Genomic DNA, 72,089 nt, shown 5'->3' with positions numbered 1-72,089 from the left:
TGTTATTTTCTTTTTATGCTTATTTCTTTTTTTTTTCTAATGGCAGGACCTTATAAGCAAAACACTCGTCAACGCTAAATTGATTTCCAAGACATTCGTTTGGATTTCAAAGCTTAGCATCGGACATTCGGGGTTGGAGTGACAGCCACCCCTGATGGAGTTTTTCTATCATATTTCTTTTCTGCACTTTATGTTTTGCTTTTATGGATTTTATGAATTAAATACATGTATAAGTGTGGGGAGGAGATAATAGAAAAGAATGGCTTTTGATTCTTGCCATTAATTTCTTATGTTTTTGTTTTAATTTTAGGATTTCGTTTTTTATGTTTTTGGTTTGCTTTTTATTTTTCTAGGAATAAAAAGAATCCTAGGCAGTTGAATTTGATACATTTAGCTATCCCAATAATACAGTTGACAATGCGCTTAAAAATTTGCACATTCCAAATGAAATTGATGCATGCGAAAATTTTTGAACAACGTTTGAGTCTCCAAAGAGTATTATTTGCCTAAAATTGACATGGAACGGAACGTTAGTTGAGGCTAGGATTGATAAAAATAACCCTTAAATTGTGAGCTAGAGCCATAAAGATCATATTTTTAGACTCATATTTAGGAACAATTGATCTCTTAGGTGTGGGATTACATTTATTGTCTTTGTGCTCATAGGAATTGCATCCAATACTGGTTGAATTTTGTGTTTTTATTAAACTTGAAGTGATTAGGCAACCTTGGTATAGCCCTTTGTGAATTTAGCCAAAATCCCTTAACAAATCCACTAGATAAGCCCCTTGAGCCTATATTTACCCATTTCTTTGATCAACCCTGTTACAAATCTTAGCATTCTTAAATACCATTTCTCACCAAGTTAATTGACTCAATTTAGTTTTGATAAATCCTTAGACACACCTATCCTTCAAATTCCCGCTAACAATCATTTAAAGGTTGTAATTTTAATAGAAGAAGCAACCTTTAGCCATTTGATTTTCACTCTTTTTCCTCTCTATTAAAAAAAATTTGGTTAACAACCAAGAAAAAAAAACAATAAAATAGAGGAAAAGATAAAAGACGTGTTTATATTTTTAGGTGCTTCCCGAATACAACCTTGAGCTTCAACCTTCTTATACATAGCGGATTACGTGTCCCTTTTGGATTCTTACTTGCTTGAGGACAAGCAAGATTTAAGTGTGGGGAGGTGGTTGATAGCTCCCTAATGCGAAAAATGTGTCCTTTTTGCAAAAATATTAACTATTCGAGTCATTTAACTTTTTACCTATAAATTCCCTTTTTTCCTACCCTAACCTTTAGCCCACGTTACAACCCTTAAAGACCTATGATTTTGTTTAATTTTAATGCATTAATTTTGACTGGATGGATGATGCAATCCCAACGTGACCACTTTGTACAATTAAATGTAGAGAGCTTACAAATAAAAAAATTTTACCAAACACTTGAGCGTTACAGTGACCACTTGTGAGCTATCAATTTTAGTTCTCTTCTTTCGTTTTCATGAAGTGTTGAGTGATAAAATCAATTAATCAGTTTTGGAGACTCGTCTGAGTTTCATTATGTTTTTAATTGCAAAATGAGTAGTCTGAACTGTTGTGAATAATAAAGTGTAGTAGATTCTTGTTTTTGTAAGGGAGATATTTGTTACTTTTTCTCTACTTTGGATTCTGTCTTGCTTGAGGACAAGCAAGATTCAAATGTGGGGAGGTTCAAAAACTTGATGCTCGTAAAATATATAGCATATAATAGGACAAGTGTATCCTATCGCAACAAGTAATATTGTGCTAAGCACGAGATCGAACCACAAAGACTATTTGTTATAACTAGCAAATCTGTCTAGAATGATCTAATTGTTTAAAGGGTTGGATAAATGTTTGGGTTTTTGATAATTAACTAACTAATTGAAATCAATAAAAATAACAAAATAAAGTGAACAATTGACATGGTAGAGTGTGAATTAATGGAAGGTACAATCTAGGATGAGGAATCCTTTGATTAAATCCTATGTATGATTTTAGGGGGTTCGGGTTTATATTTTTGGTATCTATTTGACAGTAATCACCCTAACAAGAAATATGAACATGATCAAGATCCATATAACCTATTTACATGCATTTGGTTAATAGCTTGGTTAAGCAATATAACCTAGGTCATGCAAAGCATTAGGTTCTATGGTGATTAAGACTAAAGCCGTAGCCCATGCACGAAGTCGTACTCCTAGTGTCCTAGCAAGGTCAATTCATACAAATTCAGACTAGATAATCTCCTGTCGGTCTCATATCTATCTATAATCATATCTCATATCAGTCTCAAGACATTAAGCATGCATAAATCAATCAATCAATAGCAATCATATAAACCCTGGATCCCTAATCATACATAATCATACAATCAATCTCATCCACATCCCAGATTGGATGGGGATCAGTTCATAGACAAACCAATCATAGAGAAAGGACAATAGGAACAATGGAAAAAGAGCTTCAATAGATTATAAAAGTAAAAGATAAAAGGGTAAGAGAGAAGAAATCTAGAACCTGTTTGTCTGATTCAATTACACAATAGAAGATCTAGCGCTTCTCCCATCAATTGTTCTTGAAAGAAATAAATACTGAAAATAAACCTAATCTAGAAAGCAAAGAAATAAAAAGCTAAAATTCTACATTACGACGGCTCCATATTGAATCTGTCCCCGAAGAACTAAGAGTATCTCCCTATTTATAGAGATAGGGCGAAACCCTAGTGTCTCCCCGGGGGTACAATGGATATTTCATATATTAAAAAGAGGCTTCCGGGGCTTAATTTCGAGATTCCAGCAAGGGAAATGCGTTTTTGCGTCTTTTCCCGCCTCGTCTCGCCGAGACAGGTAGTGTCTCGTCGAGACGAGGACCTGTCTCGTCGAGACACTTATATGTCTCGTTGAGACAGGCCTTGTCTCATCGAGACAAGTGCCAAAATGGGGGAGAACTCTGGTTTTTATCCGTTTTGGTCGATGGGCTTCCGAAATATGCTCTAATGGTCCCTGGCGAGTCTCAAAAGTGCTCCGACGGTCCCTAATAGTCCGGAATTGCTCCAAAAGGCTTGGGTCTGGTTCGGAAATGCTCAAATAGTCCTGAAAATCCCTGAAAATATCAAAAATGCCATAAATAATGGAAAATGCTGAATTTAACTAAAAACTATCAAATTAATACATAAACTTAACTAAAAGCAAATTAAAATAATCTAAATTAATCCTAAAAACACTATATAAATGGGAGCTATCACTCGACAGTTCTAAGAATACCAAAAGACGCACTTATAACCATCCATGAATAGGAATAAATACAATTAAATGGCAATTAATAGTCATTAAGGAGGATAAAGACTTGACTGTTTGAATACCTTAACTCTGAGGTTTTCAAGGATAAATGCTGAGATTAATAGAGAATTGATAGCAATTAAAGATAAGCAATGACGTGACGCTTCACCTGCTTCCCCATTAATATTGAAGGTTACAGAAACCTATGTAAATACCACATCTTTCTAGGATCAAACGTACACATTATTCTAACCCTACTTTGTGATTACCGATTATTCTCTTAAGAATATTACTGACTTTGGCATCGGTGTGTCCCTGGCCGATCCCAACGGCACCTCACAGGGAAGTGCTCTGATCAAGGATTTTTTTTTTCACAAGTTATCAATACTGTTTAGTCTTCCCATTTTGAAAAACACATTATAAGGTCCATATCTTTTGCCAATATTAATTTTTTGATCATTTTGTCTATATTTTTTTAGACTTTTAACCGAATATATTTTAGCTTTTAGTACAACCATAGTACAATACAAAATGATCATACTACTCTGTTATGTTATGTCTGTCTTTTTATGCTAAATATAATGGTTAAATTTTTTTTAAAAGGACCAAATGGATATTTTTCAAAATAAAGGGACTAAACAATGTGTTAGGTAAAAAAATAAGGGATTAATAAATTATTTACCCAATATTCTTTTCAAACATGACAACATAATCATAATTCCATATCCAATCATTCCTCATTCTTTACAATATCCATTAAGCAAGACATAAGCAATATTATGAACTAGAAAAGCCAAAATTAACATTTTTACAAGTTCATATGGTTTTCCCAATCCAAATAAAAATACAGAAACACATTTTGAACAAGACATTGGTATTATTTTCTAATCACATATTGCTTCATCAAGATAATTCTTTAATGAACTTAATTACAACCAAATGCCCCTTCCTTATCCATCAATTACCACTAGACTTGTTCATGGGCCGGGCTTGGACCGGGCCCAACAAGCTTTTATAAAAAAAATGTTCAATCTAAGTTTAGTTTAGCCCGTTGTTAATTTAAGCAAGCTCCGATTAAAAAATCAAATTTCAAGTCCAGTCCATATAAACCCACCTATGGCCCTGTTTGGCAAAGAGCGTGCGGTTTTGACCAACTTTAGCGGTTTGACCACTGAAACCGCTGATTGGAGTGTTTGGTGGAGAGAGGTTTGGGATGAAAACGCTAATTTAGAAAAAAGCTCATTTTAGGAGCTTTTTCAATTAGCGTTTTGCAATATTAAAATTAATGGACTTCTTTAACCCTAATAGATAGACTCCTCCTCCAATATTAAAAAAAAGAAATGCCCTTATTCGTTTTTTTACACAAACCGCTATTATCAATCAGCTAATTTTTACCAAACAGGTCTACATAAACAGCTAGTCAAATCAGCTAATGTAATCAGCTAACAAGCTAACAGCTAATTTCCAAACAGGGCATATATTATATATATATATATATATATATATATATATATATATATATATATATATATATATATATGTGTGTGTTTTTTTTTTAATTTTGAATAAATATAATTTATTAATTTATTAATTTATTAATTAATATTAATAAACGGGTCAGGCTGGACCGGACTATGCTATTTTAGTAAATCTCAAGCCCGTTCAAAAAATAAACGGACTTTAACAGACTTATACCGGACTGGATCTAAAGATAAATTTTTATGTTCAAGCTCAATCTATGAAACACGGGCCCAGCGGATACCTAGGCCCATGAACAATACCTAAATTCTAATGAGTGTACATAACCACAACCGATAATCGATAAAACCCTTAAAACGATAGGTTGGTGCCTCCTCTCCATGGGCGGGTCAAGATCAATATAAAATGATGCTTTTAAGAAATCAATAGATTTAGCTAGTGCAGAAGGATTGGTTCGAGATAGTAATGGTAATTAGTGTGTTGGTTTCTCGATGAACTTAGATAGTTTTGTTACTTCATTAGATACCGAATTGATTGACATTTTAAGAGGTCTCAAACTAGTTTGGAAATTAGGATTCAAAAACATTATCTTGGAAAGTAACTGTAAAGTCGCTGTTGATTTCCTAGCATTAATGGTGAAACTAATAGTCAATTGGTATAAAATATCAAACAACTGTTGTAAAGAAAATGAAATGTGACAAAAAGGGAATCAACCAGTTGACTCATTAGCAAATCTCGTAATTCAATTATCAACATGTTATTATGAATTTGTACATCAAAATGTTTTCAAGCATATCACTAAGGATTATAACGGTATTAAATATTATCGACTATGTGAATTTAGCATTACTCGTCAACAATAATATGTAGTTTAGGTTTTTCTGTATTCTTTAAAAATAAAAATTAGGGCCAGGGTAACAATACTTGAACATATTTTGTAAATAGTTGCTCACTCCATCATCATCATCCACAATCTAGAATTGATTAAGAAAATGCATTGTTATCAAAATCTAATAATATCATACAACATATATTAAAACCCAATAAATAAATAAATGACATATTTGAGAATAAATCTAAATATTTCTTTAATAAAATTTAGGTTCATCTTGCATAGTAAATTTAATTTTGAGATTTGTGTTTTATCAATATATAAAATGTAATTTAAAAAAATAAAGTTCTTAGTTGCCATCAGAACTTAACAGTGCAATCGTAAATACTTTGCTTTGTAAAAAAACATACCTTATACTTCTATTTGTAAACTTTTAAACTATATACTTCTATTTATAAATATAGTAACCACGAGCATTTTTTTATATATATAGTTTACCCTAAAATTTATTAAACCAGATTGTATACACCAAGAGAAAAAAAATAAAAAAAAAATATATTTCACTATTAAAACATAAAGTAAAAAAGAATTTTAGTATTTTAAATTTTATTCAAACATACAAAATACAAAGTTAATGGAAGAAAAAGGATTATACAATTATTTCTAAAAACATAGAGATTGACTAATGTATTAGATAAACATACAGAAATGTTATAATTGTGTATTATATATATCAAGGTTGTAAAAAATGCTAGTGCTAGTCGGACGGACGGACAGAAACCTCGAGGATTAATCGAAGATTAATCCGACTTGTATTTATATATTTTTTATTTATAAATCAATAAAATTGTTGTATAAATTCAATTAAAATATGTATTATAATATCTAAAAACACATATATTTGTAACATATATCTTTAAAATATGTAAATATCAACATTTCAACTAATAATTAGGGATGGCAACAAGGTAAGGTACCCGCAGGTAGTGTCAATCTCAATCTTAAACACTTACATGTTTATTTTTTTCATTACCCATATCCGTCTCATTACCCTAACTGGTATATTTTATGAATCTCATTCTCATCCCATTTATATTGCGGATATTCGGTATGCTCACCTGTTAAAAATAAGATAAAATAAAAAATATTATAAATTTAACAAAGAATGAATTTAATAAACCATCAATAAATAATTCAGATTCAAACGTAACAAATATTCTAAATTCTAAATCACTCCAATTATCAAGAAATTAAAATACACAGAAAAAATAAATAGACAAATATATGGCGGGTACTGGATAACGGGTACCCTACGGGGGATTCTCATATCCGTCTCATACCCTTTTATACAGGGTAGGGGTAGTCCCAATAGGATCAGATAGTGTTGAGTATCCATGGGTACGATACCCGTTGTCATCCCTATAAATAATATAATTCACCAAAAGTTATTAAACAAGTTCTTAAAATCTTAAACCATATCATGAGAACAAGTAGAAACGCAATTAAATCAAAGTATTTGAAAATAATAAAAACAATTCATGAAGAACTATGCGACAATGTTCAAAAGTGAATTATAATAAAGCAAAAAAAAAAAAAACTAAAAAACGCTTTTTTCATCATTGCTTAGACGACGTCCAATCAGTCTAGATGGACCCTAATCAATTAAAAATCACCTAGGAACCAAAAACAAGCTAAAAAGAATTAATCGGAAAAAATCAAGGTGATTTCTCGATTTGGAGCGCCTAGACAATACAGACGGACTTGATTTTAAATAGTGATATATATCTACCACTTTTACCCATGTATTATTAAGGTTTTTTTTTTTTTTTTTGAAAGAATGTATTATTAAGGTTTATAGCACTATTTAGCCTCTGGTCTATTCAAAATTTTATCATTTACCTCTTAACCTATTATTTGGTCACATTTGGCCCATGATTTATCTCAATTTGTGAAATTTCACCCAATTTGTATTAAAACTTAACCAAATCGTTATCTTAATGATAAGTACCGATATTTTGACACTTGAACTTAATAGATTTTAGTTTAGAATTTGTTTTTCATTTTTGTTAATCTAATTAATTATTTCTACATAATGTGACAAAAAATACTTTAAAGAATACCACATATCAAGTTCAAGTGTCAAAATACTAAATTTCATCAATTGAAATAGGTCATGGGCCAAATGTAATCAAATAATAAATAAGGAACCAAATAATAAAATTTTGGATAGACCAGTAGACAAATAATACTTTAAGCCTATTTTTAAACACCAGCATTAATATTGTAAGTTTTGCAAGGATTTCGACAGCTTTTACCGTTTAAATTAATTTAATTGATCAAAATATCAGCAAATAGAAATACAATCGATAATGGAGAATAAGTTGTATGTTGTCCGTTTTCTTTGGGTGTTGTTAAACCCAACCCCATTTTCCCACCCCTAGCCCCGTGAAAGGACGAAATTACCCTTTCATAGGTTTTGGGGTGGAAAAATCTATTTTTTTCCTCTCTCGATGCAAGGGCGTAAGGATATCACGCCTCACCTCATGGTGGGGCGTGTGAAGATCACGCCTTCCCTTGTGGCCGGGCGTGATAGCCCTACGCCCACGTCCGACCAAACGGTAAGGCGTAGGGCTATCACGCCCGGCCACACGGGAAGACGTGATCTTCACACGCCCGTGTATCGAGAGAGCAAAAAGATAGCTTATGTATCCCGTATATAGGTCGTTAAACCCGTAAATAGTCCGTTAAATGTACTTAACAAAAAAAATTTAAAAAAATAAACATTAATAAACGTAATATATACAACAAAAAGTGTTCAAATGTATACAACAACAACAGAGCCTTAGTCCCGAAATGATTCGGGGTCGGCTAACATGAACCATCATATAAAAACCGTGAAATCAAGTCGTGTCAGCGACACAAATTCGCTCCCTCCACTTCGTCCTATCCACTACCATATTTTCCTCAATTCCTAGTAAACTCATATCACTCTCGATCACCCTCCTCCAAGTTTGCTTAGGTCTTCCCCTACCCCTCACCACTACATCCCTTTGCCACTCTTCGGTTCTCCTAACCGGCGCATCAAGCGCTCTACGTCTCACATGGCCAAACCACCTTAGTCGATTTTCTCTCATTTTATCCTCAATAGATGTGACTCCTACTTTTGTCCTAATTATTTCATTACGCACCCGATCCTTTCTCGTATGACCACACATCCATCTCAACATACGCATCTCCGCCACCGACATCTTATGGATGTGGCAGTGTTTCACTGCCCAAAACTCCGTACCATATAACAGTGCTGGTCTAATTGCCGTCCGGTAGAATTTTCCCTTCAATCTATTAGGCATGCCGGGGTCACAAAGGAAACCCGTAGCACTCTTCCACTTCGACCAACCAGCTTTAATCCTATGAGCAACATCTCCATCTACTTCTCCATCCGTTTGGATAATAGATCCTAAATACCGGAAGCAATCTGAGGCCTGAACAACTCTCCCATCTAGGGTGATTGTCACTGCCTCCCTACCCCTATGGCCGCTAAACTTACACTCCAAATATTCTGTCTTAGTTCGGCTCAACTTAAAGCCTCTAGATTCTAGAGTTTGTCTCCATAGTTCCAATTTCCTCTCCACTCCTTCTTTCCTCTCATCGACCAACACAATATCATCTGCAAACAACATACACCATGGTATACCATCTTGAAGTGAACTTGTTAGTTCATCCATAACGATGGCAAAAAGAAATGGGCTTAGTGCGGAACCTTGATGCACTCCAATTGTAATAGGAAACTCTTCAGTCTTCCCAACACTAGTACGTACACTCGTGCATACTCCCTCATACATGTCCTTTATGATGTCAATATATTTCCGCGAAATGCCTTTCCTTGTCAAGGCCCACCAAAGTACTTCCCTTGGTACCTTATCATATGCTTTCTCTAAATCAATGAAAACCATATGCAAGTCTTTCTTCTTATTTCGATAGTGCTCCATTAATTGTCTCATTAGATGGATGGCTTCCATAGTTGATCTTCCCGGAATAAAGCCAAACTGGTTTTCCGAGATCTTCACCGTCCTCCTTAGCCTTTGTTCGATCACTCGCTCCCAAAGTTTCATAGTGTGACTCATTAATTTGATTCCCCGGTAGTTGGCACAATCTTGGACATCGCCTTTGTTCTTATACAAAGGGATTAAGATACTTTTCCTCCATTCTGATGGCATCTTATTGTTCCTCCAAATTTTGTTGAAGAACGTCGTCAACCATTCGATTCCTCTTTCTCCCAAACATCTCCAAATCTCAATAGGGATGCCATCAGGTCCTACTACTTTCTTCGACTTCATCTTACTTAATGCCATTTTGACTTCACCCTTTTGAATTCTTCGCAGGCATTCATGATTTATCATATCGTGATGGATACTTATATCTCCAACATCTTGTTGGCGATCTCCATTAAATAAGTCATCAAAATAGGACCTCCACCGTTCCTTGATATCCTTATCTCCAACTAGGACTTTCTGGTCCACATCCTTCACACATTTAACTTTTCTGAGATCTCGCGTCTTCCTATCTCTCATCCGGGCAATTCTATATATGTCTCTTTCCCCTTCTTTCGTATCCAATCTTGTATACAGATCCCGATTCACCTTTGCTCTAGCATCTCGTATGACCTTTTTTACTTCCCTTTTAGCCTCTTTGTATTTTTCGTAGTTCTCGTCACTCCTACATTTCCCCAATATTTTATAGGATTCTCTCTTACTCTTTACTGTTTGTCGTACTTCTTCTGTCCACCAAGATGTGTCCTTACCCGGTGGCATGCTACCTTTAGATTCCCCTAGAACTTCCTTCGCTACTTCCCTTATACTATAAAAAAAATAATCTAGTTCGCCCGACGCCACGCATCCATAAACTCATCCATCTCCCTCTTAATGCGTGGAACATCCTCGTCAGATCGGTGGGTAGCCGCTGGTTGGGTGACACGCCACAACCAGCTAACCCACTGCAAAAAAAATCAATAAATAAATATTTAAAATTAAACACATATAAACCAATACAAAATAATAATATTAAAAAATAATAAACTTACAAATTCGCTGTTGGCGCGAGCATGCTGTACCGGTCTAGCCTGTGGTGCATGAAGGAGATGGGGATGCGAATACTGCATATACCAATTCATATAAGCAGGATCACAGGCAGTGGGATCGTATCCGACTGGTCGGCATCTCCTCCGATCAATGCCCCAAGCCGATGTAAATCTCCGCCAGGTGTCCTCAACTGTGACTAAGGAATGTGTGAGCTTGTACGATAACGACTTCCATTGTCGTACTGCTTTATCAGGTCTAATACGCTCAGCTGGGATAGGCTAAGTATATCCGACCTGTCGTAGCGCTCGGTCGGGCATATACGGCTCGACTATGTCTCTACACCGTATCCAATCGGCGTAGGACACCCGAAGCCGATCATCATCAGCGACAGGACCATAAGGCAACCACGTCACCTGGAAAAAAGTAATACTCAATAAAAAATAATATACTATAAATAATAATTAAATAAATTCTAGAATTTTATAAAATACCTCTGCCGCCGTCATACGATCCAGCTGCCCCCGAAAGGTATCTAGTCGGGCGGTCGTCTTGCCTGGGACCCCGACCTCCCATCTCAGTGCACGGGCATGGTCAGCTGGGATCAGGTGAGCTCCTCTATGCGGCCGGAAAACCGGAAAATACTCATATATCCATGCCTGCAGTAGGGTCAAACATCTGCATATACTGGAGCAATCTCCTCTGCTCGCTATCCCCAGCTGCCGGTACAACATGGCTAGTGTGGCAGACCCCCATGATAGTCCAGCTGCCCCGCTAACACCGCTGTAAACCTCATGAAGATGGGCCGGCCTAATCCTATCTCCACTCTTATCAACAAACAGAGTGGATCCAAGCATAAGCCACATCCACGCCGTGGCCCGAGTAGCGTCATCCCTACCCTCACCGAGTAGCCTCTGTACAGCCGCAACAAATACACCTCCACCTGACCATAAACGACTAGTCGGTAACAGAAGCTCAGCCTGACTCACCCCAAACATCATCATGCACATGGCATGAAGCGAGTCAACAGGGGGAGACTCGGACACCATCGGACCGTCGATCGGGATTCGAAGAATGTGCCACACATCATGCAGCTGGATAGTCATCTCACCGAACGGCATGTGGAATGAGTTCGTATCGGGCTACCACCGCTCCACGAACACAGTCAATAGCGGAGTGTCGAGGTTCCTGAACATGGCACGTGGAAGGTGGGACAAACCAGTTCTCTCGATCATCTCCCTCAGCTGTAAAATGACACATAAAATTATAAAATTACAGAATGTTTTGTATGTTTATAGTTAAAAATACGAATTACAATAAATGTTGACACACTATATTATTCTTACCTCGGGTGACGCACCTAAAAACCACTGACACAAATCTTGGCATGCTGATGATCTGTTGTAGCATGTCAGAAACGACCGAATCTCTCCTCCCAACATCCGTGAGGCAACATGTCCTAGAAAGCTAGGAATCACGGAACCATCAACGGGACCACCAGCAACCGGTCCAGTAACTACCCAGCTCTCGTCCTCACTACCTTTGGAACGTTTGCTTGTCCCTGATAATTATAAAATTATACAAAATTATACTAGATTATACTAAAAAATACTAAATTATACTAAAAAATACTAAATTATACTAAATTATACTCAATTATACTAGATTATAATAAAAAATACTAAATTATACTAAAAATACTAAATTATACTAAATTGTACTAAAAAATACTAAATTATACTAAATTATACTAAAAAATACCTGTACCCGCAAAACGACCTCCTACGCGCTGGGTCGGCTGTCTCCCCGGGGTCGGCTGCTCATCGCTCTCCTCAACCTCGCGATCATGTGCAACAGCGGACTGTCGCACTGCACGGGCTGCCACATCCAGGTAGTCCTGAAAAGAATCGCTATCGGGCTCTCTGTCATCAAAATCAGTCGCCCCTCTGAGCCATGAATATCGGCCTGATCCGCAATCGGCCCCCTCCTCACCTGCTCCGTCGCCGCCCCTCTCCGCCTACGACCAGAAATATCTATACCACGCAATCTCGTATGCCGTGGTGTATCATCCTCGTCGTCCATATCTAGACGACGAGCAGATGACGGGATGGATTTCCCACCCCTAGTAGGCCGCTCCGTCTACAAAAAAAAATTACACTAATTTAATAAAATTGTAAATAATGTAAATTTTACTAAATTTATAGAATTATGCTAAAATACTACTAAAGTAATAGAATTATAATATAGTTATTCTCAAATTATACTAAATTATACTAAAATTACAATAAATTACTAAAATGTTTACTATAATTATGCTAAAATTATACTAAAATTTTAAAAAATATTAATTTTTATTTAAAAAGGAGAGCATAAGGGAATCACGCCCTAACCGCAGTTCGGGCGTATACACATCACGCCCTATCAGTGGTTAGGGCGTATGAACATCACGCCCGATCTACGGTTAGGGCGTACCATTGATTCGAGCATGTGGCTATCACGCCCGAACCACTCGTCGGACGTGATACTCATACGCCCGAACCGCAGATCGGGCGTGATGTTCATACGCCCGACTGCGATTCCGGCCGAATTAAAAAACACCACAACAAATTCAAATACATGCATAAATCAATGAAATAAAGCGGTAAATTGTACCATTTAGCTTTCTCTTTACGGTTTCTATCACCATCCATGATTCGGCTCAATAATTTGTCCGGATTTGAGCAAAAATCGTTTCGGCTTCTTGAGAGGTTTTGGGTTTTTTGAAATTGAATGCAAAGGGTGTTTCGGTCTATTCACGGGGCTAGAAGTGTAAAAATAGGGCTGGGTTTAGTAACCCACTTTTCTTTCCTAGGTTGATTAGGAAATTAAAAGAGATATTATTTTCCTAGTGTAATATGAAAAGTATTACAACCTTATTGTTGGGCTTGGCCCAAATATAATTTGTGAAATAAAGCCCATCCATGTGTCTTCTTATGTTTTTGAGTATTTCAAGTGGAAAAACATCTCACATTGCTTTCAAAGCACTTAGTGGAGATGTTTATAAAGAAGGTCCTCACATGATTGGGGTGTGCCCCAAGGGGTACCCACTTTTGTGAAAGGGTGAGGACCTATCTTCATGGTTGACCACCACGCGCGCGCCGTCCGACCGAACCGGGTCGGGTTGGTGTGGTGTAAAAATGTATATTTTTTATTGAAAAAAATTAATAAAACTAAGTAAGTTAAACAGAAAGTGTATACAGAACGATTTTCGTACGGTGCAATACGAAAATCGTATTTAAGATGACTGTTTTATCCTGGAGGCGACCGGAGTTCATACTGTTTGCTAAATTCCGACAGTTCCGCGAACGTCTTAAAGAAAGCGACATTGTCCGCGATTCTGCCCATTTAATTTTGTTCGGTTTGTTCCTATTTTCTGAGTTGGAGCTACAACAATTAATACTCCCACAAAGCTCTCATAAATTAGTCTTTCGGTCTCTGTTACAACATTCAAAACTAGAGATGGATCTTTCTAAGGAAAAAGCAACAACGATGCTGATGCAATACGCAACGCCAAAGGATCCTATTCGTATCCGTCCCCGTCCCAATTCGTTTTATAGGCAAATATATCTCAATAGCTACATTTTTACTAAAGAAGAAGATACGAAGCGTTGGCTTTTCAACAAAACCAAGACTTGGTTTAATCGCATCAACTTCAAAACTTGTTGTCGTAAATTTGTGCTTTGCGGTGCTCACTCACACAATTAAATTTGTATTAATTTGGCTGTTTATTCTTAACTATGGATTAAAGATATGTTTAGAGTAGTTGAATTAATTAGTTACAAAATCAAGGGTTTTTTTTTGTATAGATTTTTTAGTTTTAGGGTAGTCAATTATATCAGTTTTAGCTGTTCAATCCTAATTTTTTTATTAAACCAGATCAACTTATTGCTATTATTATTTTACTTATGTAAGTCTCACTTATATGTAACGATTCTACATTTTTTTTAAGAAAAAATAAAATCAATTGGTTAAAAATGCAATGGTGTTTGATTTAAAAGGGTTATTTTTTTATATATAAAAATATCATATATCATTCCATTTAATTATAAAGTGTAAATACAGCATGATAATTAAGAGGAATAAAACATTCCACCAGGATACAACTAGTATAAGATCCACAAATGGATAAAAAAATAGATTACAAAGAGCAATAAAAATTATAAAAAGTACAAATACAACAAAAAAAAAATCGAAATCATATATTTCTCGTAAGTCAAATCCCATTGAAAAACAAATGTAATCCATTCTTCATCATTTGGACTCATCTGGACATTCGGATCTGAGCCATTTATTTATTTGTAACTACGCAGATCTATAGTTCAACAGACAAGATGAACATTTTCCGCTCTTGCTAAGACCAACTAGAAATAAAAGAAAGAAGTATAACTAATAGGTGTAAATCTAATGGAAAAAGAAGTTTAAGAAAGTATACAGATTTTAAACTAAAACATAAATAGGAGGAGGAAGAAATCATCCTCTTCGTAAACCTGATTAAAAAAGTAGAATGGAAAAAGTGACGGTGGCGACAATATCATGAAAACAAATAGAAACGCAATTAAATCAAAGTATTTGAAAATAATAAAAAAAAAATTATGAATAAATATGCGACAATATTAAAAGGTGAATTATAATAAAGCAAAAACAAAATTAGTACTTGTTGGCCCAAAATAAAATAAATTTTATTTTTATATATATAGAAAGCTTATGTTTAATTTTAGGGTATAGTTTCTATTTTTTTCTAGAAAAATAATAATGATGAATGGAAAATAAAATAAATATATAGGTAAACAAACCTCCCGCTCGGTGAGCTGGAAGCCAGCACGGCGAACGAGAGATCAGCCCTCGCCCGGAGAACGTTTCGGTCCATCCGACTTCTCCAAACTTACCCGAATACCACCACGAGCTAACCTACGAAGCCTAGTCCATCCCCACACAAGGTAGTGGGGTGATGTGGCATGTAAGTTGGTAGTGGTTGGTGGAAGTTAAGGAAGTTAGTGAGGTGGCAAGTTAGTGGGCAAAGTTAGAGAGAAAAATAAGGGTTAGTTGATAATTAATTACCAAAATGTCATTCCAAAAAACTATAAATAGACCCTCCCACACTCAACTCAAACACACTCATTCAATACACAAACCCCTTCTCAAAGCTTCAATGCTTAATTCCTAGTTTTTGTTCTTTGTTCTTCAAGTTCTTAGTTCTCATTTCCTTTTTCTAGCTCTTTTAGTGTGCTTTAGCTTTAATTCAAGCCTCTTTTGAAGTTTTTCAATTCAATTTAGCATTCCTAAGTCTTTAGTTTACTCAATTCCCTAGCTATAATTATTTTGCAAGTTAATTTTTCCAGATTCGCCCAATTATTCAAAGCCCGATTTCGTCTATTTAAATTCGTTTTTTGCCTTCGATCCCTTCAACAAAGTTGTTCCTAACGTCTTGAATTTCAATCTAGTATATTTATTTTCTCAATTCCGTGCTCAGAAACTATAGTTACAAGCCAATCTTTAGAGCCCAAATTCTTTTAGCTAGTTTGTTCCCAGAATTTTCCAGATTCGTCTAATTGTTTCAAAACTAAATTTCGTCCATTTAGAGTTCGTTTTAGCCTTCGATCCCTTATAGAAGTTTGCTCCTGACCTCCCAAAGTTAAATTTAGCCTATTTACTCGTCCAATTCCGTGTTCTTAAGCACTCAAACGAGTCCACCGAAGTCAAAGGTTAAATCTGCCTCATTTGCCTACTACACGCTTTGACATTGCCAAGATTGTGTACCATACGGGCCTGACCGACCGCAGTGCTCCGAGAACTTCAAGCCGATATCAAAGTTCAGCGTCTAATCGAGATAGCTATTGTGGCTCCGAGTTTGTCGTTGAATTTCAATTTTCTTTTAATTGCATTTCAATTCATTGTATTGATTTGTTTTTTCCAATTCAATTAATTGTCTATATGTTTAGTATAGAAATTTTTCAATTGTAATTCATTTCCAATTTCATGCTTTTTGAACATATGTATTCAAACCTTGATCAAATCAATAAAATACCAATTTTTTCACTAAATCTCATGTCAATTTTGTACTTTCAATTTCTTTATTTTACCGTCTTCAATTTACACGCTTAGCTTAAATAAAAATAATTAATCTAGCAAAGTTTTTATAACGGCGCTAGAGACACAAGAGTGACTTTCTCAATCCTTGCGTCCCTCGCCAATCATTTCGATTAGAAATCATGTTTTTGGCGCACAATTTCACAAACTTAACCGTCTTTCATAATTGAGAAATAATTTCTCTGACACGCCCGCACCCTAACCACACGTGACAAGGTTGAAATTAGCATATTTCGAAAATATCGCTAACAGTACTAAAAAACATTTTTTTCATCATCGCTTAGACAACGTCCAATCGGTCTAGACGGACCCTAATTGATTAAAAATCACCTAGGAACAAAAAACAAGCTAAGAATGGAAAAAAATCAAGGTGAATTCTTGATTTGGAGTGCCTAGACAATACAGACTGACTTGATTTTAAATAATGATATATATATCTACCACTTTTATCTATGTATTATTAAGGTTTATAGTACTATTTAGCTCTTGGTCTATTCAAAATTTTATCATTTGTTTCTTGATCTATTATTTGGTTACATTTGACCTCTGATCTATTCCAATTGATGAAATTTCACACAATTTGTATTAAAACTTAACCGAATCATTATCTTATTGATAAGTGACGATTTTTTACACTTGAACTTAATAGATTTTAGTTTAGGATTTGTTTTTTTTGTTTGTTTTTTTAATCTAATTAATTATTTATGCATAATGTGACAAAAAATACTTTAAAAAATACCACATGTTAAGTTCAAGTGTCAAAATATTAAATTTCATCAATTGGAATAAGTCATGGGCCAAATTTAATCAAATAATAAATGAGAGACCAACTAATAAAATTTTGGATAGATCAGGGAGACAAATATTACTTTAAGCCTATTTTTAAAAGGCCTAATACACAAATAACCCCTGAACTTGTGCAAATATTGCAACTGCCCCCTCCAACTTTCAATTGTAACAACTTACTTCTCAAACTTGTCTAATTGTAAAACATAACCCCTCAAACTTATTTAATTGTAAAACAAAACCCCAAATTGCTGACACAGACTGCAATTAAAGAAACATGTGAAATACAAAAGCTGCAAACGCTCGTGGAATGTGATAATCAGATCTTTAGATCCAAAAAAATCAATATTTAAGTAACCAAATCCTCAATTCTTTAACTTTTTCTTCTTTTTGTTATTGCTATTCGTTTTTTAGTGATTTTTTGATTCAAAGTTTTGGGATATTATGTGGGTGAAAATGTGTTTGTGTAGAGAAATAGCTTCATTGAAGATTTCATAGCGTGATACGAATTCGAGAAAATATTTTTACAGTTGCTTCAAGTACGGGGTAAAAAAAATCCCAATTTGGGGTTATGTTTTACAATTGGACAAGTTTGAGGGGTTATATTTTACAATTGGACAAGTTTAAAAGATAAATTGTTACAATTAAAAGTTGAGGGAGGCAGTTACAACATTTGGACAAGTTGAGGGGCTACATTTTTACTAAAGAAGAAGATAAGAAGCGTTCGCTTTTCAACAAAACCAAGATTTGGTTTAATCGCACTAACTTCAAAAATTGTTGTCGTAAATTTGTGATTTGTGGTGCTCACTCACGCAATTAAATTTGTATTAATTTGGTTGTTTATTGTTAACTATGGGTTAAAGATTTGTTTAGAGTAGTTGAATTAATTAGTTACAAAATCAAGGTTTTTTTAGTATAGATTTTTTAGTTTTAGGGTAGTCAATTATATCAGTTTTAGCTGTTCAATCCTAATTTTTTTATTAAACCAGATCAACTTATTGCTATTGTTATTTTACTTACGTAAAGTCTCACTTATATGTAACGATTCTACATTTATTTTAAGGAAAAATAAAATTAATTGGTTAAAAATAAAATGGTGTTTGAATTTAGAAGATATATATATATATATAGGTGAGATCCGGCGTGACAAGGGTTTAAGTTGTGACAATAAGTTTATTGTGTAACAAAACTACGTAGTTTTGATGATAATTAAAAAGTGCAAGATGGCAAATTGGTAAATAAAATGAAAGAGATGATAGAAAAAATTGTTTTTTTTTTTAAATACATTTTCCCAACTTTTCCAATCTTGTTTTTCAAAAAATTTTATACCGTTGGACTCGTCTTAATTAAACGGCCATTTTAAGATCCATGAAGCCCAAGTAAAAAAAATTCCGGTGAATGGAATCCGGGTGGTCGTTTTCCGGCGATAAAAAACGTACCCAGAAAATTCTCAAAAACTTTCAGAAAATGTAAAATATTATTTTAAGAAACTTTAATTCTTGGATTGAGACAGGATTTCTTACGATTTAGTCCCAATAAAACGTTTTCCTTAATTTTATCCATTTTACATGCTTCAACAATTTGTTGGGACTATACCGTAAGAAATCCCGCTTCGACTCAAGAATTAAAGTTTCTTAGAATAATGTTTTACATTTTCTAAAATTTTTTGAGAATTTTTTGGGCACTTTATTTCTCGCCAGAAAACGCCCACCCGGATTCCGTTCACCGTAATTTTTTTTACTTGAACTTCAGGGATCTTAAAATGACCGCCTAATTTAGACGAGTCTAATAGTATAAAATTTTTTGAAAACCAAAGTTAGAAATTTCGGAAAAATGTATTTTAAAGAAAAGAAATAAAACATTTTTCTGTTGGAACAATACAAGTATTATGTTGGAACAAATGGTACACTGATTTGGAACAAATGGTACACTGATTTGAAACTATGTAAGTAGGACAAAAAAGTGTCCAGAAAATTATCAAAAAATTCAAAAACATGTAAAACATCATTTTAAAAAATTTTAATTCTTGGCTCAAAGCGAAATTCCTTACAGTTTTGACCCAATAAATTGTTGAAGCATGTAAAATTGATAAAATTAAGGAACAAGTTTTATTGGGATTAAACCGTAAGAAATTCCGCTTCGACCCAATAATTAAAGTTTCTTAGAATAATGTTTTACATTTTGGAATTTTTTAAGAATTTTCTGGGCAATTTACATCTAAGATTTTTTTTACTTGAACTTTAAGAATCTTAAAATGACTGTCTAATTTAGATGAGTCTAATAGTATAAAAAATTTCGAAAAACGAGGTTAGAAATGTCAGAAAAATGTATTTTAAAGAAAAGAAATAAAACAATTTTCTGTTGGAACAATATAAGTATTATGTTGGAACAAATGGTACACTGATTTGGAACAACATAAGTATGACGAAAAATATGTCCAGGAAATTATCAAAAAATTCTAAAACATGTAAAATATTATTTTAAGAAACTTTAATTCTTGGCTTAAAGCGAGATTCCTTACATTTTTTATCCAAAAAATTGTTGAAGCGTGTAAAATGGATAAAATTAAGAATAATATTTTATTGGGACTAAACCGTAAAAAATTTTGCTTCGACCCAAGAATTAAAGTTTCTTAGAATAATGTTTTACATTTTATGGAATGTTTTTAGAATTTTCTGGACACTTTTTTTCTCGCCGGAAAACGCCCACCCGGATTCTGTTCACCGGAATTTTTTTTACTTGAGTTTCATGGATCTTAAAATGACCGTTTAATTAAGACGAGTCCAACGGTATAAAATTTTTTGAAAAACGAAGTTGGAAAAATGCATTTTAAAAAAAATAAAACAATTTTCTCTTTCCTTTTATTTACAAAATTGCCACCTCCTTTTGGTTAATTATAAAATTGGTTCTTGTCACGCAATAAAGTTTGTCACAACAAACTATACAAACAGAAATACACACATTGTGGCCAAGAAGCAGGAAACAAAGGCAATCACAATCTCATTAGCAAAGGAACAACAGAAAAACAGATGATGAGGAAGAACTTATGCTCATCAATTAAACAAAAATATGCTACTTATGCTCTTCGATTAATCCATCAGTATCTCTAAAAAAAATTAAATCTTGCCGGAGAGAAGTGCATCAACTGAAATTTCTTGCTCATGTCTCCTCTTTTGAATTTCCGCTCTTTGAATTGTGCTATCCATTATTAACTCTAGACTTTTTGTTTTGTTTTTTTCGAGTTTATTTGCCCTATCTATTTTCTTTGAGGAAATCGCCAGATTTCCTCAAAGAAAATTGATGTGGACTGTTAATCTTGCAGCACTAAGTTCATCTAAACATAAAAATGACAACAGAGATGACACTGAGGTAGGAATTAGAGATTTCATCGGGTTTGGATGGAGAAGAAAGAAACAATATCGAATTAGGTCTGAGGAAAGAAGGAAGATATCATTAAAGCTGAGAAATATTTACATGAAACTCAAGAATCGATTTTCAACTGTGAGCATATCGTCGAGCATAAAATGGGAAAGGTGAGAATTCAATCTAGTGGAAGAAATCTCAACGGTATCGGTTGAAAAGTTTGACACCCATAACGTTAATATCTGCTGTTTCTTTCACTTCCGTTAACTTGTGCCTAATTGGTGGTTTGGTAAAAGTTAGGGACTGATTTGATGATTTAAAGAGAATGAGGACCTAATTGATTTTAGATGTAAAGTTGGAGGGGATAAATGGGACTTATATATATATATATATATATATATATATAGGAGATGGCTCTTGTGAGAACCCTAGCCTTCTCCGTTACACTCCACACTCCTTACCATTGAGCCATTTACTTTTCTTGTATATTATGTTGTGCACTGCTTAATAAACCAATGCCCTTTTAGTTTTTATTATTTAATATTTGATGCATTCACTTATTAATATTGATTAAATATGTATAATAATAAATTATTAATAGAAAAAAAAGAAATTTGCATAATAATGAATTATTAATAGAAAAAAAATCCAAAAACATGCTTCAATTTCTTATTTATTTAATTCCTTTATATTTTTGTAATTTATGTTATATAAGAAAATATATTTTTTTAAACATACGTTAGAACATATATTTTAAACTTTCAAAACACGAACTATGAAGTTTAGAACGTACAACATATTTTTTAGAACATACGTTATGTTTTTTAGAACATGTGTTATGTTTTTTCGAACATGAGTTATAAATTATATTCTAGAACAAATGAAAAAACGATCCAGATATCTACTGATTTTTTAGAACATTATACTTAATTTTTACAACATAAACTATATATTTTTTAAAACATACGTTATAACATATATTTTAACTTTTAAAACACGAACTATGAAGTTAGAACGTACGACATGTTTTTTAGAACATACGTTATGTTTTTTAGAACACGTATTATGTTTTTTCGAACATGAGTTATAAATTATATTGTAGAACAAGTGAAAAAACGATCCAGATATCTACTGCTTTTTTTAGAAAATTATACTTAATTTTTGAAACACAAACTATAAATAGAACATATGTTATGTTTTTTAGAACATACGTTATGTTATTTAGAATGTGGGTTTTTTTTTTGACAAAAAAATGGCCCATATAATTACTATTTTTTTAAGTCATTATCTTAATTTTTAGAACACAAATTATAAAGTTTAGAATATATGTAACAATATTTAAAACATCGTCTTTAACAATTTAAAACATAAATTACAAAAATATAGATGAATTAAATAAATAAGAAATTAGAGCATGTTCTTGGTTTTTTTCTTTTAATAATTAATTATTATGCACATTTGTTTTTTTCTATTATTAATTATTATGCGAATTTAATCAATATTAATAAGTGCATGCATCAAATATTAAACAATAGAAGCTACAAGGGGATTGGTATATTCATTAACGCGCGGTAAAATACATAAGGAAAGCAAATGACTTAGTGGTAAGGAGTGTGGAGTGTAATGGAGGAGGCCTGGCTTCGATACTCCGAAGTAGCAGTTGCGTTTTTCATCTTTTTTGATTAAATTTTACACCCAAAACTACGTAGTTTTGGGTGGTTCTCACCTAAGGTGAGTTCTCACCTAGGGGAGGGTTCTCACTTGATCCCTCCCCTATATATATATATATATATATATAATGTCATATACCATTCTATTAAATTACAAAGTACAAATACATCATGATAATTAAGAGAAATATAACATTCCATCAGGTTACAGCCAGTACAAGATCCACAAAGGGATAAAAATATATTATAAAAATCATACAAGTTATAAATACAACAAAAATAGAAATGATATATTTCTCGTAAGTCGAAGCTCATTGAAAAACAGATGTAGTCCATTCTTCATCATTTAGACTCTTCTGGATATTCGGATTTGAGTGTGTTTGTTTCCATTTTTCGGAACTGCTTTTTTCTTTTAAATACTAAACAATAGATAAAAATTGTTTGGTAAAATTCTGAAACAACTGTTTTTTGCAGAAAAAATAACTAATATAACTACCTATTAGCAACAACAAACAGGTAACGGCAATAGCAAATAGCAAACATGACCAACTGAGATAAACGGGCCCTGAGTCATTTCTTTGTTTACAACCACGCAGATCCATAAATCAACGGACAAGATGAACATTTTCCGCTCTTGCTAAGACTGAAAAAAAGAATAAAATAAAGAAGTATAGCTAACAAGCGTAGATCTAACGGAAAAAGAAGTTCGAGAATGTATATAAACTTTAAACTAAAACATAAACGAGAGAAGAAAGAAGGAAGACAAGTTTCCTTCTTTATCCTCTAAGTAAATCTGATTAAAAAGGTAGAACGGAAAAGGTGACGGTTGATGCGCGTCGCTAGTAGGTGTGTAATGTGGTATTGGGTATAAATGGATATGTGTGTGCGCGCTTTTAAACTCCACTAGACGCTACTACGTAGGGGCAAGTGTACCCCGTCGTATCTAGTAATAATGCTTTAAGCCTATTTTTAAGGGTTTTGCTATTCACCGCTCCCAAATTACTTATCACCGTTTCCTCTTGGACATTTTTGCCCTTTTCATTTTTCCATTCAAAAACTTAATATCCTCTCTCCCGAGCCAAAAATTGGATTTATGAAAAATGGACCCGAGAACGTCGAGGAAATCGAATAACTACAGTTCCTATTTACACTAATTGAAATTCGTCTCCAAAAACTAACCGATTTAATCAATATATAAAAAAATAATTCATCAAAAATATACTAAACGAGTGATTCACACCATTCCGACTAGGTATACCTAGGCGGAAACGGGTGAGATGAAACTCGTGTTTTCGATTTAATTTTCAAATAAAAATACTTATCCGGGGAAGCATTAGTCTTTTTCCTTTACCATGTTTAAGTTCATGAATGTTGTTCGGGTTTTTGAATATCGAAGAAATTTGAGATAATTTCAGTTTTTGAGTTTAGAAAATGAAAAAAGAAAAAATGTCCAAAAAGAGGTGGTGATAAGTAATTTGAGAACGGTAAATAGCAATTAATATGATAAGTTTTGCAAGGATTTCGACAACTTTTACTCGTTTAAATTAATTTAATTGATAAAAAATGGAACAAATAGAAAAAGAATCCATAATGCAGTAGGATTTGTATGTTGTCCGTTTTCTTTCCTAGATTGATTAGGGAATTAAAAGAGGTATTATTTTCCTAGTGAAATATGAAAAGTATTACAACCTTATTAATACTCCCACAAAGCTCTCATTAATTATTTCGAAGTCTTTAAGCCTCTGTTACAACATTCAAACATAGGCGATCAAAACACTTTCCAAGATGGATCTTTCTAACGAAAAATCAACAACGATGCTGCTGATGCAATGCGCAATGCCAAAGGATCCTATTCATATCCATCCCCGTCCCAATTCGTTTTATAGGCAAATATATCTCAAGAGCTATAATTTTACCAGAGAAGAAGATAAAAAGCGTTCGCTTTTCAACAAAACTAAGACTTGGTTTAATTGCGTCAATTTCAAAACTTGTTGTCGTAAATTTGTGCTTTGTGGTGCTGACTCACACAATTAAATTTGTATTAATTTCGGATGTTTATTGTTAACTATGGGTTAAAGATATGTTTAGAGTAGTTGAATTAATTAGTTACAAAATCAAGGGGTTTTTTTAGTATAGATTTTTTAGTTTTAGGGTAGTCGATTATATCAGTTTTAGCTGTTCAATCCTAATTTTTTTTATTAAACCAGATCAACTTATTGCTATTATTATTATTTTACTTATGTAAGTCTCACTTATATGTAACGATTCTACATTTTTTTAAGAAAAAATAAAATTAATTGGTTAAAAATAAAAAGGTGTTTGGATTTGGAAGGCTAATTATATATATAAATATAAATCTCATATATCATTCCATTAAATTACAAAGTAAAAATAGATAATTTAGAGTCCATCAGGCTACACCCAATATAAGATCCACAAAGAGACAAAAATAGATTACAAAAAGCAATAAAAATCACAAAAAGGTACAAATACAACAAAAATAAAAATCATATACTTCTCCTAAGTCGAAGCTCATTGAAAAACAGATGTAGTCCACTATTCATCATTTAGACTTTTTTGGACATTCAGATTTAAGTGCCTGTTTGTTTTCATTTTTCGGAACTGTTTTTTTCCTTTCAATACTAAACAATAAATAAAAATTGTTTGATAAATTCTGAAACAACTGTTGTTGTTTTTTTTTTTTTTTTTTTTTTTTTTTTTTTTGCAGAAAAAACAACTAATATAACTATCTACAGCAAACAGGTAACGGTAACAGTAAACAAGACCAACTGAGTCATTTCTTTATTTGCAACCACGCAGATCTATAGATCAATGGACAAGATGACCATTGTCCGCTCTTGCTAAGATTGGAAAAAAAAAAGTATAGCTAACAAGTGTAGATCTAACGGAAAAGGAAGTTCGAGAAGGTATATAAACTTTAAACTAAAACATAAATGAGAAGAGGAAGAAGGAAGACAAGTTTCCTTCTTTATCCTCTAAGTAAATCTGATTAAAAAAAGGTAGAACGGAAAAAGTGACGGTGATGACAACGACAGCAGCGAAAAGCTTGAAAAAACGCAAAAGAGAAAAAGAAAATGTAGAGAGAAAATTTTGTAGAGTCGTTTATTAATTTAAAAACTAATTAAATAATATAAGCTTTGGTCTTTCTATTCATTTAAACTTTGGATAATCTCTTTAATTTGATGATTTTTTTAAATTCAATTCATTATACTACAACATCTGTAAGTCGTTGTTTTCTATCACTTGCTGATGATGCTGAGTCAATAAGTCAGCATTGTAAGTCGTTGTTGTTACAAGAATGATGCTGGGTAATCAAGTCAGCATGATTGTAAGCCAACTAGTCAGCATGAGTATTTCAGTAGGTCAGCATGGTACTGAGGTGATAATGCAGGTCAATATGGTCTTGCTGTGTTACCACTGGTCAGTAGGTCTTGCTGAGTTTGTACATTTTTTAGTAAGGATATTTTGGGTATTTTCACAACTTTGTAAAGGCTATAAAAGGTCTGGGTTGGGAAGTAGTTTCATAAGAGAATATTCTTAGACTAAGTCATAAGTGTACACTGTGATATACTGATTTGGGGATTGGGAAAACACGAGAGTTTCTTGAAAAGAAGAAACTGTTTCAATCTTGTTGTAATCTCCATTGATTAGTGAAGTTGCTGGATGTAGGCAGTTAAGCCGAACCAGGGTAAATTCTGTGTGTATTCTTTTGATTGTTGTTTCAAGATCCAATCTGTGATCTTTGTGTACTTTGTTTCTCTGTGTGGTTGATTGATCGTTCGAAGTGTAGTTCAACAATTGGTATCAGAGCTAATCAAGAACAGAGCAATGGGTTTTACAAAGATCGAGATCGAGCGTTTCAATGGTAAGGGAGATTTTGCTCTATGGAGACAGAGGATGAAGGCAATCTTGGTTCAAATGAAGGTTGCGAAGGCTCTGAAGGGCGAGAAGGAATTTTCGGCGACAATGACGAAGGAGGAGAAAGAAGATCTTCTTGAATTGGCTTACAGTACGATCGTCCTGTATCTTGGCGATAAGGTGCTAAGAGAAGTTTCGAAGGAAACCTCAGCTGTTGGGGTTTGGCTCAAGCTTGAACAGTTGTACATGACGAAGACACTCACCAATCGGGTTTATCTTAAGGGAAAGCTTTTTGGCTTCAAGATGAATGAGGACAAGCCAGTTGAAGACTATCTTGATGATTTCTCAAAGATCATAATTGACCTAGAGAACATAGAGGTAAAGATTGAAGAAGAAGATCAGGCCATAATGATCTTGAATTCTTTACCCCAGTCTTTCAGTCATTTTGTTGAAACCATGAAGTACGCTAGAGAAACACTAAGTCTGGAAGAAGTTCTGATGGCGCTAAAGTCAAAACAGATTGAGGCCAACACCAACACTGAAGCTGCAGAAGGATTGTTTGTTCATGGAAGGTCCGAGAAAAAGGACTCTCACAAGCCAAAGAACAAGAACGGGAGAAAGTCCAAAACTCCATCCTCAAGCAGTAAAGAAGGCAAGGTCTACAAGTGTTTTCACTGCCATAAGGAAGGACATTTCAGGAAAAACTTTCCTGAGAAGAAGAAGAGTCAAGGTCAGCCTAAAGATCAAGGCGAAGCCGCTGTGGTAGAAGAAGGTTATGAGAGCGCTGAGGTCCTTGCTGTCACTGATAAAGATCCAAACACTGACTGGATCTTGGACAGCGGATGTACGTTCCATATGACTCCCAACAGGACGTGGTTCGAAGACTTTCAAGAGGAAGGTGGGAGGGTTCTTCTAGGCAACAACAAGTTGTGCAAGGTACTGGGTCAAGGCTCCATTAGGCTGAAGATGTTCGATGGTCAAGAAAGGATTATGACCGGTGTGAGGTATGTGCCAGAACTGAAAAGAAATTTAATTTTTTTGGGTACGCTTGATAAACAAGGATACAATTATAGAGCCGAATGGGGTATCATAAGGATATCTAGAGGACCTTTAGTTGTTATGAAAGGTACCATGAGTAATGGCCTATACACACTCCTAGGTAGTACTGTGTTAGTCTCTACCGCAAATCTCACCGAGTCTAAAACTGATAGAACCAATCTTTGGCACCTTAGACTAGGTCACGTGAGTGAAGTTGGTTTACATGAACTTAGGAAGCAGGGTTGTTTTGGTAAAGATCACATAGGAAAGATAGATTTCTGTGAGAACTGTGTCTTAGGGAAGTCTAGTAAAGTCAAGTTTCCTAAGTCAGCAATACATAGAACCCAGGACATTCTTGAGTACATTCACTCTGACCTATGGGGGCCAACTAGAACTAAGTCTCATGGTGGGAGGACCTATTTTATGACCCTTATTGATGATTACTCTAGAAGAGTATGGGTTTATATTCTAGCTCATAAGAATGAGGCCTTGCAAACTTTCAAGGATTGGAAAGTGTTAGTGGAAAACCAAACAGGAAAGAAAATCAAAAGGTTGAGAACCGACAATGGTTTGGAGTTTCTTGACAAAGATTTCATCACTTTGTGCAAGAAGTCAGGTATAACTAAACATCATACCGTTCCTGGAACTCCACAGCAGAATGGCCTAGCAGAGAGGTATAATAGGACTATCCTAGAAAGAGTTAGGTGCATGTTAATTCAATCCAGTCTCCCTAAGTCTTTCTGGGCTGAAGCAGTGCAAACTGCGTGTTATCTAATCAATAGGTGCCCATCATCTGCTATAGGTTTTAAAACACCTATGCAAATGTGGTCTGATCACCCTGAGGATTATGAAAAACTTAGAGTGTTTGGTTGTTCAGCTTTTGCACACGTTAGACAGGGAAAATTAGAACCTCGGGCTCTAAGATGTGTTTTTATAGGCTACCCTATAGGAGTCAAGGGCTATAAGTTGTGGTGCCTAGAATCTGGTTATAAGAAATCCATAGTCAGCAGAAATGTTGTGTTCAATGAGATGGATTTTCCTTATCGGAAAAACCAGGAAAAAACTCAGTTAGAACCGAGTAGTCCTGAGTCCATTCAAAAACTTGAGAGTGTTAAGAATGAGGTGGAGCTTGAAGAAAATAGTGAAAACACCCGTAAAACCGAGCAAGAAGTCAGTGATGGTAATGATACTGAGTCCAGTCAAAGCTATAGACTTGTTAGAGACCGTGAAAGAAGAGTCCCTAGGGCCCCGGTTAGATATGGTTTTGAGGATCTTGTAGCTTATGCTTTTAGTGTTGCTAAGGAAGTACAAGAGTCTGAACCTGTAACCTATAGGGAAGATGTGAATTTGGTTGACAAGGAACAGTGGCTGAACGCTATGAAGGATGAGATAAAATCCCTTGATAAAAATGAAACTTGGATTCTGGTAGATAAACCTTTTGATAAGAAGTTGGTCGGTTCAAGGTGGGTGTTTAAAAGAAAGGAATGGATACCCGGTGTAGAGAAACCTAGGTTTAAAGCTAGGTTGGTGGCCAAAGGGTTTACTCAGCAGGAAGGTATAGACTTTAATGAAATCTATTCACCGGTTGTTAAACATAGGTCTATCAGGATTATTCTCTCTCTTGTAGCTCGTTTTGATCTAGAATTAGAACAATTAGATGTCAAAACAGCTTTTCTTCATGGAAACCTGGATGAGGTCATATATATGCAACAACCAGAGGGTTTTGAAATAGGAGATAAAGACCAGCGGGTATGTTTGCTTAAGAAGTCTCTATATGGTCTGAAACAGTCCCCTAGACAGTGGTACATGAAGTTCGATGAGTTTATGATAAGTCAGGACTTTCATAGGTCTAGTTATGACTTGTGTGTGTATAGTAGAGACCTTAGTGATGGCTCTAAGATTTATCTCTTGTTATATGTTGATGACATGCTTATAGCTTGTCAAAACAAAGCAGCCATAAATCAGTTAAAGGCACAACTAAACACACGGTTTGAGATGAAGGATCTCGGGTCAGCACGGAAAATTTTAGGGATGCAAATTTCTCGAGACAGAGGAAGAAAGAAGTTGTTCCTAAGTCAGTCAGGTTATCTAAGCAAGGTGTTAGAACGTTTTGGTATGACGAATTCAAAGGCCGTTCTCACTCCACTTGCAAGTCACTTCAAGCTGAGCAGTAAGCAAAGTCCTCAAACTGATGAGGAAAAGGAAGACATGGAGAGGGTGCCATATTCTAGTGTTGTAGGCTGTCTAATGTATGCGATGGTCTGTACACGTCCAGATTTGGCTCATGCTGTGAGTCTCATCAACAGGTTCATGGCAAATCCAGGAAGAGCTCATTGGTCAGCGGTGAAGTGGGTGCTGAGGTATGTCAAAGGCTCACTGAGTAAAGGTTTGAGCTATGGTGGAGCTGAAGTCCTAGTGGATGATGTAGCAGGTTTTGTTGATTCTGATTATGCTGGTAGCATTGACACCAGAAAATCCCAAACCGGGTACGTATTCACTGTGTTTGGAACTGCAATAAGTTGGAGGGCAAGTCTACAGTCAATTGTGACTCTGTCAACAACCGAGGCTGAGTTTATTGCTGTTACAGAGGCAGTAAAAGAAGCTATGTGGCTGAGAGGGGTCTTAACAGAACTTGGAGTGACACAGGTTGATGGTTTGAAGATTTACTGTGATAGCCAAGGGGCTATACATCTGTCAAAACATCAAGTGTTTCACGAGCAATCCAAACACATAGATGTGAGAATGCATTTCGTCAGGGATGTGATTAGCACTGGTACTGTTCAGGTGGTGAAAGTGGGAACTGAGGATAACCCAGCCGACATGATGACCAAATCTGTTTCAAGTAATAAATTTGAACATTGCTTGAAACTGGTAAGGATGGTCAGTGGTCCTTGAGTGTATTTTCTTCACTAGTTGATGGAGTGAATAGAAAGACAAGGTGGAGATTGTAAGTCGTTGTTTTCTATCACTTGCTGATGATGCTGAGTCAATAAGTCAGCATTGTAAGTCGTTGTTGTTACAAGAATGATGCTGGGTAATCAAGTCAGTATGATTGTAAGCCAACCAGTCAGCATGAGTATTTCAGTAGGTCAGCATGGTACTGAGGTGATAATGCAGGTCAACATGGTCTTGCTGTGTTACCACTGGTCAGTAGGTCTTGCTGAGTTTGTACATTTTTGAGTAAGGATATTTTGGGTATTTTCACAACTTTGTAAAGGCTATAAAAGGTCTGGGTTGGGAAGTAGTTTCATAAGAGAATATTCTTAGACTAAGTCATAAGTGTACACTGTGATATACTGATTTGGGGATTGGGAAAACACGAGAGTTTCTTGAAAAGAAGAAACTGTTTCAATCTTGTTGTAATCTCCATTGATTAGTGAAGTTGCTGGATGTAGGCAGTTAAGCCGAACCAGGGTAAATTCTGTGTGTATTCTTTTGATTGTTGTTTCAAGATCCAATCTGTGATCTTTGTGTACTTTGTTTCTCTGTGTGGTTGATTGATCGTTCGAAGTGTAGTTCAACAACATCCATTACATCTCATTGTTATATAATCATAACAGATCACATATTAGTTTATGTTATTTGTTGTTGATAGATAATAAATATTAGTTGATTTTTTTTTCTAAAAGCAACTGTCGAAATTTCACTAAACACTTTCTATTTTCCTTTTAATTTAAAAGCAAAAAATAGTTTCAAAAACTAGAATCAAATAGACACTGACACCTAGTAGTGTTCACATGGATCCTAATGACCACGGTGAATTTGGTCATTCACCGTTAGATGTAACGGTGAATGACCAAATTCACGTGGTCATCAGGGTCCATGTGAAAAATACTGTACTAACACCTAATGTTATTAATCAATATTAAGAACTAGAAAACTAAAAATAACATTTTTACAAAGTTCATATGTTTTTCCTCAAAATAAAATCACAAAAATATTGGATCATCCAAACAAAAACTTATCAACCCGATTAATTTCGGTTGATTAGTCGAACATGTTCGCTAGCTCGCTCATCCCGTAACTTTTTAACCACATTTTTCCATTGAGATAATTCTAAAATACATTTAATTACAATTTTACCCCTCAATCAAAGGCAAAGTGGGCACAAAATCAACCCATTCTCATTACATTTCCCACATCTACCCTTAACTCCATCAATCACAATCTTACAACTTCCTCCACAATCCAAACAAGGAACAAATCTAGCTCCACCACATCCTTCACACGCTTGCCTCCCTACCCCTTTCTCCACACGTGCCCAACTCAGTATCTTCCCGAGTCGACCCGACTCATCCAACTCACTCACTTCCTCCACTCCTCCAATGTACTTCCCCTTCACAAACAACCTCGGCAAACTCACTTCCTCCCCTAAAATCGTCCTCAACTCGTTCAAGAACTCAGCGTGTAACGACACATCCCTTTCATCAAACACAACTTGCTGCACTTCTAACGCCGTCCTCACACGGTTACAATCTTCATACGTGCGACGTACTCCACGCAACGACGTCGTATACACCACAACCGAGTCAGCTCCACCTGGTGGACACCTGTCCGGGTACTGACTCAGTGGGTCAATCTTCTTTTTTTCATAATACGCCAATTTCCCTTCCTTTTCCCTCTCAATTCTATCCCTCAATAGGAATATATTCTGTTTCACCGGTTTTATAACGTTGCCGGACTCATTCGCCGGAGAAAGCTCAACTAGCGGCGGTTCTGCGATTGTATTCAAAGACTGGGTCTTTTTCAGCAATTGGGGTTTTGGGGTTAGCTTTGCGTCGAGTTCTGCTAGGGTGTGAAACGACTGTGTTTTGATTGGCGGCCGTTTCTTTTCCGGCGCGGCTGAGACATCGGCGGCGGATTGAGGTGGTGGCGGTGGTGGTGTTTTGAGGTGTTCTAGGGCTTTGCTAACTTCATCCCAGGAATGAGGAGTATCAGATTCCAATTTGTTGAGCTTTTCGAGAAGTGGAGCAGGTAAATTGGGGGGTTTCTCTTGGTTTTCGTGACCGGAATTATCGCCGGAGAGCCATGGTTCTTGAATGGAATTGATGTCGAAGACGGCGAAGCTTGATGGCGGCGGACGGTAGTAATCTACGGTGGCGCTCTTTGAGTTAGTGCAACCCATTTTGAATTTTGGGGTGTTAAAAGTTGTGTGAGAATATTTAGGATTTATTGTATTTTATAATATATTTTTTAATGAAAATAATTAATTAAAGGAATTTTTGTTTATTTATTTATTATATGGTAGATAAGGAGATATGTTTGTCCACATTAGATAATGTTTTTTGTCTGATTAAATTAGAAATTAAATGTGGGAGTTTGAGTTTCAGCCTTAGAATTAGTATGTGGTGTGTGACAAGTCCAAGTAGTTTTAGTTTTGTGGATTGGGAGGTCACTTGCTGATTAGACCTGTTGATGGTCTGGGTACCCATCTGTCCCGTCCAGGCCCGTGTTTTTTGAGCCGGGTTTGAGCGAAGAAATTTGACTTTCGGCGTAGCTCAGTTCAAACCTACTCGCTTATTTTATTTTGGCGTGTTTGGGATATAAAAATAACACATATAAGTCTGGTTCGGTTCACCCTATTAATATTAATTATTAAATTTATATATTAAATATAAATATTATTTTTATTATTACAAACTTGATATTGTATTTTTAAATCCGAGCCAAACTCAGTCTGAGTCCGCCTAAATTAACAGAAGAGTGGGTTGGACTCAGACTAAGCATTTTTTAACAAATGCTCTTTGGATCCGGTTCATGAATAAGTCTACTTACATCAACATTTTAGATTAAAGATCAATGTTGTAAAAATCAGACTCGGTTGGATTGTGAATCGGTCATGCATCCGATCTAATTATATTTACTTTGTTAATTCATTAAGAACCGGAATCAACCGATGAACCAACGAACCGAATTTACTCTGCATTTTTTTGAATGTTTCAACATCAAGTTTGATAGGATAACTGACTGTATCAGTTGCCGAATCAACTTTAATGTGATTTTAATCAACTTTAGTTCTTTGATTTTTTCAGGTTGAGGATGTTATCAATTATTTTCAGGGCATTTACTTCAGAAAGAAAAATCCAAGGACTTCTATATCCAATTTTGAAGTTCATCACCTATAAAGAAAGACCAAATTGAAGAGGTGTGGGTACAGTTACCCTTAATTAGCAAGAAATGTTAAAAACATTTAGAATTGGGACAAGTATAAATATTTAACCTTTGATTATTTGGAAAGGACAGTTTAAGTCTTCGCGTATAAAACAGTGCAATCTAAAATTTAACTTGTGCAATTTCAAACTCATTAACGGAAGCCAACATTGTTTTACATTATTTGTCATTAACAAAAGACGTACAATTTCAAACCATATTAATTGCGCAGAATCATGAATGAATTGTTGATAAAACATCAGAATATCTTCAAAACTTATTAGCTCAAATGAACATTCTTCTTCACAGTGAACAATTTAGATCTCCCAACCCAACACAAACAATCAACGAAAACAATTAGAAATATCGCAAACAAATCAGATTTCAAAACTAAAAAAAATGAAAAAATAAAAAAACCCCAACAACAACAACAGATTACAACATTGAAGCTATACATGATGATGATCTTATCTTCTAAACTACAGAATGTGCACGTGTGGATAAATATAAACGAAAAAATGATTAAAACATGTTTAAATTCTAAATCCGAGACCAGGCCACCTCTTGTTCGATTCTTTCTTGTTCCTCTTCGTCGTGTTATCTATCAGATTTTCCAGTGATTTCGCCTTTTTATTACGAGCCCTGCCTGCTTCTTTCAGTAGTTCAGCTAACCTGTTCTTTTCATCCTCAAAATCTGGATTTGCAATCCCAAGTTTTTCCTCTCTTAGTTTCAGAACATACTCCAATATCTCTATTGCATCATCCACCCTGTATCCAATCCAAACCAACAAAATTCAACATTTCAAGACCATGAATGCTAGTTAATACAGCTGTCAAAACGGTTATGACACGACAAAATGATTCGCATAGCCATTACAGTTAAAGATTACCAAGTGAGGTAGTAACTCATTATGTAAACCCATTTAAATTATGTGTTGTGTTAACCGTTTATTAAATGGGCGTGTCAGTATTGACCCTTAATGTGTGATGTGATCAGAATATGTCAATACGACACGTTTAAATCTCCACAAACTTCTTCACCCTTTTGATCTGACTCTCTACTTCAAGGGTTGAATTGAAAAAGGCTACTATATGTTTTGACTGCTGCTTAGGGTGAGTACAACCACCAAAAACTGAACTGAACCGAACCGAAATCTGATTCAGTTTTCGGTTCAGTTCGGTTTTTCTTAGCGAAAAAACAAAAACTCCTAAATTAATGAACTTCAAACAGAACTCCAATACTTTGTATTACCGAAATCCAAATATAGTTGCAAAAGGATATTATTAGTATTATTATGATTACAAATGCAGTGCTATATGAAATTAATAACAGTATTAGGTAGTATTTTAAAACTGAACAAACTAAATGCATTATTATTAATATTGGACTACACACAAAAAGAAATTTGTTCGGGTTTTACTGGAACAAAACTAAAATGTAATTCGGTTTGGTTCCGTTCCTCAATTGCTTCATATTTAGGTTCGGTTTAGTTTTCGAATGGAACGGTTTTGCTTGGCTTAGTTTTCGAACTGAATGATTTTGCTCAGTTCAGTTTTCAAGCCAAACCGATCAATGCTAATGCTCACCCCTAGTGCTACTACTCTAAGCAATTTTCAATTCATAATAGTTTGTAATGATATATTACCTCCCCATGGCATCATAAGTTGCCGCAAGATTGCTATAAACTCCGAGGGTATCTTGATTACAAGGGCCACACTCTTGCTCCAGTATTGATCTTGCTTCTTCAAACAGCTCCGCGGCCTCATCGATCTTGAAAAGCTGTACACAAGCCAATCCCATCTGGTTCAGCACGACACCGAAGAAGGCCGATTTCCTCTCCCCACTGGCTCTAAGTTTCATTACAGCGCTCTCGAAAGAACTCCTCGCTTCTTCGTATCTTCCAACCATGTAATACATTACTCCCATTCGTGCTTCTATACCTGCGATAGTGCTTTGCTGTCCAGGTTTATCCTCCAACAACTTCATTGCCTTCTGTAGCAACTTCAATGCCTCCTCAGGATCATCTACAGACTCGTAAATGGCAGAAATCTCAGTCAACCCACCGGCGATCTCTTCTGTTGTGGTTCCAGGCACAGGTTTTGTGTATATCCTCAAAGCATTTTCACAGTAAGACTTCGATTCTCGGAGTTTTCCGGTCCTGTTATAAAGGTCAGCAAGGCGCACAAAAACAGAGGCAACGGAAGGATGGTTATCGCCTTTTGATGACTTGAAGACAGTGAGTGCCTTTTGGTAAGAAAACACAGCCTCGTCGAAGCGGCACAGAGACATGTAAACATTGCCAATGCTGACATCAATGGAAGCAACCTCATTTTCTTGCCCATTGGCAATCATTGCCATGCTAGCAAGAACAAGATGCTCAAGAGCTGATTCGTAATCTCCCTTGGCCTCGCAGACAAGGGCCATCAGTCGCCGGTCAGCTGCCTCTTCGATTGATGCTGGCTCACTATGAGCACGATGAATTTCAAGAGTTCTCTTGCTCAATTCTTCTGCTTTCTCAAAGTTCATGGCTTGAACATGGGCCTCAGATAAGTACCTGGCATTTTCAAAAGAAATTTACTTAAATTTAGCTAAAACAGTGGAAAATAACCACAATAATCAGATACAGGGATAACCTAATGTAGAAAACCGTTCAATGTTGGACCTAATGTTACATGGATGGAGCAATTTCAGGCCCAACTAACAGCATAACAAATCAAAGCTTGTTCCTTGTCAACTTCTTACCACTTACATGCAAGTTGGCTCCATTCATAAGACCTGACCATCAATTGATATCCCCGCTCCAATGACGTGACACTCAGCTAGAGATGAAGAATCACAAGACATGCACATGCTTGACATCAACATTAACTGTTAAAGTCGACACATGGAAGTCAATTGATGGTCAGATGTGACGAAAAGAGCCAACGTGGCACATAGCCGGCATAGGCGGTAAGGAGTTGACGCGAAACAGATTTTAGTTCGTTATGCCGGGCATGCAATTGCTCCATCCATATAGCATTAGGCGAAACATTGAACAGTTTTTGTCAGTTAGATCTTAAGTGGTTCTTCCCTAGGGCTAAAATTATACTTTATCCCTCAAAGATTCTATTCCAAACTTTTGAGCATAGTTTTAAAAAGCGAAAGGCGAGTCAAGGCGACAAGGGCAAAATATCGCCTTGAGGCGAGGCGAGAGGCGACGGCCTCTCGCACGTGAGCCGACAAAAAATTAGAAAATCAAATAAAATAAAATTAACTCAATAAAAACTAGTAGTACTTAAGGATAGTTTAATTTCTAAACTTGTAAACCAAAGTAACTTAAAGTCTAAAAATAAAGTGCTAATTCTTAAATCAAAATAGCATAATATCAAGCCTCTACCTAGCGTACTTGAAGATTATTGATCATGTTTGGCAAGAGGAGTTCCATAGTCCTCTTTTTGCAGCTGCACGTTATCTTAACTCATCTTTATTTTATAACCCCAGTTTCTGCTCCAATAAAGTTGTCCAAAAAGGTTTACTTGATTGTATAGAAACACCTTAGAACCTAATTTGTCTGCTCAAGTAAGTCAGATAAAATTGTACGAGGGAGCTGTGGGAAGCAGAAACTCGGTGGTGGAGGAGAAGAAGAGAAAGCCGTTGGAGTTTTTGGGGGTGTCTCTGTCTCTCTTTAATTTTATCGGGCTGTTCTGTTGTCTTTTTGGTTTTAATATAAATTAGGTTTTTTTTTTTTTTTAAGAAAAGGCTGACTTAACGCCTCACCTGCAAGAGGCGATTGCCTCTCGCCTGAGAGGGTGAGGGATCGCCTCTTGAAGGTGGAAGGCGGTGGGGTGATCGCCTCAGTCGCCTCAGAGGCGATCGCCTTTTTAAACTATGCTTTTGAGACTAACTTCATATCAGTGAATATAATCTGATATTCATGTTTGTCAAGGACTTGATGAAAACAGACACCAACATCATACCTAACCTAAAAGTTGAATTTCTGAGCTAATTTTTCTGCACTTTATTTCCCAAGGTCGTCCAAACATAATATTTATATTCCCAATAAAATAAAAACATAAAACAAGGCAACTTTCCAATTCCAACTTCCAAGGTTTCAGGAACCACTCTAAAAAGGTATCATACTGACATCAATCACAGCCAAAGACAATGGCGAATGCTACAAAAGAAGAGAAAAGTGCAGAAAGAAATTCAATACCTGCAAGTCTCTCCAACTCTTGGATCAGTCTCCCCCAAAGCCTCGATCTGAATCTTAAGCCCTTCTTCATAAGAGGCAATTGACTTATCCACTTGACCAAGCATGGAATAAGTATCCCCTAATTGCATATACCCAGAAAACGCCGCAAGCGCATGATCCATCCCTCTACTCAAATCCGGCACCGTAATTGCCCTCTCAAGCACCGGCACCGCCTCCTCAAACCTCCCTAAGCAGCAATATATAGCACCCAAAACGTGCAGACTCATAACCAAATCCAAACTCGGCTCCCCATCTACTGCACACCGCTCGAACGACTTCGACGCACGAATTGCGTAATCTAGAGCCTTAATTGGACCCTCACCAGAAGCAATTGTATCACGAGCAAGCTTCAATAGGAACGGGCCGAGATCGGGGTTGTCCAGTGAAGCATCAGCGAGGAGTAGCGGGTTAGGCGAGTCCGGCGGAGGTTTTTTAGTAGAGCGAGTAGGTGAGGGTTTAGATCGGGAAGGAGAAGGAGAAACTAATTTCTTAGTTGGTGTTGGGGTTCTAGGGATTGCGGAATCTGGTCGAGATTGCGTTTGGGTTGGGGTTGGGGTTTGCGTTTGGAGTTGAGGTTGGATCTCGGGAACGGAGATCCGAAGTGGCGGCGCCTCCGGCGGTGTTTTGACCGAGACAAGCCCCGGCATCGTGATTTTTTGGGGGAAAATTGAAATTAGGGATAGAGAGAGAGGGAATTGCAGATGAAGAAGAAAGGGAGTGAAATGAGATTAAAGAAATGGTTTTTGAGAGACAGATAGGTCACCAATAAAGGAAGTGACAGGGAGGTTGAAGAAGGTGAAGAGTAGATGATGAAAAGATCTAAAATGGGACCAAACACCCCATTGTTGTAGATCAGATTCCTTCATTTTCCTCTCTCTTTCCTCTGGTGTGGGTATAGGGTCAAAATGGTAAATTAGTAGATGGTTTATGTTTAGTTTAGTATTGTCATTAGTGGGTTAATTAAGGATTAAAGTGTGTTTTGAGCATTTCACTTGTTTTGGGTTGCATTAAGATAAGACTAAGACAGACTGGCTTTAGTGAGGGAGACTTTCTATAGTGGCTCAAGACCAATCATGGCGTAATTAAGGATCAAAACAATTCTTAGGACAGTTAGATATTGTCGGTTTTGACCCAAATATAATATATTGGGTTTTACGGTACATGTCTACATATATTAGATCTAACCTTACTCATCAGTTTCAGTCATTTTCTCTTCATTTACGATGTAGAATTCAGTTCATTCTTGAACTCATCGTCATCTTTTAGGACCGCTTATTGCTCAGAACTTCTATCTCGGCGCCACCCACTCCAAACCAAGTTGTTACAGACCCATCGGGTTTTGTCTAGTTCATCTCTGAACTACACATTGTACGTCGAGAGTCGGCTCTAATACTAATTGTAACATCATGCCCAATACCATGTAGATATTGTCCGTCTTGGTCCAAATCCAACACTTTGGATCTCACGGCTTTAAAACTCGTCTACATGTATTGGATTTCCACCTTACTATTAAGTTCAGTCACACTTTCTCCATTTCCGATATGGGATTCAATTCATTCCTACCCCGATTGATATCCCTTAGGACTCGGCTCCACCCGCTCCGAACCAGGTCATTACATGAAAAGTGTTTGATAAATTTCGCAAAAATGAACTAATATTAATAATAGCAAACTACAAACACAGACATGTGAACCAAACAGGTTCTTAGAATAGGGTTGTTTTGTGCATTATTCGATTAAAACTGTATTATCGAATTGAATTAATTCAATTCAGTTTTTTTGTTTGGTTTTTTTGTACTTTGGTCTGGTATCGGTTTATAGTTTTATATGTATTTCGGTGTTTAGTTCGGTTTGAAAAACAATGTCAAAACACTGAGTTGTATCGAATTGTTCATATTATACATTTTTATATAAATATATATATATGCATATGTGATTTTACAAGTGTAATTTTTTTTTTATTGTTGTCGTTGCAATAATGATCTAAATATATTCTGAAGTTTTTTTTTTTTTTTTTTTGTTATTATTGAGGTAAATTTAATAAGAAAATATAATGATTTTTATTTGTTGTTTTAATTTTTTTTAGCTAAATTTGCTTTGTTCGGTTTAAAACCAAACCGTGTATCAATTTTACATATTGTTCGGTGTCGGTGTGAAATATTTAGGTAGTTTTGGTATTCATTTTTTTCAGTTCAATTTTGAATCGAAGCACACTCTTACTCTAAGTTGAGTTTGAACTAGGGTCCATCTTAAGTTCTGCGACATCTTCGACGCACTTCTATCTTGAAATTGACAAACATGATCAGTTTATTGTAAATCAAAATTTAGATATCAACTCAGCTCTAAACTTTGATAATATTTGACAAATTGACCAAATACAAGCAGTTTCAATATTGGAAATTTTGTTAAAAAAATAAAGTTATCCAGTTGCCATATTTTCATTAGTAAGATTCATTAGATCAAACCCATAGTAGAATTTCCACACACGTTAACTCTTAATTCAATCATCGGTAGACATATAATTAATAGTATTGACATGTCACTTCCTGAATACTCGTAAACTTATTTTGGTTTCAGATCATAGTAGAATTTTCACGTCAGTGACTTTCAAATTTCCAATAATTCAACCATTTCTTTTTATTTTCACCATTTTCATACTGCGAGTTCATATTTTTTTAATAAGACAAAGTATCATTTTTCTCCTATAATTATCGTGAAAAAAAAACTATATTAAAACTCAACGTAAAAAAAACTCGTTCAATGTTAGACCTAAAGCTAGCAGTGTTTCCATGGACCTTAATGACCAAATGAATTTGGTCATTACTGTTAAATTTAGGCTTATTCAATCTAAGTATTGGGATGCTTTGAATCTTCCTCCTAAGATTCTAATAAATCCAAATATAACGGTGAATAACTAAATACTACATGACTAAGAGTCGGGTAATGCATGAATTGACTGACCTTATTAATCGAGAAAGATACATTTACCAGAGAACCGATAAAATCAAAAGGCTAAGGATTTAAGGTAATAAAGTTATTAACTTATTGCAGTGCATAAATTCACAATTTTCATATTATCTAGTAATTAATTTATTAATGAGTTATTAGCAAATAATAGTACTCCCACTCTTTTATAATATTTATTATTTTGTTGTTTTTACTAGGATTAAAGAGCAACTAATTTGTCTTGAATTTAGAACAAAAAAAATAGAATGGTTTAAACTAAATTATCTTTGTTTTTAAAAAATCAAAATTATTTAAGGTTATTTACAAAATTGGTCAAATTGAGAGGCTCGTTTATATTTTTAGACCCATTACACCACATCTTACCAAACTAGACATTTTCATTATTAACTTTTCAGAAATACCCCCATTTTTTCAAACCACCAACTTATTGTATACTGCGGAGTGATATTTTGTACGAGCAACTGCAGAGTGATTTTAGCTGCGAGTTTCGATGAATTTTCACGTAAAGTTCAATGGCAAAGGTCGCAAAGAATGTAAATTTCGATCTTCTTGCATCTAATAACATGAAATCGTAGCATGTTTAGGTTTAGGGTTTGTTAAGGTTTACGGGTTTTGAGTTTAGTTTTTCGTATGATTTAAGGCTTTGGCCCTGTTTGGGAATTAGTTGTTAGCTGTTAGATGATTACATTAGCTGATTTGACTAGCTGTTTGTGTAGACCTGTTTGGTAAAAATTAGCTGATTGATAATAGCGATTTGTGCAAAAAGACGAATAAGGGCATTAATTTTGGCGCAGGAGAAGAGAGAGTCTATTTATTAGGGTTAAAAAAGTCCATTAATTTTAATATTGCAAAACGCTAATTGAAAAGGCTCCTTTTAAGAGCTTTTTCTAAATTAGCGTTTTCATCCCAAAACTCTCCCTCAAACCTCTCACCACCAAACACTCCAATTAGCGGTTTCAGTGGTCAAACCTCTAAAGTTGGTCAAAACCGCTCTTTTTATCCCAAAACGCTCTTTGCCAAATATAGCATTTATTAAGGTTAGAATTATGTTTAGTAAAAGAATAACCAGCTCTTTGTGACACTTTTGGTAACATCTTTCATTCTAGTGCTTGTATTGTCTATTTAGTGCACGTTTGTTTAATTTCGGAACTGTGTTTTGTTTTTTAATTCTAAACATGAGATAAAAAGTGTTTGGTAAAAAATTAAACATCTGCTTTTAACATAAAAATAAAATAATATCTGCTATCTATCAGTAACCGGAAATACTAATATATAGGAACATGTGAACCAAACGGACCCTAAAGAAAAGATGGTTACAATATAACATTCATTCGCTCCAACATTTGTTGCGGTGTAAGGAGACCCGAAACTAGCCCTGACCCTAGTTTATCATGTCCTATCTATCCAGACTCTGCTAATTGGTTCAGATAAATATCTTGCTTTGGTTTGGCTTGGAATCTCAACGTGCTACCTACTATGGTCTCGAATAAAGGTTCACTCCATCAAATCAATAGGTTATACATTTTCCTAATTACAGATATATTCAAAATCACATATGTTTTTTCTAGGTATAATATCCATTTGGTTTCCCAATCTAAGACTTCAAAGTCAATTAGAGTTTATCAAAATCATCAATTAGGTATTTCAACTAAACAAAAATCATCAATTGAGTCTTCATTCTAAACCAAAATCATCTATTGAGGTATCATCGAAATTTTAGACTCTCTTCCCCAAACTTATTTTGACCAACATAGAGATTATTACAGTCACAATTTATGATTTTAGTATAGAATGGAAACTCAATTGAAGATTTTTTTTAGTTCAAAGACCTAATTAATAATTTTGATAGTTTATAATTCTAATTGACTTTGAAATTTTAATATGGGGAGCCAAATGTGTGTAATTTTTTTTTTAATATTTTCCTAAAAAATATTAATAGAAAACTATAGTAATAACATTACCAATATATATACAAGGAGAAGAAATAGACCTCCAATTCGTTCACAATTTAGTTACCTCTTGAACTTTATTTTATTTTCATTTATACCCTAAATTTTAAAATAGAAAATTATGGTGCTGAACTTTATATTTTACTAACAAAATGACTCTTTTTTATTGTTAATATACTCAGAATGACCGATGAACACCTCAAAATAAAAATAATAAAAAAAAAAAACCTAAAAATTAAAGTTATTTAGAACCATTGTTTTTTATTTTTCAGATCACAAATTTTGAAACTCTCTAAAGAAAAACATTCACCGGTCATGAATATAATTTACCTCAATTTAGTGCTAATCAACTTTAATTTTTTAAATCTTCCATTTTGTAATGGTTAATAGTTATTTTTATAGCGTCAAATTAAAAGTATTAGATTTTTAGCAAAACAACAACCTTAACTCCATTAGGACAAAAAAAAAACCTATAAAAAAAAACCGTAACCACAAGTTTTATTTTTGAAATTTACCCGTTAATTAATAAATCATTTAAAATAAGTTAATGGGACTAATAAGTCGCTTTAAACATATTTAAGGAATTAGTTACTCATTTTCAAAGCCTAGAGATCAACCGGTTTTTATGCCCACGTTAAAGAGACTATGGATGAATTATACCGATTAGTTTTAAAATGCAAGAACCATAACAAAAGTAAGAAAAACATACACCGGCCATGAGTGTAATTTACCCCATTTTAGTAATATATTGTTAAAAAGAAAGTCGAAGCAATATTTCAATGATAAATTTGTAAAATATAAAATTATAACTCCTGCGAAAATATGAAATAAAGAGAAATTGTTTTAGGAAAAAATATAAATAAAATTATTTTTGTTAACGTTAATTTAAAAATAATTTTCACTCCCTAACAATCAATATTACAGATCCCATGCTTGGTTTGTCCTCAACGTTCTGCTGCACACACAGCAGACTCACATTTATGCATCTCATTACCTCTGATAAATGGCTTTGGCTGGACTCCATTAACATTGAATCTACTAATTCCAGGGACCTCTCTTCTTTCCACAATTCCCATGCCTATAATTAACATAAGGCTAATCAATTATTCTTGAAAAACTTACATGTCCAATCAGGTTATGGCTATGTTTCCACTTGCTATCTCTAGCACTATAATCCCAAAGCTAAATACATCTGATTTGATCGAGAATCTACCATATGTTGCATATATAGGTCAAAAGCCAAACAATGTTCCTTTTTTTTATCTAATGTCTCTAATTGAGCAAGTTTCAGAGCTGCAACATCCAAGAATTGTCATGTCATTGTCTGATTGAGCATTATATATGTAGTTTTCAGAATTCCTTCAAACATTATCATCTTAACTCTTAACTCGATCATATGAGAAGAGTAACTTCAAGCATAAAGATCATGATATTTTATACGATGCCATGAACAAAAGAAGATTCTAACAACTAATCAAAAGTCTGCATTTCAAAAGTTTGAAGTTATTCTCTAACTTCAACTTCCCCAAACAATGAACAAAAGAAGATTCCAACAACTAATCAAAAGTCTTGCATTTCAAAAGTTTCAAGTTATTCTCTAACTTCAACTTCCCCAAACCCCTAACTCGCCCTTCTTTTTTTTTATCCCTCCCACGACCAAGTCAAGCAGTGGGGGTGGAGGTGGCAGAATATCATGTATACCCGACTCCTGGAAAGCTCCCGAGAAAGATCACTGAGTCTGTTCAAGATTTGCTGATGTCATGCCGTTCTCCCTTTTTACTAGTCTCCTAGTATCCGTGCTGCAACATCCAATAATTGAGCATTATATGTATAGTTTTAGAATTCCTTCAACAATATTACAAACATTATCATCTTAACTCGATCATATGAGAGAAGAGTAACTTTAAGCATAACATGATCATCCTACCCAACCAAAGCATAACCTGATCATCTTAACTCATATCGTGATGTTTTATACAATGCCATGAACAAAAGAAGATTCCAACAACTAATCATATACATTTCAAAAGTTTGTGGTAAGCCAATCAAAATATGTGATACTAATTTCAGAAGTTCACAAATATTTTTCTTATCGCTAAGGAACCCTGTATCCTGCCCTTCTATTACAGCCTATGTTCCAATTCCAGAACAACTAGATATTACAAAACTAAAAGAAAGTCGCCAACTTTCTTTCTCCAAAACATCTCAGTTAAATAATGCAACATCCAGCGACACACACACCGAAAGCAGCTCCCCAAGCACTAATAGATTTCCATGAGCTATATTTTAGTTCCTAGCCCCCGTTTGATTGCCATGGGGAACAACAAATTTGGGAAGTTGATTCTGAGTATAAAACATTATATAAACAAGTATAGCATAACTTATAGATTTCAAACCGAAACCATTATAGTTTTAATGGCTTAAGCCCTTAAATCTTAAAAAACATAAGTGCTTTATAAGGTACCATAACAAGATAATTAAAAACAAAAGGATAAGTAAAGAGTCTCACCATTGGCCTTTATAGAGATTATTTTCCGGGGTAAATTTTGGACAATTCCCATATTTCACAGAGCAGCTCATTGGAATAACACAAATCGTCCGCCCACCACAAACTCTCTTCAACTGTGGTAGATCTTTTAGCACGAAGGTACATAACCGGGAGAGACACCAAATTTCTTTCTTTTCGGTCATACTGCTTTCTTCTCCTTCTGCTGCAAATATCTCCTCCATTAGGAGACAATCAACGACATATAACCGTCGAAGGTTTTTAAGGTTTGGAAGGACATGGATAGGAAATAGCCACTTGATACTTGGACAACCTTTTATGAGAAAATTAGTAAGATTTGAGAAACAGGAGCCATAAGCTACATTTCCTTCTTTGCTGAAAAGCACACTCAAGTTTTTCAACTTGAATAACTCCATGTACTCGAGGTTTTCAAGTATAGTTTGGCCTGGACACAACACCTCTAATCCATCACATTCCCTTATTGAAAAGTACTTGACTTGAGATGCTCCTTTGTTTGGAAAAAATTTGCACAAGCTTCTTGCTTCATTGCATTTCACAATTGTTATGCCTTGGAAGTAGCTCAGCATATCCGCTTCATTTACATTGCAGTTATAAAAACAAACCTTCCTCAAATCTTTGTCTTCCTCAACAACCATATCAGGATCATCATAAAGCACTTCATTAGCAAATCCAGCGTACCATGTAAGCCCTTGTCCTACTTCAACATGAAGTTCTGTTGGTGGTTCCCTATCTTCAAACCCTTTCAGAAGTATAAGATACTTGTTAAGCTCAACTACATCATAAAAGCTGCAAGTCAAAGTTTCCAGTTTGCTCAAACATGCAAGTTCCTCTCTATTAAATGCTGTTGACCAATGGAGCCTAAGGAATTGCAGATGGGAGAGTTTTGCTAATATCCCGGACTCTAACCCCTTAACTTCTGTGCAAAAGAGATCCAGATATGTGAGTTTTGACAGCATTGCAATATCTTGAGACACTTCTTCTACTGTAGAAAAACTGAGATCCAACTTCTTCAATGCCCTCAGTTTTTTCACCGACCCAATTTTTCTCAACTTTCTACACCCTTTGAGCAGTAAGGTAGTAAGATTGACAAGGTCATAGACAGAACATGGCAAACTCTCAATATCTGAAAATGAAAGATCTAGAACCTTAAGTCCAGGCATTCCCTCAAAAAAAGAGTCTCCTATGTATCTCAGATCACGATTTCCACTCAACAATAGCGTTGAAAGCTTAGAACAGCTTGGTGAATAATCTAAAGGAATATTCTTGATTTCATTGCCTGCTAGTGACACTCTCACTAGATCTGCAGTCCAACTCTCCACATCTGGTAAGTCTTTTAAAGACATGCCATTTTTAATCATAACCGGTTGGTTATTTTCTTCCATTATTTGAAGGGCCATGCTCCGAATCACCTCATTCATTTTTACAAACTTGTCAAACTTGTCATCACTAATTTCAAGCAAGCCCACATCACTGAGAAAATTCAGCATTGTGTGAGCCTCGTCTAACTCTTCCCTCCTACTATCCAGTCTCTGTATGATCCCTTCATCGACTAAAAACTCCACCAATCTTTTTTTTTCGACCCAACACGGTTCAAGTAATGATGGACAGTATAGAAAACAATGTTGCAATGTTATACCTTTCAAGTAATTATAACTAATCTTCAATTTCTGGTATATCTCCATATCAGCTTTCTTCCGGATATGCCCTCTCAATGCATTTTCCCATTGGTGTATATGGGTTACGCCCTTCATATTTCTGGTCATGATTGTGATAGCAAGTGGAAGACCTCCACACTTGTCTGCAACTAACCTTGAGATCTTTTCAACCTCTCTTGACAGTGTTGTTTCCTTCCCGAGGTTCTTCTTGAACAATTCATAGCTTTCATCTGGCAGGAGACATCTGATTTCAATTTTCCTTTGGCAACCTAATTGTCTGCACACTTCCAAAGACCGTGTTGTAAAAAGCACAGTACATTGATCCACACCTACAGGTATTCCAACCTCTTGAACAGAAATATAATCCCATGCATCATCTAGAATCACCACAGATTTCTTCTTTCCAGCCAACACTTTTGACAATTGTGCTGCTCTTTTGTTCTCATCATCTCCATCTGATAGTTCTACACCCGCTGCCTTCGAAATAGAACTTTGCAGATTACGAACTCTACGAGATGGAGACACAGTAGGCTGGTTCCAATCGGGAGACATATTAGCCCAGAAAACATGATAAAACTTGTTGGGATTTTGAAGGAGGTTATTATTAATATACTTGGCTACTTCAGTTTTTCCAACGCCCCCTGTTCCGTGAATGCCAATTCTAAATACATCATCATCCATCAAACAAGACCAAATGTCTTTGATGTATTCGTCAAACTGTTTACCCGCAATTTCAGTTGCAAATAAATGAACACCCATAGTCTTAACATTTGACACTACATTTGGAGCTTGGTGGTTTTTCATTCCATGGGAAGCTGCCATTGAAGCATCACTATTTCTGCTTGGTGATAGATCAGTTGAAGTAGATTCTTGTTTTCTGCTAGGAAATTGTTCGACTGTTGCATGGACTCCTTTCTGAACTTCTTCAGATACAGGTGGACAACCATCAATTTTGGCCAAATGTTCCATGTTTCTATTTTTCCAATCCTACAAAAACAAACTAATTAGGTTAGTTTTCTGCCAAGTAAAACAAAAAAAAACTATACTTGAGATCATTCTTTGTGAAAATCAAACCTAAAATTAGCTAGTGGATTTTGGGATATTTGTTCAACAAAAATTATGTTGATGTGCTCAACGAAAATAAGGAATAAACATGGAAAGAGAGATAATAACGAGCAAGAAAAAAGATAATGAATCAGACTAACAAGACTGACCTTAAACAGGGAGTTGAGAAAATCGTAAGGAAGAGAGAGAAGTATAAGGGCTTCCGTATATAATTAGGTTAGTTTTCTGCCAAGTAAAACAAAGAAACTATAGTTGAGATCATTATTTGTAAAAATCAAACCTAAAATTCCCTAGTGGATTTTGGGATAATCAGATTAACAAAACTGACCTTAAACAGGGAGTTGAGAAAATTCGTAGCCTGGAGTAAAGAAGAGAAAGAAGTATCAGGTCCGTATAAACATGCGAGTAAATAGAATTCGAGATCAGTAGCAAGAGGAAGACACATACCTGGTGAAGGTGAAGGAGAAGCGGCCTAGAAGATAAGCTTCGGAAAAACAAATTGGGGAAGAGCTGTTGATTATCGGTAGTTAATTGGGACACACGAGGGAAATAACATTTTTGGCCAGGGATAATATAGTCTTTTCTTCTTATTAATTAAAATAAATCTATCATATGTATAAAATGTGGAACAAAAATAACACTTAGTGCAATTTTAGAACTTAAGTTAATTGATGTGGCGAAATGTGGGAATCTATTATCTATATAAAGTGTGCAAAAATAACATTTGCCGCAATTTTAGAACTTAAGTTAATTGATGTGGCGAAATGTGGGAAGTTCTGTTGATGTGTCAATTTTTAAGTTTTCTACTATTTTTAAATTGTTCGTAAAAAAGAACTTACTAATATAAACTTAAACACTTTAATTTTAGCTAAATCCAACTTATACCAAAAAATTGTTCGTAAAAAAGAACTATTTGACATAAATTTAAACACTTTAGTTCTAGCTAAACCCAATTTATACCGAAAATATTGACAAAATCTATTTAAATAAAAAATTGGCAATTGAAAAAATTATGTGAGGAACAGGAGAGGATCCAATTTTAAATACTTTCACGCTTTCCTTTTTTTTTTTTTGGCAATGAATATTATTTTTAAAAACTTATAACCACTTTCACACCACATAGCTTGGATAATAGAATGTCTAATAAAAAAAAAAGGAAAAAGTACAAAAATAAACTTTGTGGTTACACCTGTTTTCGAACAGCACTCATGTGGTTTAAAAGTTTGCAAAATGGTACATTGAGGTTTATTCCGTTAGCAAACACATACTAAATTGACTAACGGTGTTAAAATTCAAAGGAAAAAGAGTTAACTTGGTTCTTATATTTATTTATTTTATAAATTACACCCCTGATTATCTAATTATCATAAAAATACCCCAAAATAAAAAATAAAAATCAATTACACTATCTTCTTTATCTCTTTTTAATTTTTAATTTTTTTCTTTCTTTTCTTTTTCCTTTTTTAATTTCTTCTTTCCCACTCCTTTCTCTCTACATAGTCTGCAGAAAAAAGAAGTTGGACATGTCATATACGGATGAACCTCACGTACGCGTTCTCTATGGAGAATCTGATAAGTTATTTGAAGTTATCGGATATAAAAGGCGCGTTTAAAAAAGCTTTCGGACGATGGGAATCGGTGATTCCGGTGAGTTTTATTGAGTCGGATGATTACGGTTTCGCCGATATTAAGATAGGATTTTACAGCGGCGATCACGGCGACGGAGTATTAGGAATGTTAGCTCACTCATTCTTACCGGAGAGCGGGAAATTTCATCTGGATGGCTATGAAACCTGGGCCTTTGATTTCGAAATAGAGAAATCAAAAGTAGCGTTGGTTTGGAATCGGTGGCCGTACATGAAATTGGGCATCTTCTAGGGTTAGATCACTCTTCCGATAAAGAAGCGGTGATGTATCCTAGCCTGAAACCTAGGAAGAAGAAGGTGGATTTAAGCGTCGACGACATAGAAGGAATTCAAGCTTTGTATGGATCTAACTCGAATTTCACACCCAGATCTTTGTTAGAATCGGATATTTCGACCAGTGAAGCTGCCGTTAGTGTTATTATCCTGCGACCGGGACTGTCGATGCTTTGATACTGATCATACCGTTGTTTTTGTTTGTAATTGTTTATGAATTTAAAATTCTTTTTATTTTTTATATTTGGATAATGAAAAACTGATGATGACTAATCATTTATTTGTTTGTATGGACTTAAGTTGCAAATTTCCAAACTTCTTTTGTCTGCAGATTGGAGAATGACTTGTAGAGAGAAAGAAGAAATTAACAAAAGAGGGGGGGGGGGGGAGAGAGAGAGAGAGAGAGAGAGAGAGAGAGAGAGAGAGAGGGGGGGGAGGGAGGGAGAAGAAGAAAAACTAAAAAAATAAAAAAGAGTTGTAGAAGATGGTGTAATTGATTTTTATTTTTTATTTTGGGGCTTTTTATTATAATTAAATAATTATGAGGTTTAATTTATAAAATAAATAAATATAAGGATCAAATTAAGTTTTTTTCCTTTGACTTTTAACACAGTTAGTCAATTTGGTATGTGTTTGCTAACGGAATAAACCTCAATGTACCATTTTGCAAACTTTTAAACCACAGGGTGCTGTTCGAAAACAGGTGTAACCACAAGGTCTATTTTTGTACTTTTCTCTAAAAAAAATTCAGATATTCCAAGTTTTATCTAATAAAAAATTCTATTAGCATTGATTAAAAAAAAATTCTATTAGCAACTAACCACTTTCATACCTAACCTAATGGATACGTAACTTCCCGAAAATTCAAAAGAGTTTCAAAAGAGTTACAACTACATATTTCTTATTTGCTATTTATAGGAGTTCACTTTTTTATCATCTCATCTTCTCTACTGTTTTCGTATTATAACTGAAATTTCATGTAACCTTCTCTATTCTTTCCATATTACAAAGCTGGTTATATTTTTTTCATGCAGGTAACATATCACCCAGAATTTATTAATTTGTAGCTAAGTTTTTTTTCTATATCGTAGAATTTCTATGTAAAACTTATATGGAAAAGGTTTTTAAATTGAGTTAACTGAAAAGCATTTAAGAAGGGAAAGGGCCTTAGTTCTTGGGAATGCTAAGTTGCTGAATTATTAGAAATCCTCTCTTTATTTTCTCGAAGAGAGCATACGAAAGAGTAAGCGAGTATAACTTATGAACTTATTTTAGAGCAGAAATCCTCCTTAATTATAAGTTATCAGCTTCTTATGTTAAAAAAAAAGACAAATCCATTAATGATTCTATTTTTTTTATTAGAGCAGCATTATGAAATGAGCTTGAATTTACTTGCTTTGGTGTAGTGGATATGTAAAACTTGCTATTTTTTGTTGCGTTGCTGCATTGGAGAAGTTGACGAAACGAGGGAGGATTCGGTTATGAGGAGATTGGATGGATTGGAAATGATATTTTGGTGAAGATATTCAATTCTTTTCACATATTTCAATTAACTTCCGGGATTGGAAATGATTTTTTGGTAATTCATATCTTCCTGGAACCTCTTGGTAAATAGCGTTTATTTATTTAATACAAATAGACATGAAAAAGTATTATATAAAGTAAATTTTAATAGGAATTGTGTTTAATATATTATATGTGAGATCAGTAGTGGATTGAGGATATGATTCATTGTCTCTCATGGTCTCTCTTGGTTTATGAGATTTGTCACCGGGTGGGCTGGAGTTACGAAGTATATAATATTTGTAAGACGAGGCTTAGCTTCTCTTCATGGATTTTCTGCTGTTTTCCTTCTTACTTCAAAAGAATTTTAGGGATCATTTATGTTAATATTTTCCCTTTTTTGGGTATTTTAGTCTTTTATGCATTTTCTCAATAAGGCTATAAATAGTCTGTGTATTGGTACTTTGAATATATACAAAAATTGAGTAAATAGTTTGTGGCTATTTTCTCTCCAAAAGATCTGTGTTCATTCTATTATTCATTCTATTTCTTTTCTACTATTCTATTGTTTTACATGGTATCAGAGACTGAGGAATCGATCTGATTTTTCATTCGCAACTGTATTTTCTTCTCGATCTGTTTTTTTTTCATCCTATTCTCTGGATTCAAGTTCAGCATGGATAATGATGATTTTCGCTCATTATCTCCCAGGCGAGATCGCTCTAGGTCAGATTCAACTCCTACCTCAAAACTTTTCCGATTGAATACAAATGATACGCCCGGAGCTGTTCTGGTAAGTTCATCTTTAACTGGTGAGAATTACTTTGCTTGGAGTCACGCAATGCTTCTTGCGTTACGCGCAAAGAAGAAAATCGCGTTTGTACAACAAACCGATATTGAACCAGATGTAGATTCAGAGGAATATGAAGCTTGGGATCAGGCTGACAGCATGGTGAAATCATGGATTCTCAATTCTATGAGTAAGGAGCTTGCAGAATCATTCTTCTATCCATCTACTTCTCGATCTCTTTGGAATGAGCTTGAGAATCGATTTGGTACTTCTAATGGACCACAGTTATACAATCTTGCTAAAGATCTCTCTACCTTTTGCCAAGGTAATCTACCAGTCTCAAGCTATTTTACACAATTATCTCGTCTCTGGAATGAATTTGATCATCTCAGACCTCCACCACTGTGTAAATGTGGAGCACATTCTAAAATGATGGCTCAACAAGAAGGCGATAGATTATTACAATTTCTTCTTGGATTGAATGATGGATATGATAACGTGAAGAATCAAATTCTTCTTCTCGAGCCGCTTCCAGATCTTAACAAGGCATATTCAATGATTATGCAAGTTGAAAAACAGAGAGAAGTCGGTTCATCTCAACATGTTGAAATTGCTAATTTCAGTAAGCAATCCAATTCACAAACTAGTCGAAGATCTTTTCCTTCTACTGGATCTAGCACAGCCAGTTCAACTCCTGCATCTAGCACATCTAGTTCGACTAGTGCATCTAACACAGGATCCACTCAGAAGAAAGATTTTGTGCAAAAAGAAGACAGATATTGTGATCAAACAGGACATACAAGAGATACTTGTTTTCGACTTACTGGTTATCCAGATTGGTACAATGCAAATTCAAGAAGGATGGAAAGAAGAAGGGGAAATCTGATCAAGCTCATTGTGCTGCATCTATGGAGTCATCTACAGATATCTCTAGAGGAGATGTTTCACCTCAATTTGCTTCATATATTGATTCTGCAATCTTGAAAGCACTAAAGACTCAACAAAATTCCTCTGTGCAAGATGTTTTTACACCATTTGCAGGTGTAGTTGGTATGTTTCCTAACTCAACTATTAACATAGACTGGATTGTGGATAGTGGAGCAACATCACATATGAGTGGATGTTTGCATTTGTTTTCCTCTGTGTCTAAGTTAGCTAATCCTAAGTCTGTGCATCTTGCTAATGGGCATAGTGTTATGGTTGATACAGTTGGTATAATCTCTTTTACACAGACTTTTAAGCTACACAATGTATTTTACATTCCTGCTTTTAAGTACAATCTGATGTCTGTTGGTCAGTTATTGACTCAGGCTAAGGTGACAGTCCAATTTCATATTGATCATTGTGTCTTACAATCCTCTTCTACTGGCTCCCATCTAGCTATAGGCTCATTTTCAAATGGACTGTATCATATATCTGCAGAGTCATTCTCTAAACTGACTTTACAAAACTATGTTTCTCCCTCTTCTCAATGTAATGATTTTTCTCAACCGCCGATTCTACCACAAAACCTATGGCGCCAGAGGTTAGGACATCCATCCCCTGCTCTTTTGCCTCATATTCAAGAAATTCCTTTTTACCCTGAGTCTCATTCTTGTCCTGTGTGTCCCCTAGCAAAACAGAAAAGGATGTCATTTCCCTCTAGTCATATCTCTACTCAAACAAAACTAGATATGTTACATATGGATTTATGGGGCCCTTATCTTAAAACCTCATTGACTGGTGCAAATTATTTCCTTACCATAGTCGATGATCATACTAGGTTCACTTGGTTGATTCTCCTTCAAAATAAAGCACAGGTGTCATCTGCTATTGAAAAATTCTTAAACATGGTTTATACTCAGTTCTCTTGTTCAGTCAAGGTTATTAGGACTGATAATGGTAAAGAATTTTTCAATAACAATTGTTATCAACTCCTTACCAAACTTGGCATTCTTCATCACCATAGTTGTGTTTATACTCCACAATAGAATGGTGTTGTGGAGAGAAAACATCAACATATCCTAGCTATTGCCAGAGCTTTGCTCTTTCAAACTTCAATGCCTACTCTGTTTTGGGGAGAAGCAGTTACTATGGCTGCTCATTTAATCAATTTTCTTCCTAGTAAACTTCTAAAATGGTCCACTCCTTATACTCAATTCTATTCTACATCACCACCTTATCATATTCTGAAGGTTTTTGGATGTCAATGTTTCCATACTATCACTCATCACAAATCAAAATTAGAGCCCAGGCTAGTGAAGGGGTTTTTCTAGGATATCCGGTGAATCAAAAGGGATATAAAATATGGGATCTTACTCAAGAAAAACTCATAGTGTCTAGGGATGTCATGTTTTATGAACAAATATTCCCCTATTCTATTCTCAAAACCTCCTATGAGGTTCCTCTTCCTTGTCCCATGGATGATCCCATCTTACTTGATTCTATATCTGTTCCACCACCACTACCACAACAATCTCCAATTCAATCTCTAATTCCCTCATAGTATATTCCTACTGATGATTCAATTCCTTCTTCTCCTAATCCTGCTGTTACAGAACCTACTTCTTCTATCTTTGACCGTCAAAGACCGCTAAGGCAACACAGGAAGCCAGCTTGGCTAAATGATTTCGTTTCTAATGTTAATCTTCAGTCCTCCTCTTACCCATATTTCTCACCTCTTCCCTCCTATACTGTACCTCACATGGCTTTTTTGATCAATCTATATCAACTTAAAGAACCCAAAAATTATGATGAGGCTAAGACTAATCCCTTATGGGTTGAAGCTATGAATAAAGAATTATCAGCTCTTGAAGATAATGGTACTTGGATCCTAACTACTCTTCCTCCTTCTAAAAAGGCCATTGCTAGTAGATGGATTTTTAAAATTAAGTACAAGCCTAATGGAGAAGTAGAGAGGTTCAAAGCACGACTTGTGGCCAAGGGCTATAGCCAATTGTATGGAGAAGATTATTTTGATTCCTTTAGCCCTGTAGCAAAAATAGTGACAGTAAGACTTGTGCTTGCTATAGCTACCAGTAAACAATGGCCAATTCATCAATTGGATGTGAACAACGCTTATCTACATGGGTTCATCGAAGAAGATCTTTATATGCAGCCTCCACAAGGTTATAATAAAGAAGTGTCTGGGCAAGTGTGTAAGCTTGTCAAGTCACTTTATGGGCTGAAACAAGCTGGGAGGCAGTGGAATAAAGAATTAACCAGCATTCTACTCACTTTTGGTTTTCACAGATCCACACATGATCATTGTCTATTCTTACACATCACAGATTCTTCATTCACCATTCTTGTGGTATATGTGGATGATATTCTGCTCACAGGAACTAGTTTGCAGCTTATCAATGATATCAAGGGTTTTCTCCATAATAAGTTCACCATTAAGGATCTAGGCAGTGTAAAATACTTCTTGGGTATCGAATTGGCAAGGGATCATGCTGGTCTTACTTTAAGCCAGACTAAGTATTCAAGGGATATTCTTCTTGATGCCGGAGTTATGGAAATGCAACCTGCTTCTAGTCCTTTATCACATGGCATTATCCTCACTGATTCAGGCACTCCTTTGCATGTCCTTCCAAATATAGAAGGCTGGTTGGTAGATTGCTGTACCTAAATTTTACAAGGCTAGACCTTACATTCGCCACTCAACAGCTATCTCAATATATGCAAGCGCCTTGTAATCATCATCTGCAGGCAGCAATTCATGTTCTGAGATATTTGAAAGGAACTCTACATCTTGGACTTTTCTATTCAACTAACTCTGTTTTCACCTTGACAGCATATTGTGATGCTGACTGGGGTACTTGTAGAAAATCCTGGAGGTCTGTCATGGGGTTTTGTGTGTTTTTGGGGAAGTCTTTGATTTCTTGGAAGGCCAAGAAACAGCCTACAGTTAGCAAGTCCTCAGCAGAAGCTGAATATAGAAGTTTGTCAACCACAGCATGCGAATTGAAATGGCTCTCATATTTGTTGACTGACTTCAGAATTGACATTACTTATCTAGTAAAACTATTTTGTGATAACACATCAGCTATTCAGATAGCCAAAGACCCTATTGATCATGACAGAACCAAACATTTTGACATCGATGTACATCTCATCCGAGAACATGTAGAGAATGGATTCCTTTGCACTATTTATGTTTCTTCAGAATGTCAACTAGCAGATCTATTCACAAAATCTCTGTCTGCTTCACAGATGTTTGATGCTTTGGTTCAAATGGGATTAGTTCAATTGCCTAGTGTTTAGGCTTAAGGGGGGAGTGTTAATATTTTCCCCTTTTTGGGTATTTTAGTCTTTTATGCATTTTCTCAATAAGGCTATAAATAGTCTGTGTATTGGTACTTTGAATATATACAAAAATTGAGTAAATAGTTTGTGGCTATTTTCTCTCCAAAAGATCTGTGTTCATTCTATTATTCATTCTATTTCTTTTCTACTATTTTCTATTGTTTTACAATTTAGTTTTTGTTTGAACAAAAGGTGTAAAAAAACAAACAAAGAAAACATTTTTCCCTTCTCTTAAAATCGATTAGAATTCTTAATGATCTGAACTGTTGTGGTTGCAGATTCCATGAACAATAGCCTTTTGCTGAACTCTTTGCCAATATTTTTTTCTTTCTTATGACATCCCTAAACTTATTTTCTATAAGGGTCACTGCTTTCAGTTTCACATTTTATGTTTTTGTGGGATGCTTCAATCATCGAGTTTAGGAGCTTTGTTTTAGTTATTTCACTTCATCCTGATGATTTTCTTATTGCTGTTTTTTGGGATAGGTAGCAGCAATTATGCTTTCCTATTCCATAACAAAATTTCCTTGTCAAACCAAGAATTAGAAAATTAAATTTGGTCATTTTTTTATATTGTATATAGAGTTCTGAATTTTTATTTGCCAACTGTGCCTTGAGTTAGTTTTTAAAAAGAATATTTAGGATTAGTTATAATGTAAGTTTTGAAATTTGTTTGTAAATTTTTTCCAAGAAATTAATTTTTTTTTTTTAGTTTTATTTGCCAACAGTGCCTTGAATTAGTCTTTTAAAAAGGAAAACTCCATGTAATAGTCAAACATTCATCAAGAAGTTAGTTATGTAGAGAAAACAATTTTTCAAGACTCATTGCAGTATCTTTTTCAACTTACTCTTTTGAAACCAAAAAGTTCAATTGGAAGACTAATTAGCAAATTTTATTAATAGTTCTTTTTTTATGGTTTAGAAAGTTCTGTTGTTTGTTGCAATTGTTTTTTTTAACATATTTATATAAATGGAAGTTATATTTTCAATGGCAAGGAATATGGGCATGTTATTGTACCTATTGTGCCTTAAGTTAGATTGCATGGATTAAGAAATAGAGATGCATGGAGAAGGTGTATTAAAGTCCCTTCCAAACACCCACAAAGTTTACAAATTTGTTATCAAGTTCGTTGAACCGGATTTAATCAGATTCTACATTTGATCCAAGCCAATCTAGCCTCACTATATTTATATCGGACTCGGATCGAATTGAACTAAACTATAAAGCTATTTTCCAAGCCCTTGGATAACTCATCTAATATATTTATATTAATTAATTAAAATTTAAAATTAACGTATCATTATAGATAAATAATATTAATAAAATTTATCAAAAAAATTTAATAAAACAAATCTATTATATATATAAAGCACGGAAACAAAAAAACACGTGACAGCAACATAATAAATCTCTAATACTATTTGGCAGACTGAGAGAGCAGGAAAACCACGTGTCACTCTAATAGTATTTTTAATTTTCTCCTTTAGCATTTCCCCATATTTTTAATTTTTAATCAATTAAATCAAAAGCTTATTTTGGTTTCCGATGAACCCTCCCAAAATCTATTATCAAGAATCCATCTCCACTAACTTTCCATATTCCAATGAAACACAGGTTCCCCAAATTTTTCTAATGAATCCCTTTCTTTCCAAAGTTTCCTGATGAGGAAGATATGTTTTTAAATTAGATATACAAACTTTCTTCCATGCATGTTCAGATCCAAAGGAGGTTTCTGATTTGTCGAAGAAGCGTCCGTTTGCAAGAGGTATCTGAATGAGGTTTTTTATTCCTTCAGATCTAAAGGAGGTTTCTGGTGAATGAGCAAGCTGTTTCTGCTTTGATATTCAAATTGGACATTTACTTGCCTGCATGTTCATATCTCAGTGTAAGTTTTAGATTTGTTCAGGTTCTGTATTTTACTTGAAATTACTTGAAGATTGGAGTATCCATCGTGGAATTTTCCAACAATGTTATCCCTCCCTAATCTTGGTTTTAATTATCCATGGAAAATCAAGAATATGCAAACTGTCTGATGAGGAAAATAGGTTTTTAAATTAGATCTACAAACTTTCTTCCCTGCATGTTTAGATCCAAAGGAGGTTTCTGATTTGTCGAAGAATCATCCGTTTGCAAGATGTATCTCAATGAGGTTTTTTATTCCTTCAGATCTAAAGGAGGTTTCTGGTGAATGAGAAAGCTGTTTCTACTTTGATATTCAAATTGGACATTTACTTGCCTGCATGTTCATATCTCAGAGTAAGTTTCTGATTTGTGCAAGTTCTGTATTTTAATTGAAATTACTTTGAGATTGGAGTATCCATCGTGGAATTTTCCAACAATGTTATCCCTCCCTAATCTTGGTTTTAATTATCCATGGAAAATAAATAATATGCAAACTGTCTGATGAGGAAGATAGGTTTTTAAATTAGATCTATAAACTTTATTCCCTGCATGTTCAGATCCAAAGGAGGTTTCTGATTTGTCGAATAAGCGTCCGTTTGCAAGAGGTATCTGAATGAGGTTTTAAATTCCTTCAGATCTAAATGAGGTTTCTGGTGAATGAGCAAGCTGTTTCTGCTTTGATATTCAAATTGGACATTTACTTGCCTGCATGTTCAGATCCATCATGGAATTTTCCAACAATGTTATCCCTCCCTAATCTTGGTTTTAATTATCCATGGAAAATAAATAATATGCAAACTGTCTGATGAGGAAGATAGGTTTTTAAATTAGATCTACAAACTTTCTTCCCTGCATGTTCAGATCCAAAGGAGGTTTCTGATTGTCGAATAAGCGTCCGTTTGCAAGAGGTGTCTGAATGAGGTTTTTGATTCCTTCAGATCTAAAGGAGGTTTCTGGTGAATGAGCAAGTTGTTTCTGCTTTGATATTCAAATTGGACATTTACTTGCCTGCATGTTCATATCTCAGAGTAAGTTTCTAATTTGTTCAGGTTCTGTATTTTACTTGAAACTTGAAGATTGGAGTATCCATCGTGGAATTTTCCTACAATGTTATCCCTCGCTAATCTTGGTTTTAATTATCCATGAAAAATCAATAATCTGCAAACTGTCTGATGAGGAAGATAGGTTTTTAAATTAGATCTACAAACTTTCTTCCCTGCATGTTCAGATCCAAAGGAGGTTTCTGATTTGTCGAAGAAGTGTCCGTTTGCAAGAGGTATCTGAATGAGGTTTTTGATTCCTTCAGATCTAAAGGAGGTTTCTGGTGAATGACCAAGTTGTTTCCGCTTTGATATTCAAATTGGACATTTACTTGCCTGCATGTTCATATCTCAGAGTAAGTTTCTGATTTGTTGAGGTTCTGTATTTTACTTGAAATTACTAGAAGATTGGAGTATCCATCGTGGAATTTTCCCACAATGTTATCCCTCCCTAATCTTGGTTTTAATTATCCATGGAAAATCAAGAATCTGCAAACTGTTTGATGACGAAGATAGGTTTTTAAATTAGATCTAAAAACTTTCTTCCCTGCATGTTCAGATCCAAAAGAGGTTTCTGATTTGTCGAAGAAGCGTCCGTTTGTAAGAGGTTTCTGAATGAGGTTTTTGATTCCTTCATATCTAAATGAGGTTTCTGGTGAATGAGCAAGCTGTTTCTGCTTTGATATTCAAATTGGACATTTACTTGCCTGCATGTTCATATCTCAGAGTAAGTTTCTCATTTGTTCAGGTTCTGTATTTTACTTGAAATTACTTGAAGATTGGAGTATCCATCGTGGAATTTTCCCACAAAGTTATCCCTCCCTAATCTTGGTTTTAATTATCCATGGAAAATCAAGAATCTGCAAACTGTCTGATGAGGAAGGTAGGTTTTTAAATTAGATCTATAAACTTTATTCCCTGCATGTTCAGATCCAAAGGAGGTTTCTGATTTGTCGAATAAGCGTCCGTTTGCAAGAGGTATCTGAATGAGGTTTTTGATTCCGTCAGATCTAAAGGAGGTTTCTGGTGAATGAGCAAGCTGTTTCTGCTTTGATATTCAAATTGGACATTTACTTGCCTGCATGTTCATATCTCAGAGTAAGTTTCTGATTTGTTCAGGTTCTGTATTTTACTTGAAATTACTTGAAGATTGGAGTATCCATCATGGAATTTTCCCACAATGTTATCCCTCCCTAATCTTGGTTTTAATTATCCATGGAAAATCAAGAATCTGCAAACTGTCTGATGAGGAAGATAGGTTTTTAAATTAGATCTACAAACTTTCTTCCCTGCATGTTCAGATCCAAAGGAGGCTTCTGATTTGTCGAAGAAGCGTCCATTTTAAAGAGGTATCTGAATGAGGTTTTGGATTCCTTCAGATCTAAAGGAGGTTTCTGGTGAATGAGCAAGCTGTTTCTGCTTTGATATTCAAATTGGACATTTACTTGCCTGCATGTTCATATCTCAGAGTAAGTTTCTGATTTGTTCAGGTTCTGTATTTTACTTGAAATTATTTCAAGATTGGAGTATCCATCATGGAATTTTCCCACAATGTTATCCCTCCCTAATCTTGGTTTTAATTATCCATGGAAAATCAAGAATCTGCAAACTGTCTGATGAGGAAGATAGGTTTTTAAATTAGATATACAAACTTTCTTCCCTGCATGTTCAGATCCAAAGGAGGTTTCTGATTTGTCGAATAAGCGTCCGTTTGCAAGAGGTATCTGAATGAGGTTTTTGATTCCTTCAGATCTAAAGGAGGTTTCTGGTGAATGAGCAAGTTGTTTCTGCTTTGATATTCAAATTGGACATTTACTTGCCTGCATGTTCATATCTCAGAGTAAGTTTCTGATTTGTTCAGGTTCTGTATTTTACTTGAAATTACTTGAAGATTGGAGTATCCATCGTTGAGTTTTCCCACAATGTTATCCCTCCCTAATCTTGGTTTTAATTATCCATGGAAAATCAATAATCTGCAAACTGTCTGATGAGGAAGATAGGTTTTTAAATTAGATCTACAAACTTTCTTCCCTGCATGTTCAGATCCAAAGGAGGTTTCTGATTTGTCGAAGAAGCGTTCGTTTGTAAGAGGTATCTGAATGAGGTTTTTGATTCCTTCAGATCTAAAGGAGGTTTCTGGTGAATGAGCAAGTTGTTTCTGCTTTGATATTCAAATTGGACATTTACTTGCGTGCATGTTCATATCTCAGAGTAAGTTTCTGATTTGTTCAGGTTCTGTATTTTACTTGAAATTACTTGAAGATTGGAGTATCCATCGTGGAATTTTCCCACAATGTTATCCCTCCCTAATCTTGGTTTTAATTATCCATGGAAAATCAAGAATCTGCAAACTGTCTGATGAGGAAGATAGGTTTTTAAATTAGATCTACAAACTTTCTTCCTTACATGTTCAGATCCAAAGGAGGTTTCTGATTTGTCGAAGAAGCGTCCGTTTGCAAGAGGTATCTGAATGAGGTTTTTGATTCCTTCAGATCTAAAGGAGGTTTCTGGTGAATGAGCAAGTTGTTTCCGCTTTGATATTCAAATTGGACATTTACTTGCCTGCATGTTCATATCTTAGAGTAAGTTTCTGATTTGTTGAGGTTCTGTATTTTACTTGAAATTACTTGAAGATTGGAGTATCTATCGTGGAATTTTCCCACAATGTTATCCCTCCCTAATCTTGGTTTTAATTATCCATGGAAAATCAAGAATCTGCAAACTGTCTGATGAGGATGATAGGTTTTTAAATTAGATCTACAAACTTTCTTCCATGCATGTTCATATCCAAAGGAGGTTTCTAATTTGTCGAAGAAGCGTCCGTTTGCAAGAGGTATCTGAATGAGGTTTTTGATTCCTTCAGATCTAAATGAGGTTTCTTGTGAATGAGCAAGCTGTTTCTGCTTTGATATTCAAATTGGACATTTACTTGCATGCATGTTCATATCTCAGAGTAAGTTTCTGATTTGTTCAGGTTTTGTATTTTACTGGAAATTACTTGAAGATTGGAGTATCCATCGTGGAATTTTCCCACAATGTTATCCCTCCCTGATCTTGGTTTTAATTATCCATGGAAAATCAAGAATCTGCAAAATGTCTGATGAGGAAGATAGGTTTTTAAATTAGATCTACAAACTTTCTTCCCTGCATGTTCAGATCCAAAGGAGGTTTCTGATTTGTCGAAGAAGCGTTCGTTTGTAAGAGGTATCTGAATGAGGTTTTTGATTCCTTCAGATCTAAAGGAGGTTTCTGGTGAATGAGCAAGTTGTTTCTGCTTTGATATTCAAATTGGACATTTACTTGCGTGCATGTTCATATCTCAGAGTAAGTTTCTGATTTGTTCAGGTTCTGTATTTTACTTGAAATTACTTGAAGATTGGAGTATCCATCGTGGAATTTTCCCACAATGTTATCCCTCCCTAATCTTGGTTTTAATTATCCATGGAAAATCAAGAATCTGCAAACTGTCTGATGAGGAAGATAGGTTTTTAAATTAGATCTACAAACTTTCTTCCTTACATGTTCAGATCCAAAGGAGGTTTCTGATTTGTCGAAGAACCGTCCGTTTGCAAGAGGTATCTGAATGAGGTTTTTGATTCCTTCAGATCTAAAGGAGGTTTCTGGTGAATGAGCAAGTTGTTTCCGCTTTGATATTCAAATTGGACATTTACTTGCCTGCATGTTCATATCTTAGAGTAAGTTTCTGATTTGTTGAGGTTCTGTATTTTACTTGAAATTACTTGAAGATTGGAGTATCTATCGTGGAATTTTCCCACAATGTTATCCCTCCCTAATCTTGGTTTTAATTATCCATGGAAAATCAAGAATCTGCAAACTGTCTGATGAGGAAGATAGGTTTTTAAATTAGATCTACAAACTTTCTTCCCTCCATGTTTAGATCCAAAGGAGGTTTCTGATTGTCGAATAAGCGTCCGTTTGCAAGAGGTATCTGAATGAGGTTTTTGATTCCTTCAGATCTAAAGGAGGTTTCTGGTGAATGACCAATTTGTTTCCGCTTTGATATTCAAATTGGACATTTACTTGCCTGCATGTTCATATCTCAGAGTAAGTTTCTGATTTGTTCAGGTTCTGTATTTTACTTGAAATTACTAGAAAATTGGAGTATCCATCGTGGAATTTTCCCACAATGTTATCCCTCCCTAATCTTGGTTTTAATTATCCATGGAAAATCAAGAATCTGCAAACTGTCTGATGAGGAAGATTGGTTTTTAAATTAGATCTACAAACTTTCTTCCCTGCATCTTCAAATCCAAAGGAGGTTTCTTATTTTTCGAAGAAGCGTCCGTTTGCAACAGGTATCTGAATGAGGTTTTTTATTCCTTCAGATCTAAAGGAGGTTTCTGGTGAATGAGCAAGCTGTTTCTGCTTTGATATTCAAATTGGACATTTACTTGCCTGCATGTTCATATCTCAGAGTAAGTTTTTGATTTGTTCAGGTTCTGTATTTTACTTGAAATTACTTGAACATTGGAGTATACATCGTGGAATTTTCCCACAATGTTATCCCTCCATAATCTTGCTTTTAATTATCCATGGAAAATCAATAATCTGCAAACTGTCTGATGAGGAAGATAGGTTTTTAAATTAGATCTACAAACTTTCTTCCCTGCATGTTCAGATCCAAATGAGGCTTCTGATTTATCGAAGAAGCGTCCGTTTGCAAGAGGTGTCTGAATGAGGTTTTTGATTCCGTCAGATCTAAAGGAGGTTTCTGGTGAATGAGCAAGCTGTTTCTGCTTTGATATTCAAATTGGACATTTACTTGCCTGCATGTTCATATCTCAGAGTAAGTTTCTGATTTGTTCAGGTTCTGTATTTTACTTGAAATTACTTGAAGATTGGAGTATCCATCATGGAATTTTCCCACAATGTTATCCCTCCCTAATCTTGGTTTTAATTATCCATGGAAAATCAAGAATCTGCAAACTGTCTGATGAGGAAGATAGGTTTTTAAAATAGATCTACAAACTTTCTTCCCTGCATTTTCAGATCCAAAGGAGGTTTCTGATTGTCGAATAAGCGTCCGTTTGCAAGAGGTATCTGAATGAGGTTTTTGATTCCTTCAGATCTAAAGGAGGTTTCTGGTGAATGAGCAAGCTGTTTCTACTTTGATATTCAAATTGGACATTTTACTTGCCTGCATGTTCATATCTCAGAGTAAGTTTCTGATTTGTGCAGGTTCTGTATTTTACTTGAAATTACTTGAAGATTGGAGTATCCATCGTGGAATTTTCCAACAATGTTATCCCTCCCTAATCTTGGTTTTAATTATCCATGGAAAATAAATAATATGCAAACTGTCTGATGAGGAAGATAGGTTTTTAAATTAGATCTACAAACTTTCTTCCCTGCATGTTCAGATCCAAAGGAGGTTTCTGATTGTCGAATAAGCGTCCGTTTGCAAGAGGTATCTGAATGAGGTTTTTGATTCCTTCAGATCTAAAGGAGGTTTCTGGTGAATGAGCAAGTTGTTTCTGCGTTGATATTCAAATTGGACATTTACTTGCCTGCATGTTCATATCTCAGAGTAAGTTTCTAATTTGTTCAGGTTCTGTATTTTACTTGAAATTACTTGAAGATTGGAGTATCCATCGTGGAATTTTCCCACAATGTTATCCCTCGCTAATCTTGGTTTTAATTATCCATGGAAAATCAAGAATCTGCAAACTGTCTGATGAGGAAGATAGGTTTTTAAATTAGATATACAAACTTTCTTCCTTACATGTTCAGATCCAAAGGAGGTTTCTGATTTGTCGAAGAACCGTCCGTTTGCAAGAGGTATCTGAATGAGGTTTTTGATTCCTTCAGATCTAAAGGAGGTTTCTGGTGAATGAGCAAGTTGTTTCCGCTTTGATATTCAAATTGGACATTTACTTGCCTGCATGTTCATATCTTAGAGTAAGTTTCTGATTTGTTGAGGTTCTGTATTTTACTTGAAATTACTTGAAGATTGGAGTATCTATCGTGGAATTTTCCCACAATGTTATCCCTCCCTAATCTTGGTTTTAATTATCCATGGAAAATCAAGAATCTGCAAACTGTCTGATGAGGAAGATAGGTTTTTAAATTAGATCTACAAACTTTCTTCCCTCCATGTTTAGATCCAAAGGAGGTTTCTGATTGTCGAATAAGCGTCCGTTTGCAAGAGGTATCTGAATGAGGTTTTTTATTCCTTCAGATCTAAAGGAGGTTTCTGGTGAATGACCAATTTGTTTCCGCTTTGATATTCAAATTGGACATTTACTTGCCTGCATGTTCATATCTCAGAGTAAGTTTCTGATTTGTTCAGGTTCTGTATTTTACTTGAAATTACTAGAAAATTGGAGTATCCATCGTGGAATTTTCCCACAATGTTATCCCTCCCTAATCTTGGTTTTAATTATCCATGGAAAATCAAGAATCTGCAAACTGTCTGATGAGGAAGATTGGTTTTTAAATTAGATCTACAAACTTTCTTCCCTGCATCTTCAAATCCAAAGGAGGTTTCTTATTTTTCGAAGAAGCGTCCGTTTGCAACAGGTATCTGAATGAGGTTTTTTATTCCTTCAGATCTAAAGGAGGTTTCTGGTGAATGAGCAAGCTGTTTCTGCTTTGATATTCAAATTGGACATTTACTTGCCTGCATGTTCATATCTCAGAGTAAGTTTTTGATTTGTTCAGGTTCTGTATTTTACTTGAAATTACTTGAACATTGGAGTATACATCGTGGAATTTTCCCACAATGTTATCCCTCCATAATCTTGCTTTTAATTATCCATGGAAAATCAATAATCTGCAAACTGTCTGATGAGGAAGATAGGTTTTTAAATTAGATCTACAAACTTTCTTCCCTGCATGTTCAGATCCAAATGAGGCTTCTGATTTGTCGAAGAAGCGTCCGTTTGCAAGAGGTGTCTGAATGAGGTTTTTGATTCCGTCAGATCTAAAGGAGGTTTCTGGTGAATGAGCAAGCTGTTTCTGCTTTGATATTCAAATTGGACATTTACTTGCCTGCATGTTCATATCTCAGAGTAAGTTTCTGATTTGTTCAGGTTCTGTATTTTACTTGAAATTACTTGAAGATTGGAGTATCCATCATGGAATTTTCCCACAATGTTATCCCTCCCTAATCTTGGTTTTAATTATCCATGGAAAATCAAGAATCTGCAAACTGTCTGATGAGGAAGATAGGTTTTTAAAATAGATCTACAAACTTTCTTCCCTGCATTTTCAGATCCAAAGGAGGTTTCTGATTGTCGAATAAGCGTCCGTTTGCAAGAGGTATCTGAATGAGGTTTTTGATTCCTTCAGATCTAAAGGAGGTTTCTGGTGAATGAGCAAGCTATTTCTACTTTGATATTCAAATTGGACATTTTACTTGCCTGCATGTTCATATCTCAGAGTAAGTTTCTGATTTGTGCAGGTTCTGTATTTTACTTGAAATTACTTGAAGATTGGAGTATCCATCGTGGAATTTTCCAACAATGTTATCCCTCCCTAATCTTGGTTTTAATTATCCATGGAAAATAAATAATATGCAAACTGTCTGATGAGGAAGATAGGTTTTTAAATTAGATCTACAAACTTTCTTCCCTGCATGTTCAGATCCAAAGGAGGTTTCTGATTGTCGAATAAGCGTCCGTTTGCAAGAGGTATCTGAATGAGGTTTTTGATTCCTTCAGATCTAAAGGAGGTTTCTGGTGAATGAGCAAGTTGTTTCTGCGTTGATATTCAAATTGGACATTTACTTGCCTGCATGTTCATATCTCAGAGTAAGTTTCTAATTTGTTCAGGTTCTGTATTTTACTTGAAATTACTTGAAGATTGGAGTATCCATCGTGGAATTTTCCCACAATGTTATCCCTCGCTAATCTTGGTTTTAATTATCCATGGAAAATCAAGAATCTGCAAACTGTCTGATGAGGAAGATAGGTTTTTAAATTAGATATACAAACTTTCTTCCCTGCATGTTCAGATCCAAAGGAGGTTTCTGATTTGTCGAATAAGCGTCCGTTTGCAAGAGGTATCTGAATGAGGTTTTTGATTCCTTCAGATCTAAAGGAGGTTTCTGGTGAATGAGCAAGTTGTTTCTGCTTTGATATTCAAATTGGACATTTACTTGCCTGCATGTTCATATCTCAGAGTAAGTTTCTGATTTGTTGAGGTTCTGTATTTTACTTGAAATTACTTGAAGATTGGAGTATCCATCGTGGAATTTTCCCACAATGTTATCCCTCGCTAATCTTGGTTTTAATTATCCATGAAAAATCAATAATCTGCAAACTGTCTGATGAGGAAGATAGGTTTTTAAATTAGATCTACAAACTTTCTTCCCTGCATGTTCAGATCCAAAGGAGGTTTCTGATTTGTCGAAGAAGCGTCCGTTTGCAAGAGGTATCTGAATGAGGTTTTTGATTCCTTCAGATCTAAAGGAGGTTTCTGGTGAATGACCAAGTTGTTTCCACTTTGATATTCAAATTGGACATTTACTTGCCTGCATGTTCATATCTCAGAGTAAGTTTCTGATTTGTTGAGGTTCTGTATTTTACTTGAAATTACTTGAACATTGGAGTATACATCGTGGAATTTTCCCACAATGTTATCCCTCTATAATCTTGGTTTTAATTATCCATGGAAAATCAATAATCTGCAAACTGTCTGATGAGGAAGATAGGTTTTTAAATTAGATCTACAAACTTTCTTCCCCGCATGTTCAGATCCAAATGAGGCTTCTGATTTGTCGAAGAAGCGTCCGTTTGCAAGAGGTGTCTGAATGAGGTTTTTGACTCCGTCAGATCTAAAGGAGGTTTCTGGTGAATGAGCAAGCTGTTTCTGCTTTGATATTCAAATTGGACATTTACTTGCCTGCATGTTCATATCTCAGAGTAAGTTTCTGATTTGTTCAGGTTCTGTATTTTACTTGAAATTACTTGAAGATTGGAGTATCCATCATGGAATTTTCCCACAATGTTATCCCTCCCTAATCTTGGTTTTAATTATCCATGGAAAATCAATAATCTGCAAACTGTCTGATGAGGAAGATAGGTTTTTAAATTAGATCTACAAACTTTCTTCCCCGCATGTTCAGATCCAAATGAGGCTTCTGATTTGTCGAAGAAGCGTCCGTTTGCAAGAGGTGTCTGAATGAGGTTTTTGACTCCGTCAGATCTAAAGGAGGTTTCTGGTGAATGAGCAAGCTGTTTCTGCTTTGATATTCAAATTGGACATTTACTTGCCTGCATGTTCATATCTCAGAGTAAGTTTCTGATTTGTTCAGGTTCTGTATTTTACTTGAAATTACTTGAAGATTGGAGTATCCATCATGGAATTTTCCCACAATGTTATCCCTCCCTAATCTTGGTTTTAATTATCCATGGAAAATCAAGAATATGCAAACTGTCTGATGAGGAAAATAGGTTTTTAAATTAGATCTACAAACTTTCTTCCCTGCATGTTTAGATCCAAAGGAGGTTTCTGATTTGTCGAAGAATCATCCGTTTGCAAGATGTATCTCAATGAGGTTTTTTATTCCTTCAGATCTAAAGGAGGTTTCTGGTGAATGAGAAAGCTGTTTCTACTTTGATATTCAAATTGGACATTTACTTGCCTGCATGTTCATATCTCAGAGTAAGTTTCTGATTTGTGCAAGTTCTGTATTTTAATTGAAATTACTTTGAGATTGGAGTATCCATCGTGGAATTTTCCAACAATGTTATCCCTCCCTAATCTTGGTTTTAATTATCCATGGAAAATAAATAATATGCAAACTGTCTGATGAGGAAGATAGGTTTTTAAATTAGATCTATAAACTTTATTCCCTGCATGTTCAGATCCAAAGGAGGTTTCTGATTTGTCGAATAAGCGTCCGTTTGCAAGAGGTATCTGAATGAGGTTTTAAATTCCTTCAGATCTAAATGAGGTTTCTGGTGAATGAGCAAGCTGTTTCTGCTTTGATATTCAAATTGGACATTTACTTGCCTGCATGTTCAGATCCATCATGGAATTTTCCAACAATGTTATCCCTCCCTAATCTTGGTTTTAATTATCCATGGAAAATAAATAATATGCAAACTGTCTGATGAGGAAGATAGGTTTTTAAATTAGATCTACAAACTTTCTTCCCTGCATGTTCAGATCCAAAGGAGGTTTCTGATTGTCGAATAAGCGTCCGTTTGCAAGAGGTGTCTGAATGAGGTTTTTGATTCCTTCAGATCTAAAGGAGGTTTCTGGTGAATGAGCAAGTTGTTTCTGCTTTGATATTCAAATTGGACATTTACTTGCCTGCATGTTCATATCTCAGAGTAAGTTTCTAATTTGTTCAGGTTCTGTATTTTACTTGAAATTACTTGAAGATTGGAGTATCCATCGTGGAATTTTCCTACAATGTTATCCCTCGCTAATCTTGGTTTTAATTATCCATGAAAAATCAATAATCTGCAAACTGTCTGATGAGGAAGATAGGTTTTTAAATTAGATCTACAAACTTTCTTCCCTGCATGTTCAGATCCAAAGGAGGTTTCTGATTTGTCGAAGAAGTGTCCGTTTGCAAGAGGTATCTGAATGAGGTTTTTGATTCCTTCAGATCTAAAGGAGGTTTCTGGTGAATGACCAAGTTGTTTCCGCTTTGATATTCAAATTGGACATTTACTTGCCTGCATGTTCATATCTCAGAGTAAGTTTCTCATTTGTTCAGGTTCTGTATTTTACTTGAAATTACTTGAAGATTGGAGTATCCATCGTGGAATTTTCCCACAAAGTTATCCCTCCCTAATCTTGGTTTTAATTATCCATGGAAAATCAAGAATCTGCAAACTGTCTGATGAGGAAGGTAGGTTTTTAAATTAGATCTATAAACTTTATTCCCTGCATGTTCAGATCCAAAGGAGGTTTCTGATTTGTTGAGGTTCTGTATTTTACTTGAAATTACTAGAAGATTGGAGTATCCATCGTGGAATTTTCCCACAATGTTATCCCTCCCTAATCTTGGTTTTAATTATCCATGGAAAATCAAGAATCTGCAAACTGTTTGATGACGAAGATAGGTTTTTAAATTAGATCTAAAAACTTTCTTCCCTGCATGTTCAGATCCAAAAGAGGTTTCTGATTTGTCGAAGAAGCGTCCGTTTGTAAGAGGTTTCTGAATGAGGTTTTTGATTCCTTCATATCTAAATGAGGTTTCTGGTGAATGAGCAAGCTGTTTCTGCTTTGATATTCAAATTGGACATTTACTTGCCTGCATGTTCATATCTCAGAGTAAGTTTCTCATTTGTTCAGGTTCTGTATTTTACTTGAAATTACTTGAAGATTGGAGTATCCATCGTGGAATTTTCCCACAAAGTTATCCCTCCCTAATCTTGGTTTTAATTATCCATGGAAAATCAAGAATCTGCAAACTGTCTGATGAGGAAGGTAGGTTTTTAAATTAGATCTATAAACTTTATTCCCTGCATGTTCAGATCCAAAGGAGGTTTCTGATTTGTCGAATAAGCGTCCGTTTGCAAGAGGTATCTGAATGAGGTTTTTGATTCCGTCAGATCTAAAGGAGGTTTCTGGTGAATGAGCAAGCTGTTTCTGCTTTGATATTCAAATTGGACATTTACTTGCCTGCATGTTCATATCTCAGAGTAAGTTTCTGATTTGTTCAGGTTCTGTATTTTACTTGAAATTACTTGAAGATTGGAGTATCCATCATGGAATTTTCCCACAATGTTATCCCTCCCTAATCTTGGTTTTAATTATCCATGGAAAATCAAGAATCTGCAAACTGTCTGATGAGGAAGATAGGTTTTTAAATTAGATCTACAAACTTTCTTCCCTGCATGTTCAGATCCAAAGGAGGCTTCTGATTTGTCGAAGAAGCGTCCATTTTAAAGAGGTATCTGAATGAGGTTTTGGATTCCTTCAGATCTAAAGGAGGTTTCTGGTGAATGAGCAAGCTGTTTCTGCTTTGATATTCAAATTGGACATTTACTTGCCTGCATGTTCATATCTCAGAGTAAGTTTCTGATTTGTTCAGGTTCTGTATTTTACTTGAAATTATTTCAAGATTGGAGTATCCATCATGGAATTTTCCCACAATGTTATCCCTCCCTAATCTTGGTTTTAATTATCCATGGAAAATCAAGAATCTGCAAACTGTCTGATGAGGAAGATAGGTTTTTAAATTAGATATACAAACTTTCTTCCCTGCATGTTCAGATCCAAAGGAGGTTTCTGATTTGTCGAATAAGCGTCCGTTTGCAAGAGGTATCTGAATGAGGTTTTTGATTCCTTCAGATCTAAAGGAGGTTTCTGGTGAATGACCAAGTTGTTTCCACTTTGATATTCAAATTGGACATTTACTTGCCTGCATGTTCATATCTCAGAGTAAGTTTCTGATTTGTTGAGGTTCTGTATTTTACTTGAAATTACTTGAAGATTGGAGTATCCATCGTGGAATTTTCCCACAATGTTATCCCTCCCTAATCTTGGTTTTAATTATAAATGGAAAATAAATAATCTGCAAACTGTCTGATGAGGAAAATAGGTTTTTAAATTAGATCTACAAACTT

The 72,089-nt window shown here is 35.1% G+C and overlaps 3 protein-coding genes and 1 pseudogene across 4 annotated transcripts; 1 reads left to right on the top strand and 3 right to left on the bottom strand.

Annotated features, from left to right (window-relative positions):
* Positions 1-31,422: 31,422 nt before the first annotated feature.
* LOC136210978 (uncharacterized) lies at positions 31,423-32,711 on the bottom strand. The gene has a single exon (XM_066002463.1). It carries the CDS (start codon positions 32,675-32,677, stop codon positions 31,643-31,645), a length of 1,035 nt encoding a protein of 344 aa, XP_065858535.1. The 5' UTR covers positions 32,678-32,711; the 3' UTR covers positions 31,423-31,642.
* Positions 32,712-33,969: 1,258 nt separating this feature from the next.
* On the bottom strand, positions 33,970-38,813 carry LOC136210977 (protein KINESIN LIGHT CHAIN-RELATED 1). Its single transcript, XM_066002462.1, has 3 exons — positions 37,896-38,813; positions 35,349-36,257; positions 33,970-34,470 (listed from the first exon to the last, which is right to left on the bottom strand). The coding sequence occupies exons 1-3, from the start codon at positions 38,579-38,581 to the stop codon at positions 34,236-34,238; spliced, it is 1,830 nt and encodes a 609-aa protein (XP_065858534.1). The 5' UTR covers positions 38,582-38,813; the 3' UTR covers positions 33,970-34,235.
* A 5,446-nt stretch (positions 38,814-44,259) lies between these two features.
* On the bottom strand, positions 44,260-48,666 carry LOC136210976 (probable disease resistance protein At4g27220). 2 transcript variants are annotated; one of them, XM_066002460.1, is made up of 5 exons: positions 48,544-48,666; positions 48,425-48,454; positions 48,246-48,321; positions 45,359-48,018; positions 44,260-44,648 (listed from the first exon to the last, which is right to left on the bottom strand). In XM_066002460.1, the coding sequence occupies exons 4-5, from the start codon at positions 47,998-48,000 to the stop codon at positions 44,579-44,581; spliced, it is 2,712 nt and encodes a 903-aa protein (XP_065858532.1). In that variant the 5' UTR covers positions 48,001-48,018; positions 48,246-48,321; positions 48,425-48,454; positions 48,544-48,666; the 3' UTR covers positions 44,260-44,578. The 2 variants fall into 2 exon arrangements, with proteins under 2 accessions (XP_065858532.1, XP_065858533.1); XM_066002461.1 differs by lacking the exon at positions 44,260-44,648 and adding an exon at positions 44,880-45,192.
* A 942-nt stretch (positions 48,667-49,608) lies between these two features.
* LOC136215128 (metalloendoproteinase 4-MMP-like) lies at positions 49,609-50,364 on the top strand (annotated as a pseudogene).
* The last annotated feature ends 21,725 nt before the right edge of the window (positions 50,365-72,089 follow it).

Source organism: Euphorbia lathyris, chromosome 1 (assembly GCF_963576675.1).
Source record: "Euphorbia lathyris chromosome 1, ddEupLath1.1, whole genome shotgun sequence".
Classification (NCBI taxonomy): domain Eukaryota; kingdom Viridiplantae; phylum Streptophyta; class Magnoliopsida; order Malpighiales; family Euphorbiaceae; genus Euphorbia; species Euphorbia lathyris.
Note: the sequence above shows the minus strand (reverse complement) of the source record. Positions and strands in the feature narration are given on the sequence as shown.

Bases quoted from the DNA above. Each gene is read 5' to 3' on its own strand.
- LOC136210976 (XM_066002460.1), bottom strand. From the start codon at position 48,000: ATGGAACATTTGGCCAAAATTGATGGTTGTCCACCTGTATCTGAAGAA. The intron at 44,649-45,358 runs GTGAGACTCTTT...TGGATGTTGCAG, and splicing joins AATCTCTATAAAGGCCAATG to CACGGATACTAGGAGACTAG.
- LOC136210977 (XM_066002462.1), bottom strand. From the start codon at position 38,581: ATGCCGGGGCTTGTCTCGGTCAAAACACCGCCGGAGGCGCCGCCACTT. The intron at 36,258-37,895 runs GTATTGAATTTC...TGAAAATGCCAG, and splicing joins AGAGTTGGAGAGACTTGCAG to GTACTTATCTGAGGCCCATG. The intron at 34,471-35,348 runs GTAATATATCAT...GATTGGATACAG, and splicing joins ACTTATGATGCCATGGGGAG to GGTGGATGATGCAATAGAGA.
- LOC136210978 (XM_066002463.1), bottom strand. From the start codon at position 32,677: ATGGGTTGCACTAACTCAAAGAGCGCCACCGTAGATTACTACCGTCCG.